This window comes from Nymphaea colorata, chromosome 1, assembly GCF_008831285.2.
Source record: "Nymphaea colorata isolate Beijing-Zhang1983 chromosome 1, ASM883128v2, whole genome shotgun sequence".
NCBI classification, from domain to species: Eukaryota; Viridiplantae; Streptophyta; class Magnoliopsida; order Nymphaeales; family Nymphaeaceae; genus Nymphaea; species Nymphaea colorata.
In genome coordinates, this window is record NC_045138.2 from 7,811,325 (window position 1) to 7,883,413 (window position 72,089).

Here is a 72,089-nt window from a genome sequence, read left to right on the forward strand (position 1 = left end):
CATTTAAAACTAACTCCGACACTTTATTTGATCTATGGTTAATACTATGTGGTGGCATAATGTGAACATGAAGTTTTCATTTAGAGTTCTCTTCCCAAAGACAATATCTGATCACCGTGCCCTTCTCTTAAATATTAATGAGAGGTTTTCTAGCGGTGGTGGTAAATCTCTATTTAGATTTTTGAGCTGCTGGATGATGACGGATGAGCATGAACAGATATTAAAGATTGTTGGGCAGCTTCGGCCTATGGTTGTAGCATGATCAGAGTTACAAAAAAGTTGGAATATGTTCCCCGTTCTCTCTCATGGTGGAACTCTAATATTTTTTTGGAAAATCCCATTCAAATTTCTGCTTTAAAGTATGAGTTGGAAAACTTTCAAGCTACAATGAATCGCTAGGTTTGTAGGACACCAATTAGGAGCCTGCTTGAAGGAAGGCGCCGGACAGATGCTTGCATGAGGAAGAATTGGTTTGGAAACAAAAGTCCAGGGCACGGTGGCTTCTTGAAGGTGACAACAACACAGCATTTTTTTAAAGTCACTGAAAAATCAGTTTCAAAAAGAAAATATCTACGTGGGAAATTCATGGCAGGAAGTTGGAAGACCCTTGGCAAATTTCTGCGGGATGTAGGGATTATTTTGTTGAATTATTTTCAGGCAAGTAAAGTTTTCTGTGCAAAACAGAAGATTTTTCAGGGCCCAAGAGTCACTGATGAAGAAGATAGAGCCCTTATGCTTCTTGTGCAACCACAAGAGGTGTGGAAAGCCCTTTTTAATATGGCCAATGGAAAAGCTCCAAGCCCGGATGGATTTGGAGCATATTTTTATAAAAATTATACTGCACATATTGGGTTGGGATATCTCCAAAGCAGTTATGGATTGTTTTTATGTCGGGTAAATTGATGCAAAAGGTGAATAGAAGGCTTATATCTCTTATTCCAAAATTTCAAGGAGCTGTGAATATAAAGGACTATCGCCCAATACCCTTTGTAATGTCATTTATAAGGTCATTACTAAGATAATGGTTATGCGAATGAAGTGTATCTTGATGAAGCTTATTGGTGAGGAACTGTGCTTTTGTTCTGGTAAGAGTCATTCAAAGCCAAGTGTTACTAGTTCTAATTCATGATTTAATGAATAGCATGAAAAATCAAAGGCAAAACAATGATGAAATTAGACATTACCAAAGCGTATGATAAAGTCGAATGGAGCTTTTTGGAACATGCTCTTGAATCTAAGCTTTTTGTAGGCATTGAATTGATACAATAATGAGGTGTGCAACTTCTCCTTCGTTTGCAGCCCTTGTCAATGGAAAAGAGGTGAATTCTTTGAATGTCAAAGTGGAATTCAACAATTAGGGAGATAAATTAGGTAGATCATATTTCCCTTTTGGGTTCTTGTTTGTCAATGAATTGTTCTCAAAAAGATTGAAATTTGAAGCTCAAAGAAGAAGGATTTATGTCCCTCGTGTTTTTGTTGATGATGTGATAATTTATTCAAGGGCTAAGAAATTTTTTTTGGAATGTATTAAATCCATAGAAATCAATATTTGTCCCCTTTCATATAGCACATGAAGAGTGTAATGACATAGCAGCTCTTATGGGTTGTAATGTCTTGAAGCTCCCACTTACATGAGACTTCCCCTCTTTACAGGGAAATTAAAAGTCAAATACTGCTAAAGGGCTAAAAGATAAGGTCGTAAAGATCAATGTTGATTAAATATATTTTGCACCAAATAGTGGGTTATTGGATGATGAGCTTTAAGCTTTCAAACCCAGTAATTTCTTACATTGAAAAAGAAGGTTGTTAAGTTCTTTTGGGCAGAGGAAAAAAAGCATAGAAGATTTCGTCTGTTGAGTTAGTCCCAGCTTTGCCTTCTTGTGGAAGAGGGGGGATTAGACTTAAAAACTTAACATCTAGAGTCATGAATGGATCTTGCATGATCTACTTGGATATTCGGGTTTTACTTTCAAATTCTGTTTGGGCCAAATTTATGAAATAGAATTATCTTTCTCGTGGTGGTATTTGGACTTGTAAACATAGTCCAAGAATGTCATGCGGATGGAGTGGCATTTTATGGGGATGGGAGGAAGTGAAACATTTGATACATTGGAAGATTGGTAATGATAGAAGAGTTAAATTGTCGGTAGACAATTGGGGTGGCAAATTTGGTCTTTTTTGTTAATAATTATAACCATGATTTACTTCATAGATACTTTGGTCAGACGATGCATATAGCTATTAAGGAATTCATAATTAATCATGTAGTGTTTAAAGCATCCCAATGAGTCACCGATGTGGCCAGACATATCAATCTGAATGAAGAGGAAGATAAGTTGTGGTGGGGCAATGAGGAGGTTGCATCTTTGAGTAGGAGATATATCTATGAGATGGTGAGGGTTAAGGGCATTTTCTTGGAGAATTGCAAAATGGAGTAATGTTGTTGTGTCACATGCCTCATGGAATCTTTCTTTTTTCTTTTTAGCTTGGAAGGTCACCTACTAAGCTTACATAGATTGACCACATGGGTATAAGATTGGTGAACAGATTTTGTATTCGTGAGCATGAAGAAGTGCCAATTTCGCACCGTTTTGTACAATGTAAAGCTGCGAAAAGGCTATGGTGTTTTTGGGGAAGCAAATTCAATGTTAGTCAGATGGCATCTGATTTAAAAGATGCAATGACTTTGCAGTGGTCGAGAACTTTTAAGGGTGGTTGGATGAAAAGAAGCTGGAGACTGAATTTTTTTTTATGGTTATATGGAAATTTTGGAAAGCTAGGAACGAGTGTTACCATAATAACAAGGGCTGTAACACAAAGGAATTATAATTCTCTCTTTGGAGTTACATTGGTATAATCCTGAATGCTCCACGGGCAGAAAAGTTTAGAAAGGAGGTACTTGTGTGGTTTAATACAAGAATTCGACCAGATCGAAGGCCATCTTTTGATGGAATGGATGTTGCCTTGCAAACTATTTGCATTGAACAAAAATTTATGTGGAAGATTGGATTTGTTATGAAGAAGAAGAATGGCCTAAGTCTCACGCCAGAGATCACTGTTTGTTTTTAATCAGAAATGGTCCCTGTATGGAGTTCTTGAGGGATTTTCTATGCAATATTAGTCAAAATAAATATGCTTATGGTGGCTGGCCCTGCCAAATGGCATGCTGGTTTACAGAAAGTGACCAAAACTTTTGGTTGCAATAAAAGGGATGGGGCTCTAATGTGCTTGTGGTAGTTCCAATTATGCTTTTATGGGGAGAATAAAGTTTCATGATTGTAATCCTGCTCTTGATGTTCTTAGTTTGTTGAACTCCTATATAGCTGTAAATTCTTCTGTAATCTGGTCATAACAGACTGTGTTAAGCATGGTATGTTACTCCTTTGAGCCGCAAACTGCAACAACCGCAACACTCAAGTTGAATTATGTATTGTAAGTCCACCAAGATACTAAAGCAAAGTAGAACCTTGGAAACATAAGGTTATGGCCTTGAGGGTTTTATGCAAAAGCCAGTTTCCCTAAGTAAGTAATAAAAATAAAATAAACATGACCTTTTACAAGGAGCCACAAAAAGGAAATATTACACTAAATACAGTTGTTTATGGAGGTAACTAAAACCTAGGATATATATGGTTCAAGTAATTGTAAGTATAACACGCACATGTACTCTCTTTCTCTCTCAAAATAGTTAAATGTTTTATGAGTAATTATGTTGTTGAACCGTGTAGTTTTTATTTGGCTTCCTGTACAATTTTTATCTAACATATTTAATATATATTAGATTTCAAAATAGATGGTTGCAATGTTGACACCAAGTTGATGTGAACGCATTAATTTTTCTTACTAAAATATATTGCTTTCTGTTGGATTTCTATTTATACCACAAATTGACCCCAAAAAAAAAAGTGTCTTCTTCCAATTTTTAGCTTTCATAGAGAATTGTGCATGTATTTGTCACCAAAGGATCTCGCCTTCTTCATGGTTGCATTTATATTGCCTATCCAACTTGCTAAGAAATAATAAAGAATTATGTGTATAGTATTCGAGCTACATTTGTTTTGACAAGAGCTATGGCAATGATAAATAACATGCACCTGTTTTTGGTGCTACGTCACAAGAAACTTGATGGGGCTAAAGACAAGCACAATATTACATACAAAATTATTTTAGATGTTAGTAGTCGACAGTATAGATTTCCCAACATTAATTGATAAGTTTTATTATCCTTTCATATCAAAACAAACGTATTGATGTTAAAACAATAGTACATGAACGGTTAATATTACCCTATATATTCTAGCCATAAAGTGGAGGTCTGTATGCATGTGTACCACCATGATGTTGATATATATTGTCTTTAATGCTCTCCTAGGATGGCCTACCAACTTGGCTTGGCCATGTTTTGCTTTTCAATTTCCCAAGAAGAATGATTAGCAAACCACATAGTTTCTTTTCTTCTTCTTCTTTTTTTCTGTTATGATCGAAACTAGAAAAACATCTTTACTCGTCAAAAGGAGAAGTATAAGGTGCATCAGCAAAGAAAAATTTTACCACCTTTTTCATATCCACATTAAAACCTTTCCCTTTTGTTTTAACGTGGTAAAAAGTTTTTATAACCATTCACTTATTCCATATTAAATTTTATTGTCTAAAGGGGGAAAAAATGGAATGAAAGATACTTGTGATTCTTCCTAAATGGTCAAATTCTAACTGGTACCCTCATCTACATAGAACACCATCCCGTCAGCATGATCCCATGTGAAATCCATTGTAAGATAGTCTTCTACCATCTTATCCAAGTGTATGCCAATTGTACAGATGCTATCGAAGTATCTTATTTAAATCCCAATCATGTTCAGTTGAATGGGACAAGAAATTTCAAATGAAATTAATGATTGAATTCATATTCGGTACAATATTATGTTAGAAATCTACTTAGTGGATATATATATGTGTATGATTTTGTATTACAGACTGCCAGAATAGATTGACCCATTTAAAAGTAATCAGATAAGAGAGAAATGTACCATGTTCTTTTGTATGGATTAAAATGTGTAAAAAACGGAGATGATCCATATCCAGTTTACTATAGGAAAAACCGTCATTGATGGACATTCATAAGTCTATAAATAAGGTTGTTGTCCCCAAAGCTCTTAAGTTAGGAAAAATTCTTTTGTGTGATTTCCTCTAATCCTATCTTAGAAGGTTCGTGCTACTCCTTAGAAACCTTTAGAAGATCCATTGTGCAACACTTCCTCTATATTTTCTTCAACGAAGAGCAAGATTATTTTTATTGTTGTTTTGGCATGTATAAATTATTTTGTTTGTGCCATCTTACTCTACTGAATTCATACTAAATTCAAGTCCTATAACATGTATAAAATTGAACATATTGTTCATTTGAATGAATCTGGGTCCAAGGAGCACAGTATGCAATATCTATGTAGTTAGCTCAGGTAGCAATTACGACTTATTATAATTCAGTTCGTTTACATTGCTCTTATCCTCCACATCCCTAACCACTTGGGTAAAAGGCAGTTGGCATTCCTTTCTATATTTAGCACTTAGCAATTGTTCTATTGTCTTCCCATTTAGACACAACCAAATTTAAAATTTTGCAAAAACACGAACAACTTTAGTTGGTATGGTGAACATGAATAAATTTAATCTCTTTCATTGGACTACTTTTATTGTGTAATTTAAATAGTTAAATGCAGCTTATTTAAACCAGAGTGGTTTTCTATTATCCCCACAAAAAAGTGAGCATGTTTTCGTTAAGTTTTCCCTTCTTAATGCCCTGTTTATTTCATATCTTTAGCTTTATTGGCAGCTATCCATAGTTCAGAACTAAGTTGGCATTTGCCAATGCCCATATCTAGTATTTATAAAGGATATACCTGACACAATAATACCTTTCACCTTAAATTTGTGTGCAGATTTTTTGAATGTGGGGCTGGCAATATTAAATAGGAAATCACAAAAACAAATGTTGAAATTAAATAGCTTGATAAAGTTTGATGTAATACTTGCTTTCTTGTATTTCGAGAACAATTTTTAACTACGCGTTGCAGTAGGAGATGTGCAGCTAAAGTATCGAATTATTTGTACCTCGATTACGCTTAAGCTAACTCACCTAGTCAAGTGTGCCAGAAAACCTTTCTCATTCCAACTAAGTTAAATATTAGTAGATGAATGGTTGATCAAATGCTTCATTGGCTTCTTTTCCAAAGCTACCACTAATAAACTACTTTACAAAGGTAAGTTGATTCTTGACTTGAATCTTTTGGAGTGTAGTGGTAAAACCCCTTTTGTACCTCTTCAACATCTGTAACATGTTCAACAACTTTGGCTTGCATTTAAAAAGCTGTTCGGCAGAGAAGAGAGACTTTAATCAGGCCTGACATATCAAAACTCAATTTGGTTAAACCAATATGAATTCAACCATCTAAGTGTTAGGATCTCTTACATCTCAATTGCGTCAATGACTTGAAAGTAGTCTCATATTCAAGAATTTTTTAAAAAAATAACTGCGTTATCAAAGCAAATACCTAACTGGGTTGCTGCACGTAAATTCTAGCTGTACATGAGTAATATAATATGAGAAACAAGAAGATGATAATGGTGATCGATATGTGGGGGAAAGGATGAAGGTCGGTCTGCATTCGCAACGTGTGGAGATGCTTTTCTACAGGCCGGGGTCAAAGGGTGACCAGCATGGGTGGAATGATTGCGGGCCATGTGATCCATGATCCATCTCCTTCTCTCTCTAGAGTCCCCTTCTCCCTGTTTCTGAACAGGGCGAGAGAGAGAGATTCCTCTTCTCTTCCTTGCTTCCCTCCATCTCTCCCTGGGCTCCCCAACCCTTCTTGGGCTTCATAAAAAGCACCACAACCCAGAACAGAAAAAGGAGCAAAAACAAAAACAATGGCAGAGAAAGAGAATACCACGAGAATCAACGCCCTCTGCTTTTCAACGCTGCTTTTCCCAAAGGATTAGAGCGAGAGAGAGAGAGGAGCATGTCTCCACCTTTTCCTCGTTCCCCAAGGGAGGGAATGATTGGTGGTCGTCGTTGAGATTGGTTGGGGAGGGGAGAGAGAGGGAGAGTGAGAGAGAGAGGGAGGGAGGGAGAAGGAGGGGGAAGGGAAGGAGAAGGAGGCCGGGAGGGAAGGAGGGAGGGAGAGAGATGAGTGAGAGGGACGATGGAGAGAGAATTCGAGCAGAAGGTCGGGTTGAACACGGGGAGCCGCGACGAGAGCTGTAATGGCGCTACGAGATCGAGGAACTTCGCGTTCAGGGCGCCTCAGGAGAACTTCACCATCAACGACTTCGAGCTGGGAAAGCTCTATGGCGTCGGCTCGTATTCAAAGGTAGATAAGGAGAACCCACTTTCTCATTTCCTCTCTTTTTTTTTTATATCCGGTGTTCTTTTCACCTCAGAATGTGTGGAACGCCAAGTTTCTTATTCAGAAATCGGTTCTTTTCTAATTTTTGTTTAGGGAGTTGTTCTTTTGGGGACTAAAATGGTCGTTTTGCTGCATTTGTGTTGCCTAATCAAGTTTCATTTGATGCATCATGAAATATTCGCTATTTGCTGAAGATGGTATGGTCTTGTTTTATGGTTCTCCTTCTCCATTCGACGCAAGATTATGGTTATTTTTTTGTTTTCTTCCTTCTGGTCTCAATGCTTCGTATACCTTTTCTCTCCAAACAAAACTGGATTCTGAGCTTGGGGCCATAGTTTTATAGCTCTAAAAGTTACTGAGAAGGTTATTCAGGTTACTGGCACGAATGTAAAAAGGAAAGGATAGGATTTAGTATTGCATGATGTGGTGTTTGAAGCTTCAGAAATAAATTTCTTAGGTTAGATTGTATAATAAGTTCATGACAACCTTAGAATCATTACCTTCAGTAAGCTACTGGACTAGGTTGGTTGATATTTGAAGTTTGGAAACCTCATAATGCACTTTAGTTGATTAGCACTGAAGAATGGCTTTGCCTGATGAAATCGCTGAGATTGTGGTAATACAAATTGGTGTCTCTTAGGTCTAAAAGAGGTTATTCTGTCTGGACCAAAGGCTACAGGCCACCTTGTAGAATTTGCATTTTGGGACTTGTAAATGGAATTGAAACTCTTCTTAATGTAGGGCGATTTATGCGTGGTTGGACTGAACGCAAGTTAGTTTCAGTTCACCCCTTTCTTCTTCATATTTTATTTGCTTCACATGGGCAATGTTTTCAGGCACATCTTTCTCCTTACTCAGTTTGAATCTACAGCAAACTTCATTCTCGTAAATAAATCAGCTAGTTTCACACGTTTCACAATATTTTACCTGGTATCCACCTATCTATATTGTTGTACTTTTTACCGAAAAAGCTATTTAATGATTTGTGGTACATGGAGATCAGATCAGTGTGCACTATTGAAAGTAAGTTATGTAACACATGCATGTATGCTATAATCTACCAGTTTTTACATGTTATCTAGTTACATTTTCCTATATATGTACGATAATGCACTATAATTCTGTGCCTTCATGAATGAAGCATATCATGTAGTCAGGTGATCGACACTCTCATGAGTGAACAAGAAACATATGGAGCACTTTGGGTAAGTGCATGAGAAAGGGATGTGGAACTATGTAAACATATAGGACGTCAATTAAACCTATGTTACAAGATGCTAAATTAACAATCAACGGCAAATCAATTTCCTGAAGTAAATGAGCTTAAACAGAAGTTGTTAATTTTGGCAGGTAAAATGACAATGTTGTTGGGCATAGTCACTTCCCTTTGTTTGAACTTTGGCCCTAGGCAGTGAAACTAAATGTTATCCCTGGAATCTTAGATATGTGAGCTGAGACTACATCTGTGACATGTTTATGGGTTCAAGTTGATTAGGACATATTGATCTATTGAGTAAATATGAAGCATATTAGCATCGGTGGTATTTGTAGTGCAAGTGGAAACAGAACCATCGTTGAATGAATTCTTGGAAGAGGTTAAAAAAGGAAAATAAACTCAATGTTGATTTTGGAGGGCAAAACGACAATATTTTGGGCATAGTCACCTTCCTTTGTTTGAACTTTGGCCCTATGCAGTGAAACTACATGTTTTCTCTACAATCTTAGATACTAAGTCACATGGGTACTTCAGTAAGGTCCACGTACCCGTGTCGCCTACCCATACCCAAAATGGGTACTTTGACACTTGGATACCTATAGATCCAAACTGCTTAATTTTACTTTGATTTAATTTTTTTCACCTTACTTTTTATTCTATTCTTTGGATGTGAAAATTCGATTGATGTTCGTATTTGACTAAGGGGCTGCTTGGTTGTCCATATGTTTAAAGTTTTTCACAGGTTTCTAAAACACATTGCTGCAAGAGCCGTTGATATATATTTTCTATGTTATTTATTTGTTTATGTTGATGTATATTCTTTATTTTGATATATATTTTCTAAGTATTTCTTATTGTTTATATATATATACGGCTGTACCCTTGCACCCGAGTTTTTTGAAAATTGTCAGTACTCGTACCTGCACGGCTGCACCGGTACCCGCACCAGCACCCGTACCCGTACCTATGTGACATAGCTTAGATATGAGCTGGGACTATGTCTATTATATCTGCAACATGTTTATGGATTCACGTTGATTAGGACATGGTGATCTGTCGAGTAAATATGAAACATAACATATTAGCATTGGTGGTCCTTGTGGTACAAGTGGAAACAGAACCATCATTGAAGTAATTTTGTTGAGAGGTTAAAAAAGAAAAACAAAGTCAGTGTCTTTTCTATCCTGTTTTTGTTTTTTATTGTGGACTTCCTTTCAAATTTTGGTATACTGAACAGAAATGGTGTGCTGGTTTCCACTATCCTTTGCTCAATATTCGTAGTCTCCATATCTCTGAACTGCATGTGTTCTTTTATTTCAGGAAGAAAAGTCCTGAAAAGAAACACATTAGTTTGAGGATTATGTTCCTGAATTTCTACATTAAAGAAATTACTGATTTGGATTTGTCTCTCCAATTTGTTTATTAAAGCAATTATTGCTCATGGAGCAGACATTAGTAACTCCAAAATGCAGGTGTGATTGCTGAAAGGATCCTGCTTTTATTTCTTGTTCAGGAAGCGTGCAGCATATGTAGTCAGATGTCTTGTTTAACCATGTGCATGTGTGTGTGCACTCTTACATATGAAGCTTTTCTAGGTAGACAGAATTGTGAACATTGTGGAAGAAAGTCATTAACTAGTCAATTTTTTTTTTCCAGTTTTCAGTCATATGTATGTACCATGGTCACCAATTATCTTTCTCAGTAAGATTTTCCTTGGAAGTTTTCTTCTTAAATGTGGGGTTCCTTTGAAAACTTCAAAAACTAAACGTCAAGAAAAAAATATGAACAAGAGAAAAAAAACTAAAAGGTTTAGCTCTTCTAAAACTTCCTTTTGCAAAATAATTAGGAACCAATGATAAAATCTTTTTAAAAGAGGTCATATTATTTAAGCATGTGTTTCAGAAAATTTCTTAAGAAATTTGCAGTGAATATTATATTATCATGATATTATCAGGACATATAATTTTTTTAGTTGTATTTTCCCAATGGTTGGCTGGCTATGCTGATAATACCAAAACATTTCCAAATTTTTAGAGATAATATGGTAACTGTATATGTATTCTATTCTATTTGTATGTTTCTGTGCATGTATGTGCTTTTCATTTGACGGAAGTAGCAGGTCATGCTGGGAATCAGAATCTCTCACTTGTTTCAGAAATAATCTTACGATTTTCAAATATATTTGAATTTTTTTGCTAATTCCTTGCCAAACCTGCAAAATAAAGTATGCCTGCTAATATAGTCAACCTTTCACACGTATAAGTCTCATATCATTGATGAATCTTCTGTGAACTACTCCTTGCAAGTGTATATGATCTTCATCATAATAAATGCTTCATGTCATCAGGTGGTCAGAGCGAGGAAGAAAGACACAGGAAATGTATATGCTCTGAAGATTATGGACAAAAAGTTCATTACCAAGGAAAATAAAATATCATACGTGAAGATGGAACGTGTTGTTCTGGATCAATTGGATCATCCTGGCATCATAAGGCTGTTTTTTACCTTCCAGGATACATATTCTTTATGTATGTCTTCCCAACTTTATCCTTTGTCAGGTGTTTTCTTTTCTTTCCTTTTAATTGCCTTTTCGTTATTTGATCAAACCATGGATAAGTATATCACTTTGGTCTTTAATTATCTTATCTGCACTTGGGTATTAATGTCTGGACTAAAATGGAAAAATGCTAAAACTTTAACCCTACTTGAATGCCATCGAAAACCAGGCTAAAAATTATGGTTTTGTCCTCTTTAAGTATTGTGCTATGCTTAAATTGAAATCGGTATGTCCTAATGCTTTATAATCTTCAACAATATCTTATGGATAGGTCTGCAAGCATATTGGATCAACACAGAATTTTGATTTCTCCTTTTTTGGATTTCCTTAGTTGAATCCACATCCCATTTTTTATTTGGCTTGTTATGACCCTTATGTACCACTACGTGTAGACATGGCACTTGAATCTTGTGATGGAGGTGAGCTTTTCGACCAAATAACGAGGGTAGGTTTTCTTCCTGCCAAGACAAAATTTTGATAGACAATTTACCATACAATATCATACTTAAGGATTTTCCCCTATTCTTTTCAAGATCAGAAGGGTCGCCTATCTGAAGATGAAGCACGATATTATGCAGCAGAAGTTATTGATGCTCTGGAGTACCTACATGATGTAGGATTAGTTCATCGTGACATTAAGGTATTGATCTTGATTGGCATCCTTCTATTCTCTAATAAGAAGATGACTACTAACCATTTTTTGCTTCTGCCAGCCAGAAAACTTGCTGCTTACTGCAGATGGTCATATAAAAATAGCCGACTTTGGGAGTGTTAAGCCTATGAAAAACTGCCAGATCACAGTCCTTCCAACAACTTCTGAGAGTAGTAAGGCTTTTCATTAACTATTGGAAAATTAAGTGATTATCTTGTGCTGCAATTTTTATTTAGTTGTTCTCTTATGCAGATGAAAAGGCTTGCAGCTTTGTGGGAACAGCTGCATATGTACCCCCGGAAGTCCTGAACTCTTCTCCTGCATCCTTTGGGTAGACATTAAAATATTGTCATTTTCATTTATAAGTTAAAGCCTAAAGGCTGTTATTTTGCTCTAACCCTGTCCATGTATTCTTGAACAGAAATGATCTCTGGGCACTTGGTTGCACCTTATATCAGATGCTTTCAGGGGCGTCTCCCTTTAGAGATGCCAGTGAATGGCTTATTTTTCAAAAGATAATAGCAAGGGACCTCAAGTTTCCAGATTACTTCTCATCTGATGCAAGAGAACTTATTGACAAGTTATTGGTGAGTTTGATCTTTCAACTTCATTTTTATTGTAATGTTTCTGGATTTTAACATTACCTTTCTTAATTCAGTTTCAATATTCCCCTTCTTCTTCACTACAGATGTCATTGCAGGGTACAATTTTTTTATGACATTTGCCTTTAGTTCAATTACCTGCTCTAATCTATTAGCTTGACGTGGATAATTTTTCTCTTTTTTGTATTTTTGGTCCATCACATAAACAAGGACATGCCACACTATCTGCTTAGGTTTGCTACCTTTCGGGTACTGTATTCTCTTCCATGTTGAATGTTTCTGTATTTAATCTGGCATATGCATTATTCATACTGATGTTAGTCCTGATGAACACTTAGTTGATGCTTAAATATGTATTCAGTTCGTCTAGGTTCAGTAGCCCATAATGTGCCCAAATTTGAAGTTTTTCTTTTTCTTTAATTTTCTTTTCTGCGGGCTGAAACACATCTTTACTGCCTCTTACATTCTCAAATTAATTATTCTGATGTAATTGGTGCTGAAGTGTCCTTTATTGCACTTGCTATGATATCCTTTTATAGCAGCTTCAGTTTAAAGGAAAAATTTTGCAACGGCATAGATAAATCCATATTTTCTTTCATTTATTGCTGTGTGCTCATGTATCTTATATGCAGAATTACATTTGCGGTTTACAATCAGTTAAAGGATAATAACTACCCATGACCATAAATGCGCTTGGTGGTTGCCGCGTCCACACGTTCAGCATAATCAACATCATGCACTTGATAGCTTTAGAAACTGATCATCATTGCACAATCAGCACGTCCAGCAGCACTTGCACTTCATGTGTGGTGGTTTCTAGATCTGACCATGATGCCACGATCAGCACATGTCATGTTTGGTGGTTCCATGCCTCACACGATCAGAACATGTCATGCTTGGTGGTTCCAGCCTCACACGATCAGCACGTCATGCTTGGTAGAAACGTCTATCTTAATATCCCCCTTCAAACTGGACTGGTGTTGTAGTGCAGACTGAGTTTGTTTCTCAAGAAAATGAACCGTGCTCTTCCCAAGGGCTTCGTGAATATATCAGCGATCTGATCGGTTGAAGGAATATACCTGGTTTCAAGGAGCTTGGCAGCCACTCTTTCTCAAACATAATGATAGTCCAATTCAATATGTTTGGACTGACTATGTTGCACTGGGTTGATGGTCATGTGTAATGCTGATTGATTATCGCAGAACACAATAGGTGTTTGTGTATATCAACTCCAATATCTCTTAGGATATAATTGATCCAAGTTATTTCAGCTGCTGCTGCAACTAGTGCACGATACTCTGCCTCTGAACTTGATCGTACTACAGTGGGCTGCTTTTTGGCAGACCAAGAGATGCAATTAGGCTCAAGGTATATGTTGTAGCCTGTTGTTGAATGCGGAGTGATTGGGCATCCTGCCCAGTCAGTGTCTGAGTACCGCTGTAGAAGCATAGATTCTATAGGTTTTATTCTTAAACCATAATTGATAGTGGCCTTTACGTACCTGAGGATTTTCTTCACCAGTTGGAAATGAAATTGTGATGGTGACTGCATATAATGAGACACAAAATTCACATTATAGACTAAATCCGAGCATGTGAAAGTTAAGTATTGTAAGCTACCAACCAAACTCCTGAAAAGGGTAGCATCTTGGAAATTTGATGTAGGCTGATTACAGTAGGGAGATTCTCCCATGGGTGTGCTGCTAGGTTTACAATCTAGCATGTTAGCTCGCTTGAGGATCTCCTTGGCATATCTAGTCTGGTTTAAAAACATACCTGCTTCATTTTGTTGGACCTGTACACCAAGGAAATAATGGACGCTGCCTAGATTTTTCATAGCAAAGGTGTGGCTGATGTTTGAAATGAATGCTTTCAATGTGTTAGGCTTGTCACCAGTTATAAGTATATCGTCGACATACAGAAGTAACCATATGACTCCATGTTCTCCTTTGCGTATGAATAAAGATGAATCTGCTGGACTACAAAAGAATCCATAGTTTAATAGGAAATCACTGAATTTATTAAACCACATCCTAGCAGATTGGTGCAACCCATATATGGCTTTGTTCAACTTATAGACATGATTGGGCTTATATGGGTCCTTGAATCCTGGTGGTTGATCCATATACACAGGTTCTTCCAACTCGCCATGGAGGAATGCATTCTTTATATTAATTTGATGTATCATCAATCCTCTAGAGAGAGCAACGGTGAAGATAATTTTGATTGTTGTAGGTTTAATAACTGGTGAAAAAGTTTTCACAAAATCTATACCTGGAAGTTGGTTGTATCCCTTAGCCACGACTCTAGCCTTGAATCGCTCTAAGCTGCCATCTGCTTTTACTTTGGTTTTAAACACTCACTTGCAGCCGATAATGTGCATAGATTGTTCTTTGGGAACCAAATCCCATGTTTTTGTTCGTTTGAGAGCATATATTTCCTCCTTCATTGCATCCATCCAACCTGTATCTGACAAAGCTTCTTTAATGAAGCTTGGTTCCTTAGGCAATTTTTTGCAAGTTAGTGAATACCGAGGATTCGGTCTCACTACTCCATGCATTGAGCGAGTTATCATTTGTCTTACCGGAACAGGTGCAACCTCTGTATGATCAGTTCCAAGCAGTTCATCAGAGGATGTAGAATTTTCTTCCATGTCACCATGCTCTTCTCGTAGTTCACCGATGTCATCTTGTGAATAGGTGTGTTGCTCTTGACTTACTTCCTTGATTCCATGCATTTTTGTGAGATCACTAGCTGTTCTGTCTTGGCTAACGTTTTGTTTTTGCTCTCCACTAAGTTGGCCTTTACTCGCCTCTTCATCAGCAGGAAACCATGGTTTATATCCAACATCAAAAATTTGAGTTTTTGCATCGCCTATAATTTTAAATGAATATACATTTTCATTAAAAATACACTGCCTCGAAATATATACACCCCCTGTTTTAACATGTAGGCACCTATAACCTTTATGCATTGCACTATAGCACAAGAAAACGCAGGGCAATGATCTTGGATTGAGTTTATGCTTGATATAATCTCTTAGGTATAAGAAGCATAAGGATCCAAAAATTCTCATATAACTGTAGTCAGGCTTAGTTTTAAATAAATTATCATATGGAGAGGTCATATTCAGCCTAGGTGAAGGAACTCTATTATGAACCCAAACTGTAGTATTGAATGTCTCAACCCAATATTTGGGAGGCAAACCAGCATGGAACATCACAGCTAACGTAAGTTCTGTAATAACCCTATGTTTTCTCTCTACCTATCCATTTTGTTGTGGCGTATATGGGCAGGACATCATGTGCTGAATTTCATTTTCTTGAAAAATTTTCATCCTGAAATTATCAAATTTTGTTCCACCATCTGAGTGAAACGCTTTGATCATTTTATTAAACTGGTTCTTCACATATATGATGAATCTTTCAAAACAATGCACAAATTCTGATTTTTCTTTTAAAGGAAAAAGCCAACAGAATTTGGTTAAATCATCAACGAATATTGCATAATACCTCATGCCTTGAACTGAATTGACTGGTGACGGACCCCACAAGTCACAAGGTAGTATGTCAAAAGGTTGTGCATCCCTATTATCAACAGAAAAGAAAGGGAGACGAGAAGATTTTGCCATAGAACAACCAGCACATAGATTTCTTTCTGTAATGTTCGAACTACAAATCTGGTTTTGTTTATTCAAGAACTTTAAAACTCCAAAATTAACATGAGCTAATCTTCTATGCCATGTTTCTAAACTGACCACCTTTTGACGATTGGAGAAGTATACCGCCTTTGTCTATGCTGCAAAAACGTAAAGATCACCCTGCCAGTGGCCTTCAACAATCACTCGGCCTGATTCCCTGTTCTTTATTTGGAAGCGATCATGTGAAAAACAAAAATCGACATGTAAATCCTTTGTCAACTGGCTTACGGAAATCAATTTCCTCTTAATTTCAGGAACAACTAACACATTTCTCACTTTAGTTCATCACTCTTTGAACCAATTTCGGCATCACCAATATGTGTGATTTTAAGAGCATTTCCATTACCAACGACTACTCTATCTTTCCCTTTGTATGTAGACAGGTTGTCAAGCATACCTGTGTTTGAGTAACGTGCGATGTCGCTCCAGAGTCTGGAAACCAAGCTTGATCTTGGTTGTAAGCCATAGTTTATTAGCTATGCCTCAGTAGCATCTTCTGCCTTGTAGGCATCATTAAACCTGAACCAACATTTAAGGGCAGAGTGATTGGGTTTAGAACAAATCTGACAGGTAATACCTTTTTCCTTGTTTGTTGTAACTTTGCCTTTGTTGTCCGATGATTTTTGTTGTGCACCTATTTGGTTCGATGACACCTGGTTTGGGTGTCCTAGTTTATCTTGTTGTCCTCGGTTGTATGGATAGAACCCTCTTCCACGAGAAGAGAATGTCGGTTTTCCTTTTCTTTGACGATTGCTATTGAAGTCAAGTCATTGAGTGTAGAAAATAGATTGGTGCTGGACATTTTCTTCATGTTCGTTGACCAGCTTCATTGTTTCATGACTTTGGAGCAGCGGAACAACCTCCTTATAAGATGGAATTGGGGGCTTTAGCATAGATGTGATGAATGATTCATATTCTGGTCCCAATCCATTCAATGGAAGGAAAACCTTGGTGTGATCATTCATTGGTTTTCCGATCGCCTGAAGTTCATCACATGTGCTTTTGAATATCCTGATGTAATCTGCCATATTCATATTTTTCTTCTTGTGCGTCTGCAACTTTTGCGGCTAGCAACATTCCCTTTCTTGGGAATCCAATGCGTAGGCTTGTTCAAGTGTTTTCCACACTTGTTGTGTTGTTTCTAATCCAACAACCAAGCCTAGAACATCCGTTGAGAGTGTACTTGTAATCCATCCACGCAGAAGTCGATCCGACTTCTGCCATTCCAGGTAGTGAGGATTGATTTCTTGCTTGCTACCGTTGATGATAAATTGGTCTGGTGCAGCGACTTCTCCATTGATGAATCCTTGCAAGTCTTGACTTTCAGTGATTTTGCGTTTTCCATAAAAGGAAGTTTGCTTGAGAAAGCTTTATGGAAACGAAGTTGGCCACATTCAATGTGGATGGGTAAGGAAACTTCTGATTTGATGCGTTGGGGGCAAGGAGAGAAGCCATGGTGAAGGTCTATGGTGCCTCTCTATTCATCAATCAATGATGCAAAGAGAAAAGAGGTGTGAGGCTCTGATACCACATAAAGGAAAAAATTTGCAACGGCTTTGATAAATCCTCTGTTTCTTTCATTTATTGTTGTGTGCTCATGTATCTTATGTACAGAATTACATTTGCGGTTTACAATCAATTAAGGATAATAACTGCCCACGACCATAAATGCGCTTGGTAGTTGCCGCGCCCACACGTTCAGCATAATCAACATCATGCGCTTGATAGTTTTAGAAACTGATCATCATCGCACGATCAGCACTCCAGCAGCATTTGCACTTCACGTTTGGTGGTTTCTAGATCTGACTATGATGCCACGATCAGCACATGTCATGCTTGGTGGTTCCAGCCTCACACGATCGTCATGCTTGGTAGAAACGTCTATCGTAATACAGTTTAAATCATTTTGATAAGCATTCTGATTTCGTAAACTCAGTAAATGCCTACTGTGTGGTTGCTTTATTGGACTGCTCGAATGTGATAATCATAGGATCGAGTATTTTTCACTCCTTGAGATTTAATTTACTTGAATGGTTCTTTCAGTATTGTCTCAGTACTTGAGCATGTTGAAGCTGCCTCTTTGAGATCATAATTTGGTTTTCCTGGCCTTTACTTCTCAGTTATACTTTTAGTTTTTCTGATCTGCCTATGGAATGATTAGGATTCAGATCCAACGAAGAGGCTTGGTGCTGGACCTGATGGATATGCTTCTTTGAAGATGCATCCTTTCTTTAAGGGAGTCGATTGGAAAAATGTTAGGAGAACACCTGCTCCAAAGCTGGTGCCAGAGTTGCAAGTATGCTTCTTAAAATCTTGTATATTTGGAAGTCTTCTATTCCTATTGAAATTATAATTGCTGCAAATTTGAAAGAAATAAATAGTTTGGGAGCTAAACTCTTACTAGAGCTTGGCTCCTGAAGTGTGCATGTATAGCGCTGTGTCCCTGCGCTTGAGCTTTTTGTAGATGTGTTTCACAAATGCTTCATAATTGCACCAGTTGTTGACCGACATTACTGATGTCAGCATTTGTGGTCACCAAACTGTGCACGTCCTGTTTTTGTGAGTCCAGTTTTGAACAAGTTACTTGTGTCCTTCAGGTTGGTGAGACAGATGATGTCCAAGATTCTGAATGGGACCCTTCACATGTGGCGGATGGTCCATATCAGGCAAATGTAGACGGTGGCAGTAGTGGTGCCCCATCATCTTCTAAGGCAGCCCCAAACTTGAAGCAACTTGCATCGATTGATTCTTTTGATTCTAAATGGTTTGCCGGTTTACATTTTGTGTTATGCATATTATGTGATGTTCCTTGTAATTGTCTATACTTTGAACTGCACTTAGGCCTGTTCTCATTCTATTGTTTTTATTAACAGGCAACAGTTTTTGGATCCAGGGGAATCAGTCATTATGATTTCTACAGTGAAGAAAGTCCAGAAGCTAACCAACAAGAAGGTGCAGCTTATCCTCACTGATAAGCCCAAGTTGATATATGTAGACCCTTCAAAGCTGATGGTAAAAGGAAATCTGATCTGGTCAGATAATCCAAAAGATCTTAGCGTCCAAGTTACGAGTTCCTCACATTTCAAGATCTGCACTGTATGTTTCAAAATAAGTTTGCTGTGTCGTGAGTTTCACACAAAATAATTCACATTTAACTGCTCACTAATTTTCTCTTTTTCTTTGTCAGCCAAAAAAGGTGGTGTCTTTTGAAGATGCAAAGCAGCGAGCATGGCAGTGGAAAAAGGCCATTGAGAGCCTTCAAAAACGTTGATACTCTTCACTTCAGGATTACTTACATTCTTTCTTTAAGGATTTCCACTTGTTTCTCTACTTTTTTTTTTTTGTCCCTTTCCCCACATGAATGATATTGAAACATAAATCAGTCTTCCAAAGGCACTTGTACCAGAGCAGCAAATATTTTTTCCTGGTGTTTGTCAAAAGTGTCACACCAATCTTGGGGACATGAAACTGTTAAAGGAAAAGAGAAAGGGTCTCTTGTTCCTGCTTGAGTAAACGTTCCATAGTGGTATGCAAGCCTTTTGATCTAAAGTTGACGCATCTTTACCTTGTAGTTCTAAGAATGATGTTGTAACTTAGTAACTTGATTGATGCATGAAGGCTCCGTCATTTATCCTCGTGAAAGGCCACTATGGGACTTCACGATAGATAATGACCCCTGTTTAAGGATCTTCCCTTGCATGATTATCGTCGCTGAATGTTGTTGGATATGATGCGTCGGGTTTATACCATAAGCATTTTCCTTTTTGCTTTAAATTAGGTCTGAGTGGCCTGGTTGATTGAGGCGCAATCTTTTCGTGACGATGCCAAAGCTGAGGATAAAACGTTCTTTTTTATTGAAGGCCTAGGGGAAACTGAGCCTTGGAACCTTACTGGGTGTACCTCCTGAGGTAGGCGGATCTGTAGAGCTTTTCTTTCAGATACTTTGATTTTCTGTTCTAATGCGACGATTAAGCATCACCGGTGACAGCTCAATTTTATTGTTGTAATTTGGATTCATGATAGAAGGGTCTTGTTCTCTTAATACTTAAATGAGTATGGGTCTTTGATGGACTCAACAGCTATGGGCTAGGGATGAACATGCCAATGGGCGGTATAAGGTTGTGCGTACAGTTTGTTTAGTAGACGTTTTGTTTATTAGATTCGCTTTCCTAAAAGCCATATCAGACCGCTTAGGAGGTGTTTCCAGTTCAACCCATGGGTAGCTATGCTCTTGTACCAAAAAAAAGGGTAGGGGCTCTACATGCAAGTTGTAGCTATCTCACCACTTGGGTACCAACCCAATTTGGACCATAAGGGTAAAAGAGAGAAAGGAGGAAGGGGAAACTTCGGCTCTTGTTTGGACAGTTAAATAATCTCTCACTCACCCCAAAAAACCATATTAAATCTTTCTTCTTGATGATAAAGAACTTCAGGTTATAACAGAAAATACCTATTTATTCAACTTATTCTCGTTGCACCAAAAGACCATTTTCTCCATTTAGAGAAGCATCCAATGCAGCCAATCCTTGCCTGTTACATTTGTTCATATATATATTTGTGCCACTACCATGTATTGAAAAAGGACACTTAAGTACCTAAACAGGCTTAGATAAAATCATACATAGGAAGTCTTAGTTGATGCTCTCTGTAGATATGACATCTAGTCTTTTGATGGTATTTGAAAGTTCTCTTTTCAAATATACAAATGTGACTACACAAGTGAAAACGTTCGAAATTGTCGAAACAGAAGACACTAGATTCCCATGTGCACACTGGGATATCATAAGCAAACTATATTCAATAACAATCCTGCAATATCTACAATATCAGATCAAAATAGAAAATGACGTTTTTCATGTATACACCCGACTTTACAAGCCAAGCAAATAAAAAGTCCACTTAGATAAAAATAACTCTCAAGAATGTAATGTAAATCAGATTGGCAGGCTCGCATATGGTCATTAGTCTGGCTGCCACTCTTTTAGACTACAAACAAAGATAGTGCAATACTATAATTGATGGGTATCCATGGATCTTAGGAGTGGGCATCGGGCCAGGCTTGGGCTCAATACCCAGCCTCAGCCCGGTTATAATAAAAAATACATTTTTTAAATATAAAATACATTTTTAATAATAAAATATATATTATTAACAACAAAAAATATTTTTTAAAAATATATCAGGTCAAATCGAGCCCCATGGGGCCCATTCAGACTGGCCCATCGGGCCCATGGTCAAGAAGAGTTTTTCAGGCCTGAACCTGAGCTTATACCAGGCCCCCGCCACCGCCAGTGGCCCGACATGACGCCCAACCTTAATCGATCTACCTACAGATCCTGAAGCAGCCAAGAGCCCTTCAAATAGAGGAAGGCTTTGACCCTCCTTAAGGATACTTCCATTCACATGAACTTAGATGTAGCTATAGAAAAATACCCATAAATCGATAACATTTTTGTTACTAAATTTGGTCGAACTTGGGCATTTAACTTTCCTTGATACTCCAATCTTCTTCAACGCAAACACAAATTTTTGTCACCTTCTCAGAAGGTGCTAACTTAAAAAATAACCGACTTATACATCCCAAAAAAAAGTAACCAGCTAAAGAAATGCTTTCAAGCATGTAGTGATCCTAAACTTGCGCACATCACATCTCTAGTTTAACCCTCATTATATATACAATTTTTTTCATGAAGTTCTCTCCAAGTCTTGAAAGTCTTGACGGTGCATAAAAATATTTCAAGGTAACAAAAATTACCAATGCCGGTTGTTGACTTCCCGAATCCCCCTTACACAAATCCTCTGGTTCTGCTCCTGCACACACACGAACCTGGATCTATGATGGTAAGTGCAATTAACTGCCAGTTTACCAGATGCAACATCGAATGCAATCTTCATCTTGAAGTAATCAATGTGTAGGCTTGCGTGACTTGTGTTTCTTCTTTTTCTCTCTCCATTTTGATACCCCACTAGCAGCGCGTCGCTCATCCTCGATCTCAGACACCTTCCTTTTTCTGATAATCATAGGATGATGATTTAGGAAGAAAAGCTCACAATAACCATTTGCAGCAACCAAAAGGCAGGCTTTACAGGATCCATTACCTGTACTGGTGAAATCCTCGATCGGAGAGTAACTCATCCGTAAGAGTTGCTTTCCTCTGCCTCCGAGTGAGACGGCTTGAAAAATATTCTGACACGGGTTCAACAACGGTACCCACCTGACCATTAGCCAAAAGATTTTTAAACAGGATGTGTCTTTCAATCTTGCTATTAAAGGGAAAATATTGTATCAGTGATGGAAAAACACCAAGATGGTTAACTTACCTGGAAGTACTTTGGAAGTGTTTTAGAGTCACTTTTCTTGTAGTGTCTCTTCGGATCAATAACACTTCTCAACTGCACAGTGCACATGGATCAAAAACAGGAAGAAAAATTAACAGAACCAAACAAGTAGAACACACAGTGGCACAATCCTGATTCACAAACTTCTAGAAAAAAGAGACAATGGACACATCCAAGACTATTAGAAGCATTTGTAGAAATAAATAGAACCAATTATCCCCTCGATAGTCCCACAAGATTCTGAGTAAAAGACAGCAACTCCTGTTTCAGGTACTAGATTAGTTATTTTTCATGTACAGGTTTTAATTCTTATGGTGGTCACAAGCACTTGGAATGTAGTGATGAAATCCATATTTTGAAGAACTGCAAACAGAATCTGCTTTGTGGCCAAGAAGAAATATAGGTATTTTAAAAAGCTTTACCCTTTCCTCTTAGCCAAAGTATAATAATCTTTCTTAAACACCAAGCAGTTGAAAGACTTTAACCCACCCAATGAATCGCTTCCCAAGCAGTATAAAAACCACACCTCTACACATACATACATATATATATACACAGGGCATAGCATGAAAAAAAGATTCGGTCTCAATTTTTTTGAGTTTTATTTTTTATTTTATTTTATTTTGATCTCATTCTAGCATTCTAGGTTCTTATTTGTTGTTACTTTCTCTAAGTCACACAGACTCTTCTATTTAGCTGTTGCACCCAAGTCGACGCGACTCAGGTGCGGACAGCCATACCAGACTATATTTGTCCAATTCCTAAGCGAACCCGACTCGCATTTGATGCGAGTCAGGTGCAGTCAACCTGCAACCCAGTCCAAATGTGTCCCATTTTTTTGGTTTTTTTGTTTTAATTTGTTAAAACATAAACGAAAAAGGTGGTTAGGGCTTCAACTCTTTTTTAGTCGAAGCTCTCACCCTTGCTACCTTTGCCCATGCCCTGCCATGCAGCGCGCTCCTCCCTCCGGTGATCTTCACAATTATCCAATGGCCAACAAGCAATCTTCCACAAGCGGCAGCAGTCTTCAACCTTTTTCCTGCAATGAGAGGCATTGATTCAACCACCATCCAACGACAAGGTAACGACAGGCATTGCTGCGCCGAGACTCCACCATCGCTATCTCCTACAGCGACAAGAGCTGTTGTGTCTCCACCCAAATCCGTCGGAAAACAAACAGATTGAAGCTGAAGACTCTGAACCCACCATAACCCAACCATATGCCAGATTCCAGCATAAGGAATTCGCTCCATCTGTTTGTTTTTTTGATGTGCCTTGTGTGTTTGTCTTTCACTGTGTCTCTTTTAAGTCGATTTTACTGCTGTTTTATACTTTCATATTGTGCCATCGTGATATACAGCCTATATGCCTAAACAGTACAAGGTTCTCAACTTCTCATGTTCTGTACTTCTGCAGTTTTGTGGACGATGGTATACAGTATACACTGCTGAGTGCTGGACTGCAATTGCTATTATTGCTGGATATATTTTAGCATTTTATTTTAGAGGCTTGTTCAGTTGTTCTTGAATCTACTATAAAAGTTTCAAAGTTCAACTAACAAATATATATTGTCAGTCATCTATATATATTTTGCAACGATATAGTGATATATTGTCAAGTTATAGACTTATAATATATAATATAAGCTTTTGTATATATGCATTATGCATCCGACCAGCTGTTCAGTGTTGTTCTTTTGAAGTTTTAATTTAAAAATTTCAATTTCTCCTTCTATGATTCTATCATTTTTTATGCTCTATGTTAGACTGTTCGTATGTTATATTACTAAATTACTATATATGATATATTATATATAATATATGTTGTTTTCATATTTTATAAGCAACACAATTATGCAAGTATGTTATATTATATACATTAATAACGAAATTGTAAAAATAATATACACATGCTCATGCTGTTATTTGTAATTACTTAACTGTCATAGAGTTTTGTTATAGTGCAGGATTTATACACATATATAATAAACTAATAAAAAAAAAAAAATCCTTGTCACACCACCACCTCTAAATTTTTTCAGATGTGCCGCTCCGGTACCCACACCCCACACCTATGTGACAGTACTTCATTTTGGATCCAGATCCAAGAATCCATTTGTAGGCTATATAAAGATGTTCAGAGCGTCATTTGTGATTGGTTGGAATTAATGAAACCTTAATCTTCTTTGAGTTTCCCCTTCCAGTTATTTCTGTTCCTTTTCGCATTCCTTTCGATTTTTTTCTAGTTTAGTTTGGAATTAGACGGTGGGTTAGAGAGCAGTCCTCTTTCCCAATGTGTGTGTGTGTGTGTGTATATATATATATATATATATATATATATATATATATATATAGAAAGAGAGAGAGAGAGAGAGAGAGATGGTCTTATTATAATTTTCCAACTTGTTGGTCTGTGAATAAACATGACATACCATGTCATGCTTTCTTCTATCAATTGCTATGGTTTTCAATTTAAAGGAGCGTTGCCATGCGTAACATAAAATATAAGTCAGTAATTTATTTGATCTCCTTAGCTAAAAATGTCTTTTTATTCTTCAAGGACTCTTTCTTTTCTATGTTGTGTAATTTGTTTTTTGTGCCTTGTTAATGTATTCCAGAAATTCAATTTTTTTTTATTGGCTTTGTGTCAAAAGCTATGTCACATGACTGCAGGTAGTGTACGAGTTCGGATATGACGGTATGAGTTCGGACACGGCAATTTCAAAAGTTGTGGGCACGCATGTACAGCAAATTATATATTTTCAAAAATGATAAAATGAAAAAAAAAAACATTAATAGTCTTATAATCCACAAAAATTCTCAAAATTAAAAAAAATGGGAGGAAAATATAGAATCTTAGTGGAGGAAAATATAAAAGGGAAAATCAAAAATTAAGAAAAAATTAAGTTTGAAAATATAATTTTAAATGTTTTAGAATGCAGCCATGCCCATATACCTATGTCGCCATAACCACGTACCAACATGGGTACCTAGGCAAATTACACGTACCTGTGTCACATAGGTCAGAAGTCATGAAAGGCTTTGGGATGCCTACAAGGTCTATTGTTTTAGGAGGATGGATCATTTGAAGAATCAACAACTGCCAACATCATTTAAGACGGGGATTAGGGGTGGCCATCGGGCCGGGCCGGGTATCGGGCCTAGCCACCAAAAGTCAGGCCCGGCCCGCCTCCTTCGGCGATTCCGCCGCGTCAGCCTCGCCCACTCCTCCGGCAACGACGACACAGAGACCCGCGGCATCCTCGCTTGTGCCACCGGCGTCGGCATCTCCATACGTGCTTGCCCTCAACGGAATGTTCACTTCGCCGGAGCTGGCCCAGGGGATCGTCGACGCCTGGCTCAATACCCCATTCAAATCTTCGTGCCCGGCGAGCGGCGGCGTCGCCTGGCCTGGCGAGATTGACACCTTTCTGAGCAACTCCCTGTCTGAGATGTCGAAGATCCCTGCCGCGTGCTCCGCTGGAGGCGGAGGGGCCTCCTGCGCCATCTGCTTCCGCCCGAATCTACCCGCCGGTGATGAACGAAGAGAGGGAGAGGTAGAGGGAAAGGGGGAGTAGAGGTAAAGGGGGAACCAGAGAGGGAGAGGGGGAATCGGGAGCAAAGAGGGAAAGGGGGAACCAGAGAGGGAGAGGGGGAATAGGGAGCAGAGAGGGAAAGGGGGAACCAAAGAGGGAGAGGGGGAATCGGGAGCAGAGAGGGAAAGGGGGAACCAGAGAGGGTGAGGGGGAATCGGGAGCAAAGAGGGAAAGCAGGAACCAGAGGGGGAGCCGGGAGTGGAGAGGGAACCAGAGAGGGACTGAGAACGGGTCGCGAAGAAGGGTGAGCCAAGGAGAGGGAGATGGGGACGGAGGCGGAGAGGGAACCAGAGAGGGACTGAGGGAGAGGGGGAGAAGAGAGGGGGAGCTGAGAGGGAGGGGACGGACAGCCCGAGGAAGGGACTGTCGGGCCGCGCCGGGCCGCCCTATCGGGCCCGATCCCGGCCCAGGACCACTGCCGGGCCGGAAAATCTGGCCCGGGCCCGGGCCCATTCGGGCCGGGCCGGGCCGGGCTGGCCCGTCGGTGTCCCGACCCGATGCCCAGGCCTAATGGGGATGACCAAAATCCAATGTTGTAAAAAACGTATCATAAGCCGTATCGGTCTGACTTTAAGATACGTTGTATCGTAAAATATCGTAACGTATCGTAACCGTATCATTTTTTTTAATAAATTGAAAAAAATAGGAAAAAAATTCAAAAAATTCATAAAAAATCGCTAAAAAACAAGAATAATATGTTCTTCATAAAAAACACATACATTTATAAGTTATAAGGTCCATAAGTCTACGAGATACCACAACAAAAAACAAGTTTTAAATGTTACATATTATATCACAAGATGACAATGAAATTGTGAAAATGTTCAATGTCAATACATATAAAATGAAAACACTCTCGACTTTCATTCATAATCATATTCATTCTCATCCTCATCTCCATCTTCTTCTTCATTTTCATCTTCACAATTTAAAAAAATTTCCCTCCACGGCAGCACAATCTCTAGGTTAAAAATGAAGAACGGCCGGGTTTTTATAAAAAAACTCGAAAAGGAGAGTTTCAGCCCCCATTTTTTGAAATCAGCCTGTATCGTAAGATTCGGGGCGTGTATCGTATCGTATTTTATAAAAGATAGGTATCGTATCGTAGGTATCGACCCCGTATCATACGTACCGTACAACACTGCCAAAATCCTGAAGAAGACTAGGTCCGGTCAGATTGCTTCCATTTCTTCATTATGAAAGTATCGAAAACATCCAGAAAACTTCTAAGAATCTTCAAACAATTTTCTTAAATATAGAATTTCTAGCATTATCAAATTCAAATACAGAAGTTATTTAGAGACATGAGTTTCTCTTGCCTATGTTTGATCCTATTTAGTATCTAGCGCTACTCTAGTCCTTCTGTGGCTATAGCGGATACGAGGATTCAGACATGGCATGTTGTCATCCACAGAAAGAAGAAAACACTTGTTGACACCATTCAGGTTCTTAGAAAACATTACAGCAGTATCAAAGCCCTAATGGTGAATTTCATGGTCACATTCTCATCTTTAATTTGTATGTTATAATATTTCTCCTTGTCTTTTACTCTTTCTTTGTTTTCCTTTGGTGTTTCTCGTTTGTTATACTTTTTCTATGCATTTTCATGTGTTCTACCTTTTCTATGCATTTTCATGGGTTCTAGTCTCTGCGTCTGTGTGCAATATCTGTTATATTTTGAAAATTTTACAACAGAATCGCCAATCTGAACCTTCCGATAACAGCTCAATTATATCGTAAAATTTCAAAACAGACATGGGGATACTGACAGGATAATCATTGTGAAGGCTATCTTTCTTGAATTTTATTAGTGAGGTTTTACTTGGAGATTAATTGGAAAAAAATTGATTTTTTTCAGGAGAATCTCAAGAATTCAAATGTAAAAAATCTAGAAAGAATAATAAAAAATTGTGGAATTATGAGCTTTTTACTAACTTTCTTATAAAAGGATTGATAATCAAAAGAATCCAAAAACGTTTAAAAAGGTTTTCTAAAATTCAAGAAAATGTCGTGACGGAAACACAATATTTTGACAATGTTCTTGTTTTGGCGATATTTTTCGACGTGCCTTGCCAAGTTTCGTGGTGGTAAGATTTTCATTTTGATTACAGGATTTTTTTTTAACAGTGCAATAAATCATTATCATGTCAGGTGCTCTTTCAAAAAGAAAAATATGCATTTTTTACATCAAATCTCTCTTTCTGTGTTTTATGTTAAAAAAAATATAATAATCATTTGGTAGTTGATGTGACAAATTTATCAATGAACATATCATTGCATACCTTTCTGAGAAATCATTCATATTTTGTAAATTTTAATGTTTTTTAAGATTATCAAATACTTTAACTGGAAAACTCCTAATAAATAGACAAGAACTCTGATTGACACTTTGGAGTTTGGACTACTGAGGATGAATGGATCATATTAGATACACAAAATGCCATATGGTTGCAATGAAGCATGTTAGAAATAGAAACCAAGAAATCATGAAAGATAATCAAGAATGAGAAGTCCATTTTGCTGTATCTCATGAACTAGATAGTGATTGAAATGATATGCGCCTGACAGCAATTTCCAGATTCTCCAAGAAAGACCACAGAATATCATCATTGGCAAAGCTGACAATGTCTTTATCTCCCAGAGTTCAAATAAGCAAAGATTTAGAGTTAAAAAATGGAATGTGCACAACCATTACATTCAGATATCTTATTTGAAACTGTAAAAGATCTCTGCCAATGCACTGTTTTATGTTACGTTTATCTTCAGCTTAGTTTCACAAGAAACAGAAGTAATAGGTCGTTAAAAGGATTTGATATTTATTTAAGGAACCAAAAGAATCCCCAGATTTTTCGTGTCATTGTCTCAGCAGCATGCAAAAAGCGAAGAAAAAACATAATGAAAATAATAAGGAAATATGAAGCGAAATGAGGAACCTTAAGTATTTCAAGATCCTTCTTCAGTTCAGACGTGATATTTGGAGCAGACATCTCAAACCTATTACAGAAAACATGCAGTATAATTCAGCATCTCATCAATGGAAATCATTACAGCATGGAACCAGGTCAAGCATACATACCATTTCTTGCCAGTAGTATCCTTGAGTTGCTTTCTTTGCAATTTATTGATCTTTTTGGGGTCTTTAGGGGGAACAAAAAGTCCATCTATAAGCTTGTTTTGGGGCATCCAGAGGGAGGAGGTACTGCCCATTTCGTGATTTCCCTCTTTTAATGAAGATGACAAAGCAGGCAATTGGGGTTTCCATAAAAGGCCAATTTTTTGCTTATCTTCAGGCATCTGATGACCAAAAGCAATTTTCAGGCTGAGGCTGAGATATGTAACATTATACATATATATACACACACGGACACACACAAGAGACAGAGAGAGAAAGAGAAACAAATTCATGTCTTTTTCTTTTACTGATAAAAGAATCCATATTCTCAGTAAAAAGTCTAACATGGTTGGTTGAAGCTGAAAATAATGTGGTCAGTTAATGGTATCTAAATTCTATGGAATAATGTCCAATATGTACATCATATTTACCAGTGTTTTAGTGGATGTTATAATATATATACACTATTACATCACAATATTCAGCATGTTGACCACACAAAATAGATGCATCAAAAATAAAATGATAGACACTCAAAATGAAACCAGCATGACTTGATTTTGACACTCATCAAAATCTACAGCTTCTGCACCCAAAGACAGAAGTCATCCAATTTATTGGTTACTGTTACTAACAAATTGGTAGTAAAAAAGAGGTTAGAAGTGTGTATGGAATAAAATGAGGTTAGTCAAGTAAGATCATAAGTCTAGGGTCGGGTCCAGGAGTCGAGTCTACAGTTGGACTGGTCCTGCAAAGGAGATGTGTAATCACCATATGAGTGATCCCAAATGATTATGGATGGTTAACGAAAACACACTCTATCCCCTTTATGATAGAGATTTTTACACTAAGTTGTGGATTAGGGTTGCATAATAGGGTGTATGAGTGGACTAGTCTCTCTTGCAGGGGAAGATTGATAGTTCGTGGCTATCACAAACTGATGTAGCTCGAGCGTCATACCACAAACTTGATGTAGCTCGACTACCACACCGAGCCAGAACATCACATGAAGAAAGAACTGTCCCGTTTGATGGATTGGAAATCTGGAATTGGAAAAATATTTCTGGAAATATATTTTTTAGAATAAAGGAATGAGAAAAGTCTTTTCGATTCCCATTTTGACGTGTGTGTGATGACTGAGAAATAAATTTCCAGAAAATTATTTTTGTGTTTGATGATAAAAAAATATATTTCCAGAAAAATTCTTTCTTTCCTTGCAAAATAAAGTCACCTATCTTGAAGGGTTTGTTCAACAAATGGTTCAGTTTTTCATTAGAATTGTTTTGTGTGAAAACTGAGAACCTTAATGCTGTTCCTTGTTCACCAGGAAAACTCCCCCAACTGTGCAAGAATGTGGTAGTCATCCACAAAGACAAAGAAGAAGTCACCTATATATAAACAAAATCTAGGTGCAAGTGCAACCAATCTTCTTCTGCTAATTCATGGAAATCCAAAATTCAGAAACTGTTCTTAACTTGTTTATGCTAAATTTAACCATCTAAGTAACAAATGCAGTTCAATAACGCAACAAGAAGGGAAGCAATAAAGAGATTGAACAAGAAATTGTGCAGTTGTTGTAAGAAAAGGATCCTTTAGATTTCACAGCATATGTTATTATGTATAGTTCTCATTAGTTTTGATATATCAACTTCCATTCAAGAACTTAATAGCTCTTCATGAACAGTAAACTCCAATTATGTACACATCATTTTTTTCCGTCTCTCTAGCAACTTTTCATGAACCTGCTTCTACGGGCAAGGAAAGTCATCCAGGCCCAAATATCTAAACCGTATATCATCCATGGGATCTTCCTTCCTGAATTTCGGATACCTGGAACCTTTCATCTCATGAAAGAGATTTAAGTTATCAACCAGCTTATGGAAGACGTTGCATTCTGCACACTGACGAAAAGCACAAACAATCGCTTCAGAACAAATCTAATCCACAAATTTTCACCATAAACAGAAGCCCATGTGTGATTTTGCTCTAAATTCTGCTTATATCGATGGCAAATCTGCCAAATCACATGGTAAGATAAGCAAGCAGTAAATAAAGGGACACTAACTTTCTGCCAACTTTGAATTACCAGCCAGATTCATGACTGCTTGCAACTCCACCACCTTCACAGGTTTAGATGTTTTTGTTACCAAACACTCGTGAAAAGACAGTGGTTACTCTTAACATGGAACACAACATTGAAAAGTGACGGTCTTTTTTATCAAGTGTCATAGGCTCTTGTTCATATTTATTCATCAGATTGGCTCCACCCTCCCTCAAACGTGTACTCATTTCCTCTGCCGGGGTGTTTGAATGTGTGGTATTTCATTATAGAAATGAAATTAAAATTCAAAATCCTAAAAAAGTTCCAGGACTCCGTAATTGTAGAACAAAAAACTCAAGTTTCTAGGGCGGATCTACAATTAAGTACCAAGATTAAAGTCCCACCTATCATAATCGTGGCCTTTTTTTTTTTTTTGCATGTGTTGCTCACCTCGTTTTCTTTAAACACACTCCTCAGCGAAAAAAAAAAAAATCAATTTTTTAAATAAAATTCCCTCCCCATCAAACAAGGGAAGAAAAAAGTATCCGTCGAAGGCTTTTGCGGATTTTTTTTTCCGGAAATTTCTTTCCACCGTCGGGGTGGGAAAAAATTTTCGAAAATATTTTTTTGCCCGATAGGGCTTCTCCTCTTCGCGTCGGTTGGAGCTCCCCTCGTCTTCCTCTTCTCATCTTCGTCCTCTGCCGCTGCCTCACGCTGCTGCTGCCTCGTATTCCTCTTCTCATCTTCGTCCTCTGCCGCTGCCTCACGCTGCTGCTGCCTCGCGCTGCTGCTGCTTCGTCTTCCTCTTCTCATCTTCGCGTCCTCCGCCGCTGCCTCTTCTCATCTTCCTCGTAAGGATTCTGGAATAGCGAGAGGGGGTTTCTCTTCGTCTCCCCCTTCCTCGGCTTTCCTCTTCTCTCCCCCGGACGTCTCCGCCGACGGCGATAGAGGTAAAACCCTAACCCGCGTCCTTCCTTTCCTTTGTTCTCTCCTTTCCCTTCTTCGGTTGTTCTCTTCGCTGGTTGTCCCTGGCTTTCTTTCTCTTCAAGTTTCTGTATTCCTATGTTTTCTTTTCTGCGTCAGGATTATTATCGGGTCTGATTCATACCATTTTCATCTGAGATGAACTACAGGAGCGTTACCCTTAAAAGGAAGCGCCCAAATCTCGCTTTGTCTACGGAGTGTTCTTTCCTTTTCTCAGTTTCATTTTCCATTTTTCATTGGTGTCGATTTATGGGATGCATGTGTCGTCCAGCCTGCGATATTGACGATGGGTTTCTTGGTTCGAACAATGTTGATGTGGGCATTAACATGGGTACAAGACTGTCTTTGGTGCCTTATTTTACTGCGAGAGGCAAATTGAGCAGGTTTTATCTTGCACGAGAATTTGAGATGAAACGCTGGAAGGAAGAGCCGCTGCAGGCAAAAGAAGCGACCGAGAAGAAGATGGAGAGTGGGGACTATGTGGGAGCCCGTAAGATGATTTTAAGAGCAAAGCAATTGTTTCCTGATTTGGAGCATTTGTAGCAAATTACCAAGAGTGCTTTTGATTCCCTGTTTCTGGAATAGGTAGAACAGAACCTCCAATTTGCTGTTTCATGGAACAGACCGCTTCAATGATCTGTGCCATCCAAAAGTTTAGACGAAGGATCGAATTAGAGCAATAGTTTCAAACCACCAATCGATACCAATCGATTCTTCAGTTTCCATGAGCACCGGTGAAGAACAAGGGAATTGTGTTGTTTGCAAGAAACATGAGATGCTAATCTAAGACTACTAAGTGGTCTCGTGTTTGTGCCCTCATTTTTCATTAATGATCAGACCATATGCAAACTAATATTAATATACAATTCTTCCTAAAAAATATCCACCCAAAAACATATTCTTTACATTTAATCACCACAAACACCAATGTGATAACAACATCAAGTATTGCCATTGTTGGTAGTTAAATAAAAGCATCATACAAAAATCTGTATATAGTATATACATACAAAAAATGCTTTAGTTCGTCTGGACATCTGAACCAGAAAAGCCAAAAAGGCTTCTAAAATTATGATTAGGTGAATAAAGAAGTCTTACATACTGAGCGTCAAACCATGCAACAACTTTAGTCCAATCCGCTCGAATTTGGAAAGCAGGCAGTCTGATATGCCAGTTTTCGGCTAGAAGCGAGCGCAGACATGAAAAGAAATGGGAACACAGAAAAATTACAGAGAATATGCCGCCCCCAGAGAAGGAATGAAGCTCTGCATTCCGAATATGTCCGTTTTACCATCTTCAACGCACACCATTATCATCTCACAACCACATACAACCCAAAAGAACACAACCCCCAAAGCAAATCCCGACCAAAATTCACCAACAGAGAATGAACAAATGAAGGACGAAGTCCACAGACGACAAGCAGAAAACCCACCAACAAATCAATCAAAGCCCAATCTTTATTAGGCTAAACTCTACAAGGAGAACCTCAAGGAAAAAGAGAAGCTCAATAAGATCTCAGCTCTCACCAAGACCCGAAGAACCCCAACACTCTTAAGGTAAATCTGACCGCATTAAAGCCACCATCAGCAGCAGCATACTAAGCCCAAGCAATCAAGCTGCCCAGAAAACTAAAAATCATGCTGCCCAACGCAGAGAGAGGGAGCAGCGCAGACAGAAGGCAAACCGTCCTAATTGAAATCTCGGGCAAGAAGGCAAGAACTGAAGAACAAGAGAAGCGAGAGAGAGAGTTTACCGATGGGTAGTAGTGTGCGTTGAAGAGGGAGCAGCGCAGAGAGAAGGAGTGGCCGGCTGCGTCGCAGAGAGAAGGAGCGGCCGGTGGCGTCGCAGAGAGAGGGAGCAGCCGGCGGCGTCGCAGAGAGAGGGAGCAGCACAGAGAGCAGAGAGATAGAGAGGGCAACACAGAGAGCAGAGAGAGGGCGAGAGGGAGAGAGGGCAGCACAGAGAGCAGAAAGAGGGCGAGAGGGAGAGGGAGAGAAGCCGACGAGCCGAGCGTGCCTAACCTAAATCATGTTAAAATTAAAAAAACGCCCAAAATGTTGACGGAAAAGGGCAGCTGCGGCTTCACCGCACCCGAGTCGGGTGCGCGTCCGGAAATGGACGAATTCATTCAGGTGCGGCTGACCGCACCCGACTCACGTTGACCTTTTTGGGTGCGCACCTAAAGCGTTGGACGCACCCAGGTATCATTGCTTTGTTGTTTAGCCATTATCAACTTTTCCTTAATTGATTGGCTTTCTTGTGCTTTAAAAACTCTTCCTCAACTTGGAGGAAGCATTCTCTCGCCTACGTGATCTTTTTTTAGTGACTGTCAACCACAACGCACACGTTAAACCAACCTGCATCAAACTGGAGCATGGAGATTAGTCATGCTTAGTTTGGATTGAGGAACAAAAATCGATTAGTAAACAATTCTCCATTAGATGATGAAAACATAAGACGTTGGTTCATAAGCATTTCTGACACTTTTGCTCCAAGAAGACTAGATTCATCAAGTATGTTGCAAACATACTTTCGTTGAGATAGGTAAACACCCTGCTTTGATCTAGAAAGCTTCAAGATGAAGAAAAAATTTAAGTGAAACGAGATCCTTCATTCAAAAGTGAATACTCAAGTAACTTTTAAACTTCTCCACTTGTTGTAAATTGTTCCTACAACTACCAAATCATCGACATATACCAGAACAGTAATAAAATTTCCATTGCACATATAAAAAAAGAAAGAACTATCACATTTAGATTGAACAAAACCATCTGCAGCAGAGTACTTAGTAAACAAGTTTGTCGAAGCCTATTTTATACTATAAAGTGATTTATTTAATTTGCACACCCTTGTTTCTCTATATGCTCCATAGCGTGGTGGTAAGGACATAAATAAATAAATAAATAAATAAATACAAGTCCATTTGATGAAGAACCCAATTATTTACTACAGTCGTAGACAAAAAAACATCTCACAAATACAAGTTTGGCTACTGGGCATTTGCCTCATGATAATCTAAGCCCTTCACCTAAGCAAATCCTTTGCCAACTAATCTTCGATTGAATCTCTCAATCTCACCATTGGATTTATATTTAATATGGTAAACCCATTTGCATCTGATACATTTAACATCCACTAGGGTTCGACTAACTTCCAAGTATTATTACTTTCAAGTGCCTCTATTTCTGTCTTTGTTGACCTTTGCCAATTTTCATTAGTCTTTGTTTTCTCATAATTTCTTGGTTCAACGTATTGGACAAGTAAGCTTTGTGAGGTGCTCGAAAACTTGAAACATTAATATGCACTTTTAAAGCACTTTGTTTCTATATTGTTGTTCAACCATGATAATAAAACTTTTAACAAGCATGTTGTTCTACTTTTTAACTTCATCAAGTAAACCCACACAACCTAAAAAAAAAATCATCAATTATTGTAACAAAATAGTGAGCACTATATCTAAAAATTTGAGAATAAGGCCCCTACACATCACAATGCAGCGAATGGTTTTTCAATACATTGCATGCTAGATGCAAAAGATAGTCTTGTTGTTTAGAGATTCTACAAACACAGTAGAAAAAAATATGCATTTTGATGTTTGAATCACAACTATAAATCAAATTGTTCTTGGACTAATATGGATGTCCCGGTCTTAGATGTCATAAATCTAGTTGGCATGATTTTGAGCTCAATGCAACTGAACCTGAAACATTGGCGCCTCTGTAAATGAACAAGCCATCTATCAATTGACCCAATCTAGTCTTCATCTTGGAGTCCAGACCCTAAACATAGCAACCAGCTGCACCAAAGTTTACACAACACTTACTGTGTTCAACCAATTTGCCTAGTGGTAGTAAGTTGCATTTAAAATATGGTATATAGTAAATGTTTTTACGCATCAAGGGAGAAGATAATAGAACTTCACCAATATGAGTGGAATAAACTGCTTTATTCTCAGATAGCTTTATTGGAAAGTGTTTCACAAGCATAGAAATGTTTTTCATAAAACCAAAACATGAAGACATGATTTAATGCTCTATTGTCAATTATCTATGTGTATGTTTTAAAGTTTACTATACTTGCAAGATTTGCCGATGAATTCACTACTTTATCCTTCAATAACTATTTAATTTGTTGATTTTCTTTCAATGTAAGTCTCATAGCACATTTTTTGTTATTCTCCTTATTTTGGGTGAGGTAGCTATCAAAAAAGGAGTCTGCTTAACATCTTTTAACACTAGTACTTGATGCATGCCATTCCACCTTTAAAATTTGCAGGAACACCTGTTAATTTGAAACGCCTTTATCTTGTATGCTATGTCACACAGATACTTGGGTTTGGCCCACGTATCCGTATCTACACTCCGATACTTGAATCCCGATACCGATACTCCTTGGATACGTTTGGATCGGGTCTGGGTCAAACTCGATCCGAACCCGTTAAAGAAAACCCGATTTCTTTTTGATCGACCTTTCTTTCTCCCTTTCACCCGACGAGGTCTGTGCCTTTAGGGTTTATGCACTTGCAGCAGATCATGGGCAAAGATGGCGGATAGTTTAATGTTTTTTGTGATGAACTATCAGTTTTAGTTTAATGTTTTTTTTTTATTTTATCATTTAATAATATAAAATTAGCCGTATCTGCGTATCCTAAAAAATAAAAAATTGTTGTATCTGCGTATCCGTATCCGTATCGTACCAGTATCCGTGTGACTTAGCTTGTATGTCTTGTATTATTTCAATAATTGCATAAATATTGTTGACGTCTATTTGTTTTCCTTCTTGTAAACTGATTATCTGTAGTTGTTGCTGTTAGACTAACACGATCAATTGAGCTACCACTAATCCTCACTTCCTTGATTTACTTCTTTTCATGTAAAACCAATGAATATACCTTGTTTACCGATGGCAAAGGGTCTAACAACAAAAATCTAACCTCTCATTGTGTTACATGAATCATTCAATCCCATCAAGAATTGAATGACCCAGTCTTCATGTTGCTTCTCTACAATCACCTTTAAAGAACCACCAGAACGTCGACCTAACCTGGTACTTTCGAGGGCCAAGACTTTGGGTGAATCTTTCTCAAATCATCCAAGACTTTATAGAACACTAGTTGCAAGATTCTTTGAAATTGAATTTAAAATCCGTGAAAGTACCTGTACCATCTCCACAGAACAAATTTTACTGAAGAAATCTCTGGCTAATGATTCATCAACAAGAGTGACTTTATGCTTTGCTGAAAGAGCCATAATCATCACATAATTGTATGCAATAAGAACTTGAAAGACCAATATTTATGTTTCTGACCATTAGGACTTTGTTCAGATTCTCTCTCTCTCTCTCTCTCTCTCTGCGTCTCTTCTCTTCGCAGCACCTCCCGTTGAGCTGAACACCCACAACCTTGCCTTCTTACAGCGCTGCCTATCGAGATTTCTTTTCTTCATTCTCAATTTCTTCTTCCTTCTCGGGGCAACTTCTGACTTGGTTCTCCCCATTTTTTGTTTCATTATCGGGCAACTTCTGACGTCAGAAGGAAAGCACCCAATGTGATCGAGATCACGGTTGGTTTTTAGGGATTTTTCATTTCATGGAGTTTATAATGAATTGAGAGCTGAGGAGCTAGGGATTGGGTGCTTTCATTAGCGTTGGGGGTAGAAGGAGAAGAAGATGGTGACGAGTTGTTTTCTTAAGCGTTGGAAGGGGGAGAAGAGTGGGTTTGAAGTTGAGTCGATGCAGATGAGCGGCACCAAAGGGGAAGAGTAGGTCTCGCCATTTTCTTTGGTGCTTCTGTTTCCTGGTTTTTTTATCATGTAATCAATCTTCTTGGTTAGTTTCTCTTTCTCATCTGTCTATATTTTGTTTTTTGCTTGGAAATCCTGTTTAATCCCATAGGTTTTTCCTTTTGGTTCAACCTGACAGATACTGTCAATAGGATTGCAGATGAATCTGTGGTTGAGTTTTTGTCTCATGATTTGCAGTCTAATTTGAAGCAGTTTTTGTAATGATAAATTCCCAATTATGGCTTCTTATATGGTTCTATCTCAAGTTAAAGATTGTGTTTGCTTGTTGATTTTTTTCTTTTACCTAACAACATTGTGCAAGAAACATGTGTATATTCAGATTTGTTTTGCAATGCTTCATGAAACCTCTTTCTTGTACCACTGTTTTCTTGCTGATTGCAAGGGATTATCAGTGGCAATTGTTTCCTCTACAACAAACACATAAGTTTTTTTTTTTTTCTAGAAAAAATCTCAAGGCTATCAAACATGGTCTGGATTTGAAAAAATCTAAAATATACTCGCTGTATACTTTTCTTGGATTTTTTTCATGAAAAGTTTACCACTCAAAAATTTACTGTGTCATCAAACAGAGCCTAAGAAAGATGTGAATTGATATTTTACCTATTGTGTGACCTGTTTTGAATTATGTGACATATTATTTATACATGCATCTTATGGTATTGTATTTGGTATATTTTGGATATATATATATATATATATAGCGAGAGAGAGAGAGAGAGAGAGAGAGAGAGAGAGAGAGAGGGGTGTTAACGACTGATCGATCAGGTTTTAATTGGTTGGCCGAGATTTTAAGATCCAAAAACAAGAAATTTCGTGAGGAGGGACCGCCCGCGCTCTCGCATTTCCCCCTTCCTCACTCCTCACTCTACCTCATCCCACCAGCTCTCATGTTCTTCCTCACCTCTCATTTCCATAAACCCTCGTGCAGCTGAGGCCCTTTCTCGTGTATCTCCAATGGTGAGCGGCTCCGTCGATAGCAATAGCGACGGCTCTCTCTCTATCTCTCTTCTTCTTCTTGCATTGGCTTCAGCTTCATGGCCGACTATTTTTTTTTCTCTTGTTTTCATTGATTCCTTAGGGCGTCAATGAGGGGCTCTCTCTTGGCCAGTAAACCACCTCATTTTCTCTCTCTCTCTCTCTCTCTCTCTCTCTGTTGACGTCGGCTCGATGGCCTACCATTTCTTTCTTCTGTTTCTTTAAGGCATGGATGAGGGGCTCTTTGTTTCTATAATTTCTTTTACTAATTTAAGATTCGGAATTGGCTAATCTGACGGTGACTTGTTCGCCATGGAAATGAATTAGGAAGAGCGACCATTGATTTTCTGAATTGTTTGGAAAGTAGGTAAACAAACAACAATGGATGTATTACAGTGTTTGATCCTTGTTGACTCACTGCTGATAAGTATTTGAGGATGATGCTTTTGAGTTTTGATTCCATACAGCAAAAATAGGGACCTGTTCATCGCACGCTAAATGTTCGAAAAAATGCTTGATTGAGATTTGGTAGCTTTGGAACTCTCCGGTTTCCTTGTATGTGGACAGTGGTCGACAGTCGACACTATGCCTTCCAGTAGAATTCCTTCGTGAAATTATTCCTTCTACTTCAGCTTTATGGGAAGGGTGCACCTGAGCATTAGATTAGAAATTTCTTAGTATATAAACTGACCATGGAGTTTCATTGGGCTATTTGCCATTTGTCAAAATTCCTTTTTTTCTTTTTTAATGGTGGGAGGTGACCTGTATTGCCTGCAGAATGTAGATGATGAATTGGAGTAAAAAAAGATGAACCCAAAGTTCCAAACTACGTGAAAAGCTATGTGAAAAGCGGAAGCAGTTGGAATTTGGAAATGTTGATTGCTAGTAAAAATCAAGTTGGTTTCACCGCCTTTTAGTTAGATTCTCACCACACATTTAACGAGGTACAGTAGAAAAAAGGTCCCCATTTGCCAATTTCTTGATAAGTTCTTATCCATTGATCATGGATGTACAATTTCACAGTAGTTGATTGCAGAATTAAGATGCGACTACATGGAGTTATTTTGTTTTAGAAACAATACAAAAAATGTAGCCTTTTATTGATAATGGCTCATTGACATATTTTTCAACATTTATATATTTGAAGAAATATTGGATTTATTTTAGCACTTTTCATCGTTTGGAAAGGAAGAAATGTTGACTTCAAAGCTGTGGCGATTGAGAAGAAGAATAAGAGCATGAAGTAGTAAAGGGCAAATCATGGCCTTCTGCCTTTTATTATTTGTAATTCAGAAAGAATTCAATTCATAGTTATAGTTTGGGTGTGAAACTTAGAAACATTATTAATGCCTATTTGTTTCGGTAAGATTGTAAGAAGTGTGATTTAACCTCATAATCAGTGATAGCAAAAAGAAGAAAATATTTGTTGGTCCCCTAATTGCACAAGCGTGTTTTTGGATGCCAATGTAACTGCACGTGCAGTAGGAGGAAATCGTTGCTCAAAAGCATTTTTCAGTGATGCAATGGCTGATCAATTTAAATACGCCTACGCATGTAAATTGGCTCGATCATTTTTTTAGTTACAAAATTCAGCCAATTCTAGTACCAGATTATGCTTTCTACAAAAAATTTGCAGTTACCACATCATGCATGTAAGTCCTGACTCCCTGTAGAGGCCCATAGAGGTACTTGTGAAAAAAAAAAGCGAAAAGGGAATAGTTGATTCCTAACTTTTATGTCATCTTATGACATACATGAGTAAGCAAGTCTTATTGTATCGGCCAAAACCCTCAATAATTGATCTTTAGGGTTCTTTTATCAATTAGATCCTTTATCCATAAAATCTAGTACATGAGCTATACTTAGTTCTTCATATATCGGCTTCTATGAAGTCTGTTTTTTGCTACAGTTTCTAAAAATCGTTTTCCTTTGGACAATGAATTGAAATAATAAAGGTTCTGGGTCTCATTAGTCAAATCAAATGAATATAAATTGCAGGCTCATCAGAACCTCTTTGAATTCATAAGAAAGAAGAGAAGTATTGGGGATAAAAAAAGGAGGGGCAAGAGAAACTCAATTAAGCAAATGGAATTTTTGCAATGAACTTATAATTTTCAATTTTCCTGAAAAAACAGATAAGATATCCCGACACATTGGCATGTTGATACCACCAAGAGCAAGAAAAAAAATGGATAAGGAATCAAAGGGGGAAAATTGGGAAGGGAAAAGTTGGGTATATGTCCAACGAATCACACCTATCAAGAAAAAATATTTTGTTTGAACGGTGAGTTACATTACCCACCATCGATACTAATATTGGCATACTTGGGGCCATGAAAGAAATAACTTATTAGTCCTCTACTATATGATAGGTATTATTTTTCTCCTTTTTTGCTTCCTAGAAAGAATTAAGTGATAAATGAGAGAATGGAAAAGTTGTTATTGTGTCGCTTAAGTTATAGAGGAAAACTTGAGCCCAAGAATTAAGAGTGATAAGTTCTTCACTACTCAGAATAAAATAAGCACTTAGAATAGTGAAATAGGTTATATTTGTCGAGAAATGCAAAATAATATGTAAATGATCTTGATTGTGCATTCTTACCAATTATATCGTTTCTTTGTGGATTCTTATACGAAGCTTTTGTATATGTGTCTCTAGATACTCCTTTATCATTTTGTTCAACAAGAATAGTTCTTCTAATTTTATAAATCCTTCTAGAATGTTCTTTTGTCGAATATCATTCAAAAAAGTTTTAAACTGTCTACAGCTCCTTTGCCTGTGCTAGGGGTAGAAGTTTTGTATAAATGTATGGCCACGTTATTAAGTATTTATTTTTTTATTTAAGTTCTTTTCTCTATAATAGGTGGAATAGAATAACCCGGTTGAAACGTAATGATCATATATCTTTAATTGTATGTTGCATAATAGGTCCCATTTTTTTACCCTTCCCTAGGAGTCGATGGCTACATAGCTACTAACTTGACACCAAAGAAAAGTTCGATCCAATGTTTTATTTCTGGCCTATTTGATCTTGATTCGACATTAGAAGTATCTTGATTGTTCCTTAATAACCGAATAATTTTTCTATAAATACTGTATATTTGATTCCATCCATAAATCCATTTTCTTTTCTACAAGTTCTAGTATCTATAAGAATTAGAATTCCTACCGTTTCTATTTTATTCTTATAGTATGAATATACCAGTTAGTTATCTATGGATGATGAGATTCCGTTGATGCAGAGCCAATTCTATTATTGAATGTTCCAATTCACCTGCATCCAGCGGAAATTGAACGTACAAATTTGCCAATTATGAGTTGGGTGCTTTAACCATTCAGCCATGGATGCTTTGCGGACACTCGTCATCAACGGGGGATCCTTCCTTTCTACCATACCAAACCAACCTAGGCATGCTAGCTCACCTCAATTCTTAGGGTCATACTCTTCCAGCACGAGAGGTGGAAGCTGTTCTATCTTCTGCTTGAGGGTGTTCTTGTGCCAATCACTTGAAACCATTGCAGCATTGCTTGGGATCTTCTATAAGTGCATTAAGAACGATAGGTTCTCCATGCTTAGATCTATTCTTCTAAGAATCGGCAAGGTTGAGAAAAGATCCTTAAGGTACAAACATGATTCCAATGAATTTAGTTTCCTTGAGTTAGCATCTCCGAGAGCAGTAAAAAATTCAAACTCCCATTGACCAAACAAAGTCATAGCAAAAGTTTACAAAACTTTCATTTGTCAAGAAGGATCCAGGTATGAATCTCACAAAATGAAAGACGAGCATAACGTTAGACTTTTTAAACTGATTTCCTTAACCCTATATTGCAGGTGTTGTTTGAGACCTCATAGAGACTCCAACCACCTAAATTTAGTCGATAAAAAATGAAAATCTTGCATACATGTGGTATATTCAGTATCCGGTTCATATGCATTAAGGAAAGGACATAACATGACTAAGGCACTATGGCTGCACAAGAAGAAAAAAATTTATCTTTGAAAGAGTAAACATGCTGGACTTGCAAAGAGTTGTTAGCTAGCAAGTGTTAGTAAGCTCAAAGGCACTGGCGGAGCCACACGGTGACTGGTGTGCGTAGTTGCCCATGTCAGTTTCTTAATTTTTTTTATTATTTTTAAGTAGATATCTTTAAACATTTATCTTTATATATATACAAGTGTCCCACCATATATTTTTAAATGAGTGCCATTCCAACCAATTTTTCTGGCTCCACCACTGCTGAAAGGGTGAAAAAAGCTCAAACCCGAAATGACAAGAAGGTCGCACTAAAGCCAATCATGAGAGACAAGCTTCCATTTTTCTTTCAGGAGTTTCAACAACTACTTGGCTTCCACCATTTTTTAGACGGACCAAGATTGATCTCTCCTTTCTCTAGTAAGAAAATCGTGTTCTTGGGATCAAACTATCCACAGAAACTTTTGGGTAGCCGTAATTTATGTCCAAATGCTGAACAATGAATTTAAATAATTAAACTCACAAGAAAGATCCTAATACCTACAAGCAAAATATATTTTGCTTCACTAAATCTTGTTTCATCCTAAAACAATTATCAGAAATGAAAAAGAATGGGACTGCCAGAGAGCAGCCCTCTTCTATAATGAACAAGAGAGTGAGCGAGTGAGATTAAATCTCAGCATCGGCCGGCCCGGGCCGACCCGACATCTAAAACTTGGGCCTGGGCCCGGCCCGACTCGAAAAACCCAAGCTCGAGCCCGGTTAGGGGCCCGATTACCTTAAAAAAATATTTTTAATATAAAATAATACATAAAAATAATTAATTGTAATAAAATATTATAAATATATATATAAATTAATAAAAATTAAAAAAAAACCCGATCTGGGTTTATCGGGCCCACCTGTTCCGACCCGATAACAAGTCGAGCCGGCCCGAGTCTCATTTTTCTGGGCCCAGGCCTGAGTCGGGCCGGCTGCTGGGCGAGCAACGGCCCGGCCCAATGCCTAGGCTTAAGTGAGATAGGGAGAGATTGAGAGGAGGGGGTGAGGAGATCTTACTTGGAACCGTTGAGTTGTTTAGAGAATCCGAGCACTTGCGATTGAAATGACTCCGAAAGGGGTGATGAGAGTGAGGAGGGTGAGAGCACGAAAGTAGGTAGGAGAGGTTCTGGAAATGAAAGGTGATGGTGAGGGTGGGAGTGGGCGAAGCTGGTTACATACGACACCCGTGTATGTAATTTTATGCATCATTTTATTTAAGTATGACAAAAAAAAACCCCATGATTAATACAAAAAAAACTTTTTATAAGAATAAAATTGAAAACCACAAAAAAAATATTTGAGGATTATGAACTGATGAGCGACCTATTATGAACTTAGAGCTTCTCCCCATGTAGAGTACATGACATGCTACTGCAGCAAGCTGAGCTCAGCCTTGTTGGAAGTCATAACAGGGATACTCCTGCTTCTGCTATTCCCGATGACTCAGTTATGAGCTCAGCCTTGTTGGAAGTCATAACAGGGATACTCCTGCTTCTGCTATTCCCGATGACTCAGTTATGTGTGATAACCGTAAGCTACTCAATAATCTTGTGGAGCCATATATTACATTAGGGATCTATGTCATCACTCAATGTTTAGAGTTATGTGTTTGAATGTACAATGTATGTTGTGTGGATTATTTATTGAGATGCCTAGTGTGTTGGCATCTCTATTGTTTTACGATACATGTGTGGGCGTCAGGGATTGGCCATACTCAGAGTTACCTCTAATGCTTATTGTTATTTAGTTTCAGGTACTCACCCTGAGAAAAGCAGTGCCTCGAGATCGTAATGTTGTTGGGATAGAGGGCCGGGGCGGAGGCAGGATTTTTTTCAGGGGCGAGCCAAACGGTCCAACGAACTATAATATATTATATTATAATATATATATATATATATATATATATATATATATATATATATATATATATATATATATATATATATATACTCACACATTTTAGATAATATTTGCAAACCACAGTATAATAAAAGTGAATATATGTCGTATATAATTACCCACGTCATGAACGTGAAGCATGACCTGTCCTATGACACATTTAATAATTGTTTGTGTCATTAGCACAAAGTGTGATCTGTCCTCAACAGATAAGGTGCTCTATTTTTATTACAGTGACGTAAGTGTGAGCAATGAGTATAAGGTGGACATACAAATATCACAACTCAAAATATAGCAAACAAATACATCTATAAACTCCAAAACCAAAACATGTTACTTACCTAAAACAAGTAGTTTTGTATTCTTTCTATGTAACACAATCACATTTTGCTTCTGTTTTTATTGAAAATAGTTACATATCATCATTCATTCACCTGCACAATAAAATATAAACAAAAACTACATCATTTATTATTGAAACTAAATAATGACTCAAATAAACATTAACATAAAAATGATACAACAAAATACTTTACCTATTGCAATTGTGTTCTACGACTTTTCATCTTGTAAAAGAGATCAATAATATCATTGGAATCAAACAGTTGAACAATTTCTTTCTCAATATACAAAAATAAAGAATCTGCAAAGAATTCATCCTCCATTTTGTTACGCAACCTTGTTTTAATAAGCTTCATAGCAGAGAATGCATTTTTTGTGGTTGCAGTGGGAACAAGAAGTGTTAGAATGAGACTAAACAACCTGTATACATAAGGATATCCTTCATTTTTTCTACTACGTACCAAACATCATAATCATCCATTAGGGATAATCATGCCCAAATAAGAGGTTACACCATAACTAAACTGAACGGATCCTTACTACTATCCTGATCCAAGTTTCCAGCCCAAATAAACTTAAAACTCAAACATATGAAAACAATTCTAATAAAGACTAAGGCGGAGCATAACAACCATATAATGAATGTGCAAAGGCTGGCTTACCATGAAGAATGATCTGTTTCAGTTGAAAGTTAAAATGGAGAATCAAATACATGACTAATCATGCAGATGCAGTGGTCATATATGTACAGAAACCAGGACATGGGAGATACTACCTTGAGAACTCCTGCAACATGTGAAGAAATATCTCTGCCTCCAAATCTCCTGTTGTCAATCTGGAAGAACATGAAACCCTCAGTTTCTTCCTCAAGTCGAGTAAAACATCGCTGTATGAAGGCCTCCAACCCCTTAAAATAATAATGTAAAATAAAATGAGATGGGGTACCGATCAGAAACTAATGAAACATCAAATGTCAATGAGGAGGCATACACAATGACTCTCTTCCCTAACTTTTTAAGCCAAAATAACTGAAGCATCAAAAGTCTTCCTGAGACAGGTTTTTCCTGTTGAATAATCAGGAAACAATTGAACAACAAAAATTACATTTCACAATTATTACTCAAGGTGAGATAGGCATATTACTGAAAAGCACTATAAGTGAGAACTGTGAAGCAAAACTTTCGAACACTTTGAACCTTGCCTTAATGTTGCCCGAGCATCTGCAACTAAGAAAAAAATCGGGATTCTAGCAGCTCAACAATAGCTTCCCTTCCTTCTCCAGCCTCCTCATAATTGGTAAAGCTGCAAATTATAACAGAAACAAGTATAAAAATGGCATGTAAAACGTGAAGCATATGTCCTGCATCTACTCTAATCAAAAGGTTGCGACTAAAAGAAAACAGACATAATATATGATCTAGAACAGAAGAAACACATATACAATCATTGTGGTTGAATATGAATGGAGAAAATTTTAAGAAAGGGAAACAGACAACACCTGATAAGTGATAACCAAAGCCAACAAAAAATGGAATTAACTAACAAAGAAATTAAAACTTAACATTCAAATGACTAACAGCAAAGTTAAAGCCATTCAATTACCTCTGCCCGTACAGAATGCTCACAAATGCCCAATTTCAGATAGTTCACCATCCGTGGCCCCCTGTGCTGTGGTTGTGGGCCAAGGCAAGGACAGAGGGAGCCAGCGGGCAGCGAGAACTGTGATTGTGGGCCAGGGCAGGGAAAGCGAAAAGGGTGAAGAGATAGGGTAGGGCAGAGAGGGAGTGAGCGAGAGAGAAAGGGGCGAAAGACAGGAGGGAGCGAACGGGTCAGGACAAGACCATTAGCGGGTTGGGACAGAGTAAAAAAATTTGATTTTTTTAATATAATTTTTTTTCCACCTGACCCCCCCATAGAGGGTGACCCTTGGGTAGTGTGACTAATGTTAATCATTGCCCCATTTTGGTTGTGGGTATGATTTATCTTTTGGTTGTAGGCGATTATTGCACATCCTAATTAGGCTCCACAGATTGTGATATTCACCAAACTTGATACACTATGCATGCATCACATGTGTTGTACTATTTTTGTAGGAAATGTATGGCTATAGGTAGCATCATTATATCATTTGTGTTTTTCATGTTTTTACATTTATAGGTTTGATGGCAACAACACAGAGGGATTGGGGATGATCATGAAAACCCATGAAACAAAGGAGTGGATTTTCAACTAAGAAGCATGAAATTGAATATTTTATCCTTGAGGCCCCCTTTGATGTCAAGGTGAAATTTGCAATGTTAAAGTTACCATGAAAAAAAATCTATGGTAAAAAGTCAGACCTAAATTACCATGTTCCAATGGTAATTTTTGTTGTGTTTGATTTGAAAAGAAAAACCATACAAAAACTTGGAGCCTGACAGTAAGGGTCATGGGCAACATAGTGAGGGCAAGTGATTGACAAAGAGAGATCTTGTGTGAATGATGATGGGAGGGAGAAATTGAAGACCAGTGACAAAGAGGAAAGAGAAGAGTAGGCCCCAACAATCAGCTGCGTAATTCAATATCAGCTTGTCAAAGCTCGGCTCGAGCTCAAGTGCAAGAGTATGGAAAAACATTTTCAAATTTGCAAAAAGAGGGACCGCGAACCCCCATTTGCGACTATTTTATTTTAATAAATTTGTGGTTTTAACATTTTAAAATTATAATATACTTTTTAAAAAAACACAAAAAATTGGGTCATTTTGACATTGTTCTTTATCAAAAGTACAAAAGCCCCTCTTTCCCTTGAAACCCCTTTTTTTCTCTTTAATGGGCTCGTTTGATGGCCCAGAAATTATGAAAAATTTTGTTCGGATTTTTTTTTGTCCTTCCCTTTTTCCTCGGCCTCCCTCCTTTCCTTCTCCCTCTGTCTGCCTTCTTCTTTTCACCTTTCCTTTTTCCTCCCTTGCTCCTTTCTTCCTTTCTCTCTCCTTTTTTCCCCTAAACCTGAAAATATATTTCTTTTAATTAAACTAAGAAATAAATTTCTGAAAATTTATTTCTCAGACATCACACACATATTAAAATGGGAATTAAAAAGATTTTTCTCATTCTATTTTTCCAAAAAATATATTTTTAAAAATATATTTTCAATTGCAGACTTCTAAATCATCAAACGGCAGTTTTTTTGCTCTTCACTCACGCCTTTTCTTCCAAATCTTGAGTGTTATGACCACTCCCAACCATCTCTGGCGCCAAGAAGGCCACCGGTGGCTTCCAGGCCAGTGACCCACGATAAGAGCATGACAGCTTTCACTTTTTTTGATTGTTTATTGTATCAATATATTTACTTTCTTATTTTTTTTTCCACTTGTTTATTTTTCTAGGTTTTCAGTGCGCCTTGTCTAGTGTGGCCATGTATGCAGGGGCGGACGGAGGGGGGGCCGCCAGGCCGTGGCCCTACCCCTAGCTAATTGAAAAAGAAAAGTTATATTAAAAAAATTAAAAATTTTTAGTTGCATAATGTATTTTTGGATTCGAGTTTAGTTTGGCCCTACCCGATAAATTTGTTGGACAGTTTGTTATGCCCTTGCAAAAATGCCTTGCTCCACCCCTGCATCTATGTATCCAACCCTTGGCACGCCGTTGCACCAGTGAGCCAATCGTTGTCCCTAAAATCATTCCTTGCTGTTTTAGGTTTTCCAAGAACTTCATTTGAGAAACTAATTAAGTTACACGAGTTTAAACGAGCTGAGCTCAAGCTCTACAAAGATTTCCAAACCAAGTTCGAGCTCACCTTATGAAGCTTGACTCAAGCTCCAGCCAAGCAAGAATTATGAGTGAACCTGAATTGGCTTAGCTCAAGGTCAACTCGACTCATGTTCGGCCCTAGAGGAGAGTGAGGTGAGGGCAGAAAAACTGCAGTGTGCACCTTTTTTCTGGTTTGACCAAGCGTAGAATGAAGAATAAGAAAGAAAATAAAGGGGCCCTTTACCTGAGATGTCTCTCCTTCATCAAGTCAATCAAACCTTCAATATTGCAGTGAGCCAATACTCTATTTCTGAATTAGATCATATAGATCTCTTTCCTAATCCTGACATTCTTCTTTTGAAGAGATGGTTCTAAACTTCCTTTACACTGTAGAAATCTCCATTTGATGCATGTGAAGCAAGGAAGTGGCAAGTTATTTGGATTGGAAAATTTATAGGAGGACAGCAAGTAAGCCAGTCAATGATGGTGCTGTTCCGATCTTAGCAGAAATTTCCTCTACCTCTTCAGGATGGGAGGACTTTTCTTTCTGACTTTGATCATATCTTTCTTTTCTGGGTGTTGGAGTTAGAGCTTGTATCCTCTTCTTGATGATTCACGTCTCTCTTATAATAGAATTTTTCTCAGGTGAGGTGTGTTAAGAAAGCAATCCAAGGCATTCAACTAACATTGATAATAGAACTAGGAAAAGATAAGTATATCGAACACAAATAACAAGGCAAGATCGACTCAAGTAGAAGCAAGGGTGCTGAGCATCAAGAAGTCGTCGTCGTCTATAAGAAAGAAGAAGAAAGGCCTTCCTAGTTGCAATCTACTCGTAGACAATCTCTTAACTGATAAAGTCCCCTATTATAACTTAAAATTGCATAAAGTATATAGCTCATTTGTAGGACTTGTTGCTTCAAGACAAGCTTTGATTGAAGATTTGGAGAGCGATGCTGCCCATCAACTGAGGAAAGAACTACTTCCTTACCAATATGTAGACTTGGCCATTGGGCCCGGGTTGGCCCGATGCCCGATACTCGAGCCTGAACCTGGATCCGATATTTGTTATTCGTTACTCGAGCCTAGGTTCAGGCCGACCCGATTAAAATAAAAAAAATATTTTTTAAACATAAAATAATTTTTTGAATATAAAATATATTTTTAATAATAAAATATATATTATTACATAAAAATAATAAAAAATAAACAAAATGTTAATTAGGCAGACCCGGGCTGACTTCTTCAAGCCTGGCCCCAATTGGGCTGGGTACCAGGTACCAGAGCCCATTGCCTAAGCTTACCACTATATGCCTCTTAATTGAATCTTGACTTAATACATTCATACTATATATTTTTATAATTACATTATTGAGGTAGAGATTTCAGGAATAATCAGGTAAGGAAGGAAAGACAGCAACACAACTGGCTCAGGAAGAGATGTACTTGAAGAAACACAAGGCAGGAAAGAAAGAAGGTTTGGAATATCAAAAGGGTCAAGATGAGCAATCCTAGCAAAATGCCTTGGAACCAACATCAATTGATGAGCAAAGCCCACAATGCACTTGCAAACAGTGCATTACAGAAATCATGCACTTTCAAAAAGAGCTTTGCGCAAAGCACACACTCACAAAGCAAAGCGAATCAATAAAGCACTTGCAAAGCGACGTATTAGGGCTTTGCTCACTGATTGCTCGTGGCCTGACTCTGCGAGCGCTTCTAGGTGATGAACAATATAGTAATGTAGTGAAAGTTGTTCTTGTCGCCCAATGGATAATAAATTTGAATGGCATTACTGCAAGTGCAAAGCGCACATGCTTTGCTTTGGCTTTCAATGTCCACACGAACATAACGTAGTTTATGTCGTTTTGGTAAGCAAAGCGAATTCATGAGTAGCAGTGATGCTTAGGAAAAGCATGGTTCTCTTTGCATTCGAGCTTTCATTCCCCACCAATAGATAATGACAGATGAAAATAACCAAACCACCTCTACGAAATGCTCTGAGTGAAGCAAAAGCAAAGCGAGTGCACCAACACAAAGTACTCGCAAAGCATTGAGCTTATCAAAATAGCATGAACTATGTTATGCTTGTTTTGACATTGAAAGCCAAAGCAAAACGAGTGTGCTTTTGCACTTGAGGGGGCAATAAGTGAGGGCAGCATGTTCTTATATATATATATATATATATATATTGCATCAGCTGGGTATGATTAAGCATGTACATCGACGACATCGGGTACATGAATGACATTTCAAAGAAAACGATTGGACTCACCAGTGCAGGCTGCTCATCGTGGGTCAGCCGTCAATCATGTATGGTAAGTTGCCGGTCTCGGAGCCTCGTCGGACAAGGTGGGTTCCATCTCCATCCACCGGAACCCTCAAATAGATAAACAATAGACTGTGTGAAAATCCACCGCGGTTGACTGCTTTCGTTTTACTAATGGGTTGCAGTCGGTGGAGATGGTTGGGAGGGTTATGGATCCAGAGGTTTGAGAGAGAAAGTGGAGTAGAGACATAAAGAGAGAAAAAAAACGAGGGTTGCTGCCGGTGAACTAAAGGCTTTAGTAACAATTTTAAAATGATTGGAACTTTTGTGCTTTTTAAAAGGTCGTTATAATTTTAAAATGTTAAAGCCGCAGGGAATTTTTAGATAACATTTTTTTTAAAGGAAAGGTTCGCGTCTCTTCTTTTCGCAAATCTAAAGCTAGAGCTAATTTGAGTAGAGTTAGAATTCAAGTTTCAATTCGATCTCGACTCGATCGCTTACACATTCGAATTTTCATTCAAACTTAAGCTTAGCTCATTTAAGAAAAAGATCAACTCGAACTCAATCGTGAGCCGAGCTTCAATGAGCTCGGCTCGAGGCCTAGATAGATAGAAATCCCTTAAATAAGGAGAGACTTTGTGATGTGTGGAACGAAATTACGCTTAAAAGCAAGTACTGCAAATGTAAATTTCTGCTATTTGAAAACTCCCGGCGCCCGCTGCCATGGCGAACAAGGACATGTCTCTGCGGGCGTTTGGACAAGCCAATAAAAAGCAGTACGAGTGCTCCCCACAGCATCGCGCACGCCTTGTGGGACAGAAAGCAAGGCTGTTCTCATGTTCTACCGGCCGTAGAGGAAGTCCTCTTGTGCTACATCAAGGAGAAGGCGAGGAGGAAGATGAACTGATGGCCATCTCTGAAGCTGAATCTCCTCTTCTTGCGGATGGTGACGGTGGCTTTCTCGTGGACAACACCATGGGCTTCAAAGGCCACCGAGCTGTCGGCGGCTGGAGGTCCTCAGCCTTCCTAATTGGTAAGGAAAGAAAAAAGAGAGGAGGGGAATCAGGGGAAGGGAGGTTTAATCAAGAGGGTGGTCGACTGGTCGTCCATTCTCGAGCCCTTTACCACGATTTGAAAGAAAGCTTTGATGGGTGTTTAGATGCAAAGCGTGGGCGGGGACAGAGATGCTCCATCCTGCAATTTCCTAACTTATCTCAGTTCTTTTCTGGATACCAATGCAGGAAAATTTTGCCTTTCTTCTTCTTCTGTTCTGTTTTTTCTGTTTATTTTTTTTCCTTTTTGTAGTTTTGAGTATCTTGTTGTTTACCACTTGCTTGGGGAAGTGAAGGTTCTGAGGTGTGCGAGAAGCTTGCTTCCTGGGGAGTGGTCTCCAATCTCATTAACTACCTCACGGGACCTCTGCATCAGTCCAACGCTATGGCGGCAGCGAATGTGAACATTTGGCTGGGTGTGTTGGCTATGCTGCCTCTGTTGGGGGCGTATGTGGCTGACGCCTATTTAGGCCACTACATGACCATTCTCATATCTGGCCTGCTTTACTTGCTTGTACTCTCTCTCTCTCTCTCTCTCTCTTTTTCTCCCTCTCTCGTGTGCCTTAGTCCGAAAACTGAGACAGGATTGTGAAAACTTTCAGGGTTTGGGATTCTTGACTTTATCTATGGTGCTTCCATTTGGTTGTGGTGGTAGCGACCGTTCAAGATGTGCTTCCCCACCAGAGATTCAAGTGGCCTTCTTCTTCTTCTCCCTTTACTTGGTTGCGTTAGGAGCCGCAGGGCACAAGCCATGCTTGCAGGCATTTAGTGCAGACCAGTTTGACGAGAGTGATCCTAAGGAGAAGAGATCCAAGAATTCTTTTTTCAATTGGTGGTGTTTTGCATCTTATCTTGCGGGTCTGATCTCCATATTGGCCCTAAATTACGTTCAAGAATATCTGGGTTGGGGACTCGAATACGGTGTTTCGTGCATGTTCATGGCATCTTCACTGGCAATTTTCTTGGTTGGCACCTTCACCTACCGGTTTAAATTAGCCCCAGAAAGAAACCCTTTCACAAAGATTGCGCAGGTGTTTGTTGCCGCTATACGTAAATCCAAATGGCCCATGGAAGAATCAAATTGCTCCACTGGTACTAATGGGCAGTTCGGGTAAAAAAACATAGGAAAGCTGTATGTTGTTTTTCTTGCTCTGTCTTCTCTGCTTTCCAAGCATAATGGTAGATCTGTTCTTATTCCTTGCTGCGGTTTTTTCAACTAAGCATTTCCACTCATTCTCATTGTGTCAAAAGATTCTGACTTCATGAAACCTTTTCGCAGTAGAGGTTCACATGAACACTATTTTATTATTATTATTATTTTTTCGGCCAGAGATTTCCTGTTAATGATAAAAAACTGGGGGCATGTGTTGGTAGCAGTTCTGGCTCCATTCCGATAGATCGCTTATTAATGTCTGTCTTGTGTTGCATAGGTTCTTAAATAGAGCTGCAATTCAGGTGAACTCAGAACCTTCTTCATGTAAGAGGACCAACTGGATAATATGCTCAGTTGAACAAGTCGAAGAGGTAAAGGGAGTTTTACGCTTGATTCCCATATGGGCTGCATGTTTGGCATATGGAATTTTTCCTCCCCAGTCATCCACTTTCTTTACAAAACAAGGTTCCACCATGGACAGAAAAATCGGACCAAATTTCTCTATTCCAGCAGCGGCCTTACAGTGCTTCATTGCTATGACTGTAGTTATCTTCCTCCCTATCTATGACAGAATCCTCGTTCCAGTTGCAAGGAGTTTCACGGGCCTTCCTTCTGGCATAACACTGCTGCAGAGGATAGGAACCGGTATGTTTTTGTCAATATTGGCTTTGACAGTGGCAGCTCTGGTAGAGCTGAAGAGGCTGAAGATTGCCAGAGATTCAGGTCTGGTGGACCTGCCTATGGTGACTCTGCCCATGAGCATATTTTGGCTGTTACCCCAATACGTGCTGTGTGGTGCTTCTGAGGGCTTTGCAGTGGCGGGAATGCAACAGTTCTTTTATGATCAGATGCCGGAGAGTCTACGGAGTGCTGGAGTGGCGCTTTATATTAGTGTGTATGGATTAGGCTGCTTGTTGAGTGGCTTTCTTGTTTCTCTGGTGGAGAAACTGACCAAGGAAACAAGGGGAGGCAGTTGGTTCTCAAACAATCTTAACAAAGCTCATCTCGATTACTACTATTGGGCCTTGGCTGGACTTAATGTTCTTGGCTTGTGCGTGTTTCTGTTCTCTGCTCAATCATATGTTTACAGGAGCAAAACATGCTTCTTGCAGTGATGCGTGTCAGCACCCCGGGGCCAATTTTCACAGAAATGAAGCGTAGAAATGAGCGGTAATAACTGCTATTTCTCTGGAGCATGTGGTGAAGCGATCCCCTACTCATTCATTACAAACAAAGTGTAAAGGATCTTATGATTTTGTTTCTGCTGATTTTCACATTTACTGCACCACTGTGACTATTATGCCTGTTGTATGGCTTGGCAGTTGCAAGCACAACACAGCGGCAGCGGCACTGAAAAAGTATTTTAGTATGAACTTTAGTATGGAAATATGTAAATAAAGATTCAGTTTGATAGAAGTTCAAGATTGCTAGTATCATCCTGTCTTATTGTTTTCCAAAGAATTTGGACTTGACTACATTTTGTATAGCATCCAGGAGATAAAAATTTAATTTTTTTTTTTTTTGGCAAAGTTTGTGCGTTGGAGAGATGAGGAGGTTTCAAGTTGCTTTCTTTCTTCTTCCTCATGGAGTCGACCACCACACTGTAGATCTCAGTCTTGCAAAGAAAACTTGAACAAATATAGGATGTTGTTGTATGTGTGACTTTGTGAGGATTAAAGCCTATATTTTTCAATATGATGCATCAATGTTCTTCTTGCGAAGGTCTGAAAAAACCAATTAATCTGGATCTTATAATAGTCAAGACTTGTTGAACCTTTTCCCTTGGCCAATAAGACATGGTTCAAGTGCTTAATTATCGTTGCTAAAGACACCATAAATCATCACTAATTTCACTTTAGTAATCACTTTTTAGCAATAAGCTTTTAAAATTTCACCATCCGATCACATCGAACATCCCACAGGATCGAATTGTTCTATACACATACATATAGGGCCAAGATGAGGCTCAATAGTTGTAGTGCAGATGGCCCATAACATTTAACATAAATGAGAAAACACGCACTTGAGTTCCAATAGGGCCAATATGAGGCTCAATAGTTCATAGTTGTGGTGCAGATGGCTTGGCTCTATCCCTGCCCTGCCGTTGCTCTTGCGAGTATGATTGCTACCCAATAGTATTCTGCCAGCAAGAGAAGGGGCGAGGCAGGCTGCTAGTAGCCAGGGGGGTGTTGGGCTCAAATCTTTTAGGGACCCCCATTGCTATTTGTACATGTATATAGGAAAGTTGGTACAACCCAGAGACAGGAGACAGAAAATAGACACATTAAAGATAATTATTGAAGTACTTTCTGCAACCTAACCTCATAGACATAATTTTAAGAGTGATTGGTGACAAACGTATATTAGTTGTTTTTCACTTTAATAATGTTTTTTTTTTAATCGAAAGATGAATTGATCTTAAAGCATCAAAATTTTTTATAGCAGAAAAGATCAATTTTTCTTACAGGAATATCTTGAACTAAAAAATGATTTATATAAATTAGTGTTTACAAACACAGTATGAGGCTGACATTTGTTTAAACACGTTTCGATACAAATTTAAGAGGTCTCGTTTTCATCCCTCATGCAAATGATATGGTATTTACCGATTAATATATATATATATATAGACACACACATTAATCACACAACTTTTTCGGTGATCTCCTCTTCCTATAATTGTGACATGTGGTCAGGTCTATTTTCAACTCTAAATTATTTGCACAATCGGCTGGATGTTTTACTTATATAATGTGATTTGTCACCTATTGAATATGTCCCATTTTGTTTGTATCATTTAAAAAGAGTCCGAAACACGTTTCGGTCTTTAATGGCCATACGTGGGTGGTGGACGCCTTTATTTTACGATTTTGTTATCAAACTATCAGTTATTTCTTTACTGACACTTTTTTTGGGGTCATTAAAGAGCCTTCTTTTTTCTTTTTGGAAAAGCGAACTGGTGCAGTCAGTAAAGAGCGGTTCTTTTTTTTTTGTGCTAACAGAGTCGGTGCCGGCATCAAATTAATTAAAGACATTAGACTACCACTAAAGCTTTTCCATGGTGTCGTTCAAGTAAGTTACGAAGGTCTAAGCTTCCAATAAAGGATCTGCAGGTTCGAAGGTCTAAGCTTCCTCTCGTCGATAAAGAAGAGATTGTCTATAATTTAAGACTTTACATTTGATTCTTCTCTTTTCAAAATGATATAAATTTGCCTAGATTTCCACAAAAAAATTGTTTTTAATCTTACCTTCAAAATTCATTACCTTTCCTACATAGTAATATTAAATATTAATATTTTATTTTGGAGTTTTTAAATCTATTTGATTTCTCTTCATTTACTCCACATCTCTCATTTCTGTCTCAATTTTTTGAGAGTTGCATACAACAAGAAAAATGAAAACACATTGCATTTCCATTCCGTCATATTTGTCACCCCTTTATAATGTTTTGGGACTTGGCTGAGAAGTGATATACTCATTAATTACAATATCGTGCATCCACTATTTACAGTACTAAGGAGTAGTACCTATAAAATCAGACTGGACTTTCACCGATTCAACTGTCTGACCTGTTATGTTATATCCCTCGATGCAAACTTGATTAAGGATGAACATGTGAGACATCCATTATGGAGGGACACATTATGCCACAAAAAAAAGACATTTGTTCTAAATGCCATTACCAGTGCAAGCAAGTAATTTGGCGAACCAAAACAAAGGTCTTTCTGGTTTCCCTTTGAAAACAAGTTACACGTTGATTTAATACTTTTCACTTAAATGAAAACTCATTTTCCAAGTACACACATACTCTAATTGTTTCCTTTTGTTTTTCTTCATGCAACGAAAAGCAACGTCATGTTGAAAGGAAAAAAGAGGATTGGAGTTACTCTCCCTGGTAACACTACAACAAATAATGTTATTTTCTAGGGCTGCTGCCGTGACCAATAATCAAGTTTCCATTACCTACAATGTTTTTGGCAATGGTTCATATTTTAGCGATTACTATAGGCTTCCCTTGCCATAGGTCTTGTGCCCAAAAATAATTGTGCAAGGCAAAAGCCGTTGCCAAAAAGATTTTGAGCGCAGTTCACCTTGTTATTAGCTATGATTGGAGCCGTTGCCAAAAGGATTTTGGGCACACCTCAAGTTCTTATTGGCTACAATTTTATATAAATATAAATATAAATATAAATATAAATATATATTCAAATAAAATTGAAAAGACATTCTCACAATTGATTTTCATTAAATAAAAAACACTACAATAGTGTGTCCAGCTAACCCCAAATTATAAACATATTCATCCAGTATCCAGTTTTCAAAGAAATTTTTATTTGATTGATCAAAGACTGATCCTGTTGATTCAATATTTTCTCCACCTTTATCTTCATCTGCTAAAAAAAAATTCATCTGTTATGTTTATGTCACCAAAATTCAACAAAAAAATCCATGATGAGCTTGAGTTCTAACAAAACATTGCTAGGAGACGATTGGGCACCATTTTGTGCATATAGACATAAGTGAAAAAAAACACAATAATGGAAACTCATTTTTTAAGCAAAAAATCTTGCAAAGAAATAAGGTTCTTGGAGAAATTAGCGATCATGATTTTTTCTCTAAAGGTGCCACCATGAGTGGCCATGCAATATTTCTCCATAGACTACCTCACAATTGAAATGTAGCAAACAGAAGACGAAATAGTGAGGCATCCAAATGCTTATCAAACCAACAACACAAAATATGTGAGCAAATAAAAAGAGAGGAAAGGCAAAATAGAAGGAAACCTGTGATAAGAAGGCCTAAGGAAGTCATATTGTTTGCCTGAGGATAATAAAATAATGAGAAGAACATTAGCCTCACAAGAACAGAAATCTCACACTTTTGTGCTCATTAGTTTTTCCAAAACATGAACCACTTTTTGCCGTTTTACACTACGTGTAGTGCCATGCTGATATTATATGGACAGAAAAATTTAAGACCTCATTATATTAGCCAAAAAGAGGAAAATGGGAAAATCAAATAATACCAGAAAAATCTGTAATTGCACATACAATAACAGGACAAAAATAACCAATATTGCATGGTTCAAGGTACTTGGTTCTGAAACCTAAATTTTCAGCGGTAACTAGGATGTTGTAGCCATTGTGAACTGCACAAACATGGTTCCCCGAAAGAGAAACAATAACATTAACTAAAAGTACATGAGAGAAAGAACAGATGCATGCCAAACTGCTTTTGGAGTACTGAAACCTACTAGCAAGAAAGAATTGATGCAAGGAGAGTAGCATGAAGTCCCTCACAACATGTTGATCTGTGTATTTTCAAATGGGTACAGCCGTATAGGTAGGGTTCAGGATCAGCTTAGAGAAAGAGGAGAGACTAAACCACCAACTTTTGCCGACATGATCAGAGGAGGTAATAAAATCAATTCATGTATGTAACTTGTTAGGCCTTGAGAGATAAGAAAAGCTACTCACCAGCCCTTGGAGTTCAGCTAATTCAAAGAGCACTAAAATATAAAAAAAAACACAATTGAAAACTATTGGCACATATGAGTTATAGTTGCTTTACATTTCAAATACTCAATGTTTTGATTGTCCAGTACCTATAAATACTTCTGTCTGCCTTTATCTATAATTTATGTTCGAAATCTCCATTTCCCTTGATTTCAGTCATCCAGAACTTTTCTTCCTTGCATGTTACAACAACAATTTACCTGGGATTTTAGTGGATGCATTCTCTTTCAAATTTATTTTACTTTAAATTGAAATTCCAAAATATCGAATATTCCAACAGATTGATTTATGAATCGCTTGAACTGAAAAGTTGACTTGAACTGAAAAGTTGAAAGTCATGCCAAAACACTTGAATGTGAACCAAACTTCAAATGCCACCAGGGTAATGTATGCCTAAGAACATGGATATGATAATTATCACAAGCTTGATACTGTTATGTTATCCTAAATGAGTGAATTTCATCTGAGGCCAAACTCCATCTTTAAGTCCAAAGCAGTGTACAACTTAAAACAGCAAACAAATTCAAGTAGAATGCAGCCATGATATGCAGACATCATATTTTCCTGGTGACTGATTGAAAAGAGTGTAAAAACTTGAAAATATTCTGGTTTTCTTCATCTTATTTGCTTCTTCTTCTTTTTTTTTCCTGTGTACATATTTGAAATGATGAATCCTAATATAACAGAATTTTAGGTTTCTACCTAAGTAACATTTAGGAACTCTAGATAGAAAATGAGAAGTAAGATCATTCCACTCAGATTGCTAAAGTGCAGACCTGCATCGTAGTTTAGTTACACACATGGAGAAACTTGAGATCGATCCATACGGTTATACATAGAAGATGCCATTCATCCTACATAAATTTTCCTTCTTCACTACTGATGTCATTTTCAAAATTAGGGGTGTGGTTTTGCCATCAAAAAATCATCTTATAGATCTGCAACAAAGATGCTAAAGCAAGCTAGAAAGTAATTGATCTAATCATGTTGTTAGTTAAGAGAATAATCCTAGAAGATTACTAGAAACAAGTATAGAATAAATATCTATACCAACTTGTAATTGCAGTCCTTTTTCCAGTAGAGCATGCACTAAATTTTATTGAACTAGTGAAGCCAACTTTGCATATGAGTAAACAAATGGCAGCTCCAGCTCAAATATAAAACTGCCCACCATTGCATGCACTCATGGAAAGATGATAGTGACCATAAATGGCAGCAATACATAACATGGCATAAGGAAGATATATATGTAATTTAGGAAAAATATCTAATTTAGTAACCCTTGTAAGCAAAACTCTACAAACTTTCAATTGAATCCAGAGTTTTGTTGAATACATTTAGTCAAAAAACAAAATGCACCTAAGTCATATCCTGTTAAATACCATGTCTTCCAAATCCTCATAGAATGTTCATAAGAAGGAAGGTAGGCAATCAGCCTGCACAACCTATGAACATAAACCATTGTACTCATGGGTGTGCACGAGGATACCAGACTGTTCACACCCCAACCTTCCCATGACTTGTGGACAAGGGAAATCACACATGAAGCAGTAAACTTTGGATATTGTTTGTGAGAATCAACCATTTAAAAGCCATTAACAGGGGTAATCGATCCAAGGCCTAGATTTTCTCAAGTTTTGTCAAGTCATTTTTCTTACGTGCATGTGCAGAGGTTGGATTTTTGGATTTTGGAGTTCTTCTTGAACGAAACTTGGATTTTATTGAGAGTGTTTCTATATTTCAGAAATTTTGAAAATTGAAAAATTGTCTTTAGAGTGATATTTTTGAATTAATCATATATTTTAGCAATTGAACTTTGGATTGATAAAAAAATTAGAGTTTGGAAATTGAGAATTCAGATATTGGATAGAATTGAGGATTTTGAAGTTGAATTTCAAATAGAATTAGAGATTCAAATTGGATTAGAAATTGAGATCGTGAATTGGACATTGAAAATTGGAGATTTGGTTTAGACTTTGGATTTTGACTTGAAAATTTTTGGAATTGGAATTTGGGTTTGAAACCAAATATTGGATTTGACAACTGAAGTCTATAATTTTTGAAAGTTGGATCATGGGGATTTAAAATTTCTAAGCTTGGAATGGTCAGAAATCGACCAATATTTTGAGATTTTGAACTTAGTTGTTTCGAAGTATTGGGAATACTTGATTCCATTTCATTGGTGAGATTAAAAAACTAGATTTGAGGATTCCAAGTCTAGCTTTGGAGAATTGTTTTAATTTGATAAACTTGGTTTTTGACCAAGATCACAAAATTTCCTTGATTTGGATTTGAAAGTTGGTTTGATTTTTGTAGAAAATCCAATGATGGATCTAAAATTAATTTTTGAAAATGTAGGATTTACAATCATCTTGAAATTTTGTGCTTTTACATCAAAATAAGTGAGGTGCTCAAGTTTTTGTTGCAATATAACTTGGTCATGGTAGCAACTTCAACTTGACTCACTTAGATATTGCAAAAGTGATTGGGTGCATTTGTGAAGTGAGTATATGCAGACATTTATAATCTGCATGCACATCCATGCATCACACTCTTTTACTCCATGCAAAATTTAAATTGATCTTCACATGGATATAGGTCCACCTTGGAGGTGGGATGTGTAGGACGTACCAACCAATTTCTTGATATAGAAGAAGCTTTTGGAGATAATGTCCATGAGTCTAAGTTTTGGAAATTCTAGTTTTGAAAATGAGACTTCAAAACAAATTGAGTGAATGTCAACTAATTTTGGCTAGAATATAGATGAAGATGATCAAAGCCCAACATTTGGAAAATCGGGGATTTTGAATTTGATTTTGAAAATAAGTTTTGATTTTACAAGTTGATTTCAATTGGTTTCCTAGATCCACGACCCATCATTGGAAAGTTATAGGAATTGGCTCTAAAGAAATTCTCCAAATTTCTCTAGATTGATGTTTTAGAAAACCAATTTTGAGTTGGAAATAGATAGAAAATAGCTCAATTTGAGAAATAATAGTAGCCTGTATTGGATTTGAAAATGGTTGACTATTTGAAAATGTATATTTCCAAATGAGTTTGGTGAGAATAAAATTTTTCTAGTGGTTTTGGATTAGATCAAAACAGTTGTTTTGGATCTAGGTGTTTCTTTTGAAACCCAACTAGATTTTTTTTGTTAATTGTTGTTTTTTGAAATCTTAGAGATTTCTGAAATTTCAGAAATGTGTCATGATCACCATCTTTATTTTGTGAAGAATGATTGAATCTGCTTTCAATGTCATGTAGATACCTCAAACAAATTGTTAAACATTCTTCCGCTAAGTAACCTTCTGCAATTGAGCCGTTTGGGTGGCTTCGATTATGCATACATGTCTTAAGTATAGTAAGATAAATGTACATATAAAAATAGTAAATGACACTCTACCATTATCAACATAGATTAAGTAATCTATAAGGTATAATTGGCACATACCTTTCAATGGGGTACATCCAACGATATTGCACAGGTCCTCCTAATATTGCCTATTTACACAAGTGCATAGGCAAATGCATCATAATATCAGAAAACACAGGAGGAAAAATAGTTTTGAGCTTGCAAAGTAGGATATTAATGTCTCCATCCAAATGTTTGAAATCATTTTCTGAAGCTACTTTCGAGCATCAGCTCTTGAAAAACTTGCATAGCTCAACCAATACTAAGCTGACACTCTTCGGCAATGATTTTCTGACAGCTAATGGAAGGATGTGGTGCACTAAAATATCAGTCATGACTTTTAAGCCCTGATACTTTTGCTTCTTTAAGTTGCACTTACATTGAAATTTTTGATGCAAAGCCATTAGGGTTTCTTAGATTTTTCAGTACTTTGCAAAATAATCTTCTTCCATTTTTCTTCATTGTGAAGCAAGTAGCTGTTAAATCAGCTTTATTGCAACTTGGCACCTTGATTAGATGATGTGACTAACCGATATTGATATCTTGCAAATATAATCTAGCTTTGTAAGAGTTTTTCATCTTTAATATTCAACAATATATTTAAAATATTATAACATACATTCTTTTCAATATGCAATCCATCTAAATTGTGTCTTCATATATTGTACTATCAATATGGCAGTTCAAAAAGTATGCTTCTTTTTTTTTTCAATTGAATATAAATCTTGGCAGTTGAGCTCGGTTCAGCTTTTTTCCAAACATGCTTGTGATGTGCTGAAATTCTAAATAAATTTCACTACCAGAAGGACCTGCAACTTTTTAGGTAAGAGATATCGTGCAACTATACCAATCCCCTCCTTCAAAAGTTCTCTAAAAGCGATTAAGTGATTTCAATTATGCATTCAGTCACATCATTTCTCTAACAGCCTACAGTAACAAACTAAAAAGCACTTTGGCGTACACAATCCTTTAATGAGCAGTCTTTTAAAAAAGAGAACTCACGATATACTAAAATACATGAAATATCCTCACACAATCAGTGATTCTGTTCTTAATTTGTCTTCATTTTAAACAAAATATAGATATAAGTGAGACTGAAAATCCTTAAGTCCAGTCGAACTGACTTCAAAATTTTATGTCCAATAATCAAGAGCTCACTTATGAACACTTCTGCATGACAACACAGAAATTAGCTGAACAATAAATCTTTCGTGTGCTAGAGGTTATCAACAGTAGGAATGCATAGAAGTTAGCTGAACAACGGTGCTGCAATGATAGTTTGGATGATAGTGCAGACACTAGAGTTACTAAGCAAAGAAACTCCGAAAGGACAACTTCATGCTCCTCATACCAACTAGATGTTAAGATGATGTGAATTAGATTGCAAAATGATTCTGATCCCCTTTTTCTTCCTTTTCTAGAGTACTGCCGACATATGTTATGACAATAGAAAAATTCAAATTATAGATTTAGAGCATACTGGCAAAAATCTTGGAAGGCAAGGTTGCCATGTGATAAAAGTATGAGTTTATTGCTTTAATAATATTACAAGCCACTAATAAAATATCTTTTTAAGTTGATATTTCTCACAAAAGCTTGCTTGCCTTGTTTAGGTAAAATTCAAGAACTTTATTTGACTATCATATTCACTATCTGAAATACAGAAAGGTGCCCCCTATCACATGGTTTATGTTCTAACATTATAAGTTCTAAACTGGCCTCCCTCTCCCATTTGCCATCGGCTTCCCACCCCTTGTCTATTATAAGTTCTCTAGCAACTATTAGCTTCTTTCCTCTGGTTTTATTTTAGTTCTCTCAGTGTTTCAATACCTGAATGCATGGTCCAGGTACAAAGATGTTTGAAAATAGAGTGACTCTGTTATGTGAATTAATGACTTTAGAGATAGTGTCCTCAATTTTTCCATCTTCATCCTGTTTTTATTAGGAAATGCAGATGCTTTATTTGACTTTGCTTACAGACCTTCTTTATGCATTGAGATTTTAAAATAATAAGCTTATATTGATATATAGCCATAAATGGTTGATGCACCATGGAATTGGATTTATCACCTAATGCATGTCTCTCCTGAGCATGCAAAGCTTATAAAACATTATGGTGTTAGATACCTTCTGTGGGAGAGGTTTATGTGAATTCTAGTATGCAGGAATAAGATATTGACCAATGAAAGGTTCAATTTTGTTAATCATATACGTGCAAGTAGCTTGGTAGACTTTTGAGCTGTATACATTGTATTAAGCACTCAAAGACTGCTATAATTTCCTTCCTTTATGTATGCTTCCATTCTGAACCATTACTCCAACAAATATTCATATGTCAATTTTTTTGTTATAATCTCATAGAAACAACATAACATGACAAGTAGTTTGTAGAATAGGGTAATCATCATTTACTAAAACAAAGTAATGGTTAAACTTTAAAGAATATTGTACAATTCTTGGTGTTTTACTTTGCTTGTCTATTGTATTAATCCACTTACTGTGGGAGCTATGTTTCTTCTTTTTTCAGGTTAAAGAATATTATTTTTTTTCTTTCTTTTACTGCTGGCGCAGGCTGTTGCAATGGTAAAGCAAACTCCAGCTTACAAAAATAAGCTTCATTTTCTGGAACTTGAGTGTAATGGAGGATTATCGAACAAGAAAAAAGGGTTTTAAACATATGAACATGTAAAAAAAAGTTTCGGTAATATTGAGAACAACCAAACATGAGATTATCAGTTTGAGTGTGTGTTTTTCTTTTCTTTTCATTTTAGCAATCCATATTAGTTATCCACTCTCCTTGTGTTGCCACCAGTTAAAACAGTCATTTGAATTGTTCTTTTCATTTGCTGTTGGTTTTCTGTTGCTATAAGCTGCTAGTAAACTGATATTATTAATGCTGGTCCCTGAAGAGAGAGGTTAGAAATCTCAAGGACAAGAAGCTTTATTCCTTCCTGTCCATCCATCAATAGACAGTTACTTCTCCAGATAATCTTATATAGGGGTCCAACACGACCTGGTGCAGCATGTCAATTTAACATGCTAATGCTTGTCTCCACTGACCTAGTTCAGCATGCCAACTTAGCATGCCAAATTGTATGGGTCACTTTTCATCTCTTGTTCCGGTCACCGCTGGCTGGCAAAGCTCTCTGCTGCATCCCTTGTGAGATATTTGATGTATGAAGGTAAGGGAGGAGGAGGAAAAGACATCAGACAAAAATGGGTTTATTTAAAGTGGTTTGGATCGGTTCCCACCTGAAATCGATCCAAATGTTACCAAAGCATGTGCCGTACCCGAAATGGTGTACCGCTGTACCGGTACAGGTACGTGGGCGAAACCCAGGTACCTGTTTGGCTTAGCTTAGAGGGCATTGCTATTTGTTGGTATCACTGGTTGGTGGCACAAGGGTGTTGACTAGGATTAGTTTCTAGAAGCCCTCACTATTTGATTCAGACATCTGTCTATCACAACAACAATGTTAAATTATCTTAAGGCAAGATGGTTCACCAATATGATGCAGAACTTAATCTGAAAAGTTAAATAACATGGTGCTGATGTCTCTAATCCTTTTATGAGGGAAAGCACCTGGTTCTAGACATGAATTACAGCAGCATAGCAGGCTGAGATTGCCCTATCCTTTTTGTAAAACTCTGAAAGTGAAAATTAAAATAAACAATGTCCTGATGACATAATGGCTTGTAGAATTGCAAGGAAGTGGATCTACATGGGAATTCTTACCAGACTGAAGAACAGGCTCCCATTGTTTTCACCTTGATGAGAAGATGACTTTTGGAGGAGAGGATAACTAATAGGAACTGTGTTTTTAAATTGTAATAGGAGAAAGCTGTCAAGAAATGGCATTTATTAGGAGAATTAATAAATAAGCAAATTGGCTGGGGCGCTAATGCGGACCAGGGTGGTACAACTTACACATACCCATTAGGGTTGCCATACTGTATATATTATGGGACTTAAGAATCCTTGGCTCTGAGGAAATACTCATCAGTTTTGCAGAGCTTCCTTTTCTCGGATTGGTGCACGAACCTAGGGCAAGGGAGAGGGTGCCACAAATAAGTGGAAGAATTAAGGAATAAGGGCATGGCTAATAGTGCACAAAGAACCTTAATGTACAATTTTATGTTAAATAGGACAAATGACTATAGAAGAAAAGGAACAAGTAGTTCCTTATTCTCCCTCAACCTCTCAATGACACCAAAGAACCACTGAAAGTGGGGAGAATAAAATGTGACTGGAACACCTTTTGGGAGATTTTGTTTAAAGGCACATGCTTTGCCTTATTGTGGAAAAGTTGACTTCAAATTTATGAAATTTTCCAACACAGGCTACAGTTTTGTTGGCAACTGACAAATAGGCCAACCTTGTCATTATATCTTGCCTCACTTTAAAACTTAGCTCAAATTAGACAGTAATTCCATTCATTTTTTTTATGGGAGTGGACCTTCACTTTTCAGCTTGAAATGGCAAAAACAAAATTACAAAATTTGACATTTTCCAGGATATCAGACATTAACTTGAAGCATCTATTTGGCAGCATCAACATGAACACAAGTGGGTGGCTACTGGTGAGAAAGGAATATGCCAGGACAGGTTAATATTATCTAACTTTGAGAAAAAGAGCAATTTCAATAAATGTGTTTGATGGCTTTGAGTGACTTTTGTCATTCTTGTGATATAAAAAAGTGTATGTGTGTGTGTCTGTATGTGTCTGCACACACAAACATGGTTTAGGGCCTACATCCATGAGGCATCTCTCTGTGTGTGTAGGTGAATGACATATTGATTCCTTTTCCATGTCCTTCGACAAAAGTAAAAGGTGTACTGCGAGACAGCAATATAAGTTTATAAGTTGTTTGCTAATGGGACCAAACACCCATGTCACTGTTGGAGAAGCACAAATCCAATATTTTGCTCTCTGGTAATAACTCCATATTGGGGCTTGAGCATGCAAAGCTATGTATGCATGATATTCTGCATGGTAGTCAATGATGTACTCCAGAGAAAAAAATACGCAAGTGTCTGAAATTGTTTAAACAAGAGTTGCAATGTCAATCAGTCATAGTACATGTGGCCTAAAAGTCGGGATTCACGACCATACTAAATAGGGAGCTGTTAGTTGAAAAATATGGCCAAGTTAGCTGGAAATCAATCAGTCTGTGATTTATATATACACTCATCTCTTTATAGTGGATTAGGAAAGATACTCTTGCTATTATCATAAATATAAGTATATGTTCTGAGGTACAGAAACTGGTTGGCAAAGCCACTGTTATGAGCAGATATGCAATAAGCTGTGAATGAGGAGAATAAAGCGATGGCATGTATAGTATCTCAAAAGTTCCACTTGAAGCAGAAAGTTGACACTTCATGCACCTTACAGTTCATAGGAGGAGAGTGGGTTATTCCTATTACCACCTAGTAGGCCTAAAGTTGAAATGGCTGTATTCATCTTACCAACGATAAACCCGAAGGATGGTTCATCATTGATTCATTCGGAGCTTATTCTTTTTTATCTCAAACCAATGGAGGAAGACATCAATCTATCATTTTAGTGAGATAATTTCTTTGCACAATAAACTCTTCTAACAATCATTGGCTCACGTTTAATGGTTGATCTAGATTTGTAGCCAATTGGACTCTCTGAAATGACAATGCTCATATACATTGACTAAATAACTCTGTTTTAAAACTTCAAAGTTTAAACATTAAACAATTACAATGTGAATGCCACAAACTATATCTGGTTTAAGTACGCTGTAGGTTCAGTAAGCAGTTCCTTGTTGATAATATAAAATGGGAAATTAACTTGTAGTGCATGTTCTGCTGCTAATGTTACTCTATCAAGCGTATGACATTGGTATGACGGCCTAAAGCAGTTTGGTCAACAAGCTATTTTGAACTGTCGTGTTTTGTACCAAGTAATGAGTGAATTTTGTTTAATCTTGTGGAATTTTGCACATATTCCTTTTTTGGTTGAACTTTTTTTTGTTGGACTGCTGTACCCAGATTTTCTTAAATCTCTGTACCAATACCCGATTTGCATACACGAACCCGTACCGGTACCTGTATGACTTAGCCTCTAAGTGGACTTGCACATGATCAACCTTGTGTTCCTTGATATTCAAACAAATGTTTCACCTAAAAAGATCCAACTCAAAGGTCCTCTCATTAAAATTTGGAGAATTCGATTCTTGAGTTCTTGGGAATGTTCTAATGACCTCCCTGGGAATGGGGATTACCTGAAGAGGAGATAGGTTGAGCACTACCTAAGGGAGGAGTGATCCACTCAAGCCTTTGCAGGTTGAGCGTTGATGGAATGTACACCCCTTAGTCTTCATTCTCCAGCTATTCATGGCTTGGATTTACTTGAACACAGTTGGGCTACTACACGAGTTGATCCAATATATCGTGGTTCAACATCGCTTAGAGGATCACTAAGACTGCTGCTTCAATAGCCAGAATAAAGCAACTTTACCTCCGCTATTTCTTTCGCAACTCCCTATAATTTTACTCCAGTCTTAAGTCTGCCGGCTAGAGCTTGTTTCGCATCGTTGGCATGTGCCAATAAGTTCCAAATACAGTCATTGCTTCTCGACCTATGACTCTATCCACCACGAGTTGCTCTGTTACTAGTTTGGCACCCTTCCTTCCCCTAGTTGCCTGAAAGAAGAAACCATGCACCCACCAGACCACAATTAAGATGCAAAATGTTGAATTCTTGAAACTCAGTGTCTTACCAGCTACACATGTTCGTTCAAGAACATTCTTCTCTCTGGACATAGAATTTCACACATCCATATGTTAATTTGATGGAGTATGAAGGTAATTTTTATAATGTTACAAATCGCGCTATTTTTCTTTGGTAGACTTTTCAATACCTAAAATTGTGATTTTATTTAACATGCAGCATCTAAGAATGAACAGTGCAAAACTTCAATTTTCTTTCGTTTACATCATTGTGTTATGTACGTAACATATTATTGGGGGGGCCATAGGCATTTTGGTAGTGTATGATGTCACAGATGAGTATTCATTCTACCGTATCGTTTCTTGCTCTAATCATGTTGTTTTTTAATTTATTTAGTCCTATCTTTCAAGGATCTGTTCCCAAATGTCCGTATTCACAATCGGTACTGACATATAGAACTGGATTGGGAATATAGAGCAGCATACGCATAGGTAATGTTATATATGGTTAAGCTTGGTTAAAATGACAAAGCATTGAGATTTGAGGGAACGTTTGGTCTATATATATATATATATATATATATATATATATATCATAAAGACTAAAAAACTTTATCAGGTTTTAAATGATGAGGTTTTCCTTGAATATAATATGGTGAGTTTAAAAAATACAGTAAATTTTTTTAAAAAAATTAAAAAACTAAAAATGAAGGAAAAATAAAATAAATGGGAAACTGATGACACAAACATAAAAAAACAAGTAGTGCAACAATATGAAAAAATAGTTTGGCATTGAAAAAAAGGTGAAAAAATGAATAAAATGAAAAAAAGACAAAAACACATTTTTTGCATTTTTTATTTTAATGATTTTTTCAAAAAAAGCCTTGTTTTTTTAATTTTTATATGGCTAACTTATTTATCACATATTTTACTACCACTATATATATATATATATATATATATATATATATATATATATATATATTGGGGTCCCCCAACTCAACAAAGTTTATGGCATTTTTTTTTCTTACTGTGTTATGGAAGCAAATAAAGGTGCCCTTGTTCACATACTAAAACAAGGAAGCAGCTCCTTCTATAGTATCCAAATACTCATAATAATTAATTACAAATCCATGATTAAAAATTACAAACAATATTATTAACAAACCAAAGCAATTACACCAATCACAGCATTGGTGGCACCTTCATAACCTGACATCAATAGTATCCTACAAAAATGGTTTTTTTTTTTTTACTGCCAATAGGATTTCTCTCCACTCATCTTTGACAACCTTGCTCATGTTCCAAGTATTGTTATTGCTGCTTCAGCTGCAAACTGCAAATTCAGAAGCCCTGGGCAAAGAAATTAAAGATATGCCAAAAACGTATCTAAACTAGCAAAGCACATTAAAGAGAAGAATAATCTAATAGACATTATCTTTAATCAACCTCCATAATGATCTTAACGTTTCTAGGGATCATACCAGCTTCCAAGCCATGCCTATAACCAATAACACAAAAAATATAAGGGCCTTTCAACATAAAAGATTCATGTCAAATTCTAAGAGAGAAGACTGAACTCAAGCAAGAATAAAATTAAATATCAAATTGCACCTTGGTAATGATGGGGGTTGTAAGACTAGGCCTGGGCATCGGGATTGAATTGTTTACCCCCGTTAAAGGCACCGGGAATGGTCAATCCTCATACCGATGGACACGTTTTTTTCTCTCTCATTTAAAAAATAAAACTTTATATTTCTAAAGTACTTCAAAAACCGAAATAAATTTTAGGATGCAAACAAATGGTGACCGTGATGGGACTCATTATCATTTGGCTATGATTACTTTTTTGATGCATTTCCACTAACTTGAACATATCTATGTTGACGATGTTAAAGCATGCCCTTTTTTTGGCCTTGACCCATCGGCATTACATTACATTACTTGATGATTGCATTTGCTTTCTTGCATATAAGACTAATTGAGAGGGATCAATCATGTTCACTTAGATCTAGGATAAAAAATAATCACCCTCAATTTAAGGCTTGATTGAAAACAATGTTTGTTCTTCTACTTTACTTTAATCACTATCTTATGCAACATTGCATCAAAGACAATTGATTTTGCATGTTTGCTTATATTTCAAAGTTTCATATTCTTATTTATCTTGGTCATCATGTTACTGAGGTTGGTCATAGGCGGTAGCACAAGGCTAAGTCTACAACTTGACCACACCTTAGGTAGGAAAGTCTCTTCATTATTACCATGAGTAGCAATATGTGGTATATTGATGGGTGACAAAAAAAAAATAGTGAAAAACTATGCTAGTACTAAGTCATTCCACTAAAGTATATAAGTATAACTTGATATTGGATAATTGTGATGCAAATTTATCTCAATTCCTATACCATTTTTTTCAATTTTTTCATATGATAGATGTATAGAGAGTGTTAGATGTGCACAAAACTTTATATTCTGATTTACAACCTCATTATATATATGTATCATCTTTGTTGACTTTGCTGATCTTTTCAACTAATTTATTATCTATCCTTCAGAGTCTACACTGAAGATATAAACAAAGAAGAAAGAAAAAAACACGCAGGCTAGAATTATGACCGGAAGTTCACTCTCTTTAGACAAACTCGAGAGAAGATCCTAGAATACCTCCTCACCAAATGAACTATTATCTGGCTGCCGAAAGATTCAGAACCTCCAAAAATGATTGGAAGTGATAAAGAAAAAATATATAAATTTCATTGTGCCCTTGGTCATGACATAGAGGATTGTTTGTCCTCAAGAACATCATTCAAGATTTCGTCAACAAAGATCTCAAGGAAGATGATGATAACATTCCTGAGGTATTGAGGAATTTGTTCCTTGATCATGGAAATGCATTAGTCACCACAATCGCAATGGTCACTCCTTTTCTGTATCATCTGTAGGAGCACATCCAACTTTGTATAAAGACAATTCACACCAAATTGTTGTGACTAATCGGGGTAAACAACCTTTAGA

The 72,089-nt window shown here is 37.3% G+C and overlaps 3 protein-coding genes across 4 annotated transcripts; 2 read left to right on the top strand and 1 right to left on the bottom strand.

The window, feature by feature from the left end:
• Positions 1-6,665: 6,665 nt before the first annotated feature.
• Positions 6,666-19,816, top strand: LOC116264059 (3-phosphoinositide-dependent protein kinase 2-like). 2 transcript variants are annotated; one of them, XM_031643992.2, is made up of 11 exons: positions 6,669-7,367; positions 10,967-11,147; positions 11,569-11,621; positions 11,715-11,816; positions 11,890-12,001; positions 12,081-12,159; positions 12,250-12,415; positions 18,291-18,425; positions 18,727-18,893; positions 19,003-19,225; positions 19,317-19,816. In XM_031643992.2, exons 1-11 carry the CDS (start codon positions 7,200-7,202, stop codon positions 19,398-19,400), a joined length of 1,470 nt encoding a protein of 489 aa, XP_031499852.1. In that variant the 5' UTR covers positions 6,669-7,199; the 3' UTR covers positions 19,401-19,816. The 2 variants fall into 2 exon arrangements, with proteins under 2 accessions (XP_049936190.1, XP_031499852.1); XM_050080233.1 differs by lacking the exon at positions 19,317-19,816 and having other exon boundaries at positions 6,666-7,367; positions 18,727-18,840.
• Positions 19,817-21,635: 1,819 nt separating this feature from the next.
• Positions 21,636-34,227, bottom strand: LOC116246196 (rRNA-processing protein fcf2-like). The gene is made up of 6 exons (XM_031617935.2): positions 33,957-34,227; positions 29,140-29,357; positions 28,997-29,057; positions 22,451-22,522; positions 22,229-22,344; positions 21,636-22,140 (listed from the first exon to the last, which is right to left on the bottom strand). The coding sequence occupies exons 2-6, from the start codon at positions 29,355-29,357 to the stop codon at positions 22,035-22,037; spliced, it is 573 nt and encodes a 190-aa protein (XP_031473795.1). The 5' UTR covers positions 33,957-34,227; the 3' UTR covers positions 21,636-22,034.
• Positions 34,228-51,961: 17,734 nt separating this feature from the next.
• Positions 51,962-54,856, top strand: LOC116246441 (protein NRT1/ PTR FAMILY 5.10-like). Its single transcript, XM_031618315.2, has 4 exons — positions 51,962-52,268; positions 52,584-52,801; positions 52,890-53,398; positions 53,718-54,856. Exons 1-4 carry the CDS (start codon positions 51,974-51,976, stop codon positions 54,553-54,555), a joined length of 1,860 nt encoding a protein of 619 aa, XP_031474175.2. The 5' UTR covers positions 51,962-51,973; the 3' UTR covers positions 54,556-54,856.
• Positions 54,857-72,089: the final 17,233 nt, after the last annotated feature.

Bases quoted from the DNA above. Each gene is read 5' to 3' on its own strand.
- LOC116246196 (XM_031617935.2), bottom strand. From the start codon at position 29,357: ATGCCTGAAGATAAGCAAAAAATTGGCCTTTTATGGAAACCCCAATTG. The intron at 22,523-28,996 runs GTTCCTCATTTC...TGCACTGTGCAG, and splicing joins AGGATCTTGAAATACTTAAG to TTGAGAAGTGTTATTGATCC. The intron at 22,345-22,450 runs GTAAGTTAACCA...GCTAATGGTCAG, and splicing joins CACTTCCAAAGTACTTCCAG to GTGGGTACCGTTGTTGAACC.
- LOC116264059 (XM_031643992.2), top strand. From the start codon at position 7,200: ATGGAGAGAGAATTCGAGCAGAAGGTCGGGTTGAACACGGGGAGCCGC. The intron at 7,368-10,966 runs GTAGATAAGGAG...TCATGTCATCAG, and splicing joins GCGTCGGCTCGTATTCAAAG to GTGGTCAGAGCGAGGAAGAA. The intron at 11,817-11,889 runs GTATTGATCTTG...TGCTTCTGCCAG, and splicing joins TAGTTCATCGTGACATTAAG to CCAGAAAACTTGCTGCTTAC.
- LOC116246441 (XM_031618315.2), top strand. From the start codon at position 51,974: ATGTCTCTGCGGGCGTTTGGACAAGCCAATAAAAAGCAGTACGAGTGC. The intron at 52,269-52,583 runs GTAAGGAAAGAA...GGGGAAGTGAAG, and splicing joins GTCCTCAGCCTTCCTAATTG to GTTCTGAGGTGTGCGAGAAG. The intron at 53,399-53,717 runs GTAAAAAAACAT...TGTGTTGCATAG, and splicing joins GGTACTAATGGGCAGTTCGG to GTTCTTAAATAGAGCTGCAA.